General features: G+C 37.0%; 1 protein-coding gene across 1 annotated transcript; it reads right to left on the bottom strand.

Annotated features, from left to right (window-relative positions):
* Positions 1–30,605: 30,605 nt before the first annotated feature.
* LOC137758938 (serine protease inhibitor Kazal-type 6-like) lies at positions 30,606–51,833 on the bottom strand. The gene is made up of 4 exons (XM_068534890.1): positions 51,761–51,833; positions 41,564–41,622; positions 32,536–32,651; positions 30,606–30,651 (listed from the first exon to the last, which is right to left on the bottom strand). Exons 1-4 carry the CDS (start codon positions 51,831–51,833, stop codon positions 30,606–30,608), a joined length of 294 nt encoding a protein of 97 aa, XP_068390991.1.
* Between the last annotated feature and the right edge of the window lie 20,256 nt (positions 51,834–72,089).

The raw sequence follows: 72,089 nt of genomic DNA, 5'->3' as shown, positions 1-72,089 counted from the left end.
TGTAATCTAGTGCAACTTTAAGTGCATCCTGTTTTAATATTTTATCCCTAATATTTATGGCAAATCGTTGAGACAAATTATTATTCCCACATTTAAAATTAGGAAATAGTGGATTAGAAAGTCTGAATATTGTCTCAGGGTTACTCAGTGGCAGATGGCATTTGAACTCAGGACTTTCATTTGCCAAAGTTCTTTCCACAGAGTCAGACTGTGAAGCAGATTAGTTAAATAGCTCATATTATATACCTCTTCCTACTACTTCCAACCCTGCACAGTTTCCCACTTTACTTTGAGGTAAAGATCAAATTATTCATCATATAGTTTAGGGCATTGTCCCCTGTGGTCTCAATTTCATTCCCAAGCCTTCTTTCTCTTCTTAATATTCACATTCTGTCCTCTACCTCAGGTTTCCATAGCTGGTTGCCCTGGCAGTTATCTGGGAGCTTTTTGAACATTCTTGGTTGTGAATTTGTACCATAATTTTACAAGATGTTCTCATTGGGGGAAATTGATTAAAAGGAACACAAGAACTCTCCGCATTAGTGCTTAGGGCTTGATGAGAATCTCCATTCAACTCAAGATAAAAAGTTTAATAAAAATCAAATCTCCAATTGAGTCTAATGGGCTTCTACTGTCCTTCAAAATACTAAGGGTGTAGGTATTTATCTAATTATAGTTCCCCAAACTCATTCTTTTCTTTCTTGTTTTGATTATCCTTTCTTTTCAACTCAGGAACTGGGAAAGCTTCCCCGTCTCTTCAAAGAATTGTTGTCACCTTCTCCCTTCCTCATACATGTGTTCATCAGATAAAATTGTCCCAAACCCCTGCTGAGAGATGATCTGTGTGAGATCTTTGTGAGGAAGAACACAGAAAACCTCAGGGTCTTATCTGCTGGGGGCCATCTGTTTTACCCCACCAGGCTCGTCACCAACAGTCCAATAAAGGAGACTCTTCAGCTGGGGGAAGTGGTTGAGAAGGAAAGGGAATCAAAATAGGCACAGTCCCTGGAGCTGCAGACCTCACTCTCCACTGCCTTCTTTGTTTCAGGTAGGTCAGGTGGGGCTGCTGTGGAGGTAGCCCTGGTGTGTCGCATTGCTGTGAGGATTGCTCCAGGTCAGTCCTTCCTGAAATAACTATTTCTATTTTCTGAGGAAAAACTGAAATTCCAAAGTGCATATTTCTTTAAATGCAGCCAGGCTCCTTGTGGGCTGAGCCAAGGGTTGGGAGAGTAAACCGCTCCTCCTTAAATGGGCAAAGAGGACTTGTCCTAGTGTTTCTCTCAAGTCTTCTATGAGGCCTTCTGTTCACATGTATGTCCTGTGGGTTGGGGGAAGATTCCGACCATAATTACAAACCTAGGAGAGGGGGGCAGTTCCTTTAGCTGTAAGAAACTTTCATTTGGAAATGGGCAATTTGTCCCTGTGCCATGTGTTATAAGCATTCCTATGCATTTCTTCTACAGACTTGATAAGATGTCTCTCTTCTCATCATGGATCAAAGTTATTTTCATTATTGGCTTGGCATTTCTTCTTTATTTTGGTGAGTAAAATTTTCAGTCCTGGATGAAGCAACTAACATATTTTAGGAAATGTAGGAAACAACTGCTATTATCTAGGAATGAAGGAGATTGCTGTTGGGTATGTAATACTTAAACTGGCAAAATGAACTGGGACATATTACAAATACCTATTTAAAAATTGCATCAGTAGATTGCTTTTTCTCATTTCCCACCTTAGAAAGGTGGAGACAGAGAGGGGGGTTAGAATGAGCAGTAAAATTTAGTTGTTTGTTTATTTATGATTAAAGATATTTACCTGATTTTTTCCCCCATTTTGGAGGTCAGATTTCATGGTTGCTAAATGCAGAGTGGGGGCAGTAAAAATGTCCTCTAGATCCTGGTATCCATGACAATCTTATTTGTTGTTTGCCAGCTCTGAGTCCACTAAAGTCAAGGCTTTGTGTAAGGAGAGAACTAATTGATCCCTCTGCTGAAAACTTATCTTTCTTAAAGCACAAGATGGCCCATGAATTTCAGAGTAAAGTAGCTGTGAGGTATTAAAGAGATCCATGATACTCGAGTTGAATACTAAGTAGTAATTAACTTCTTCATATTAAGTGGCCTTAAGCAAGGCATTGTCTTCTCTGACTAGGATGTCTCTATTTATAAAAATGAAAATAAGTGGTATCTCCACAGCAGGGTTTGGTGATTATTAAACCATACTTAAAGTTATTTTTCAGAGTGAGACGAATTTAGAATTCTGTTTCCAGATTTGAAGTTATTTTGTGAGATTATTATTTTGATACTACCACAGAAGCCTCACCTCATTACTTGCTGTGTTTGAGTAGGTGATTTGCATAGATGTGGGTACTTCCCACCAGAGACATTGTTTTCCCCTGCTGATCTTCTTCTTTTCAATTTACCTTTTGTGTGATGGTTGCAGAAACTGCTTTTGTACCTTTAAGAGAGACGCGTGAAACTGTAAGTTCATACTGATTAATGTGGGAATTGAAAAAGGTAAACTTTTAATTTTTTTTCATATTTTAGGTTTTAACAGCAAATTTTATCAAAAATATCTATAACAGAATAGTTTTTTTAAAAAGTAAGATTAAAGTGTCATTATTACACTAAGTTCAAGAAATAGAGTCTTGCCAGCCATATAAAACCATCTGTCATTTCAGACAAGGTAAAAATATCCCATTATTCACAGTTTTATTATTGAGCATAAACCTTGTTATATACAGGCATCTAAAAATAGTGTTTAAAGTGGAATTGTTCACCCTAGAAAAAGAAGAGGATTAAAAAAACTAATTTTGGGCTTCCCTGGTGGTGCAGTGGTTAAGAATCCACCTGTCAATGCAGGGAACACGGGTTCAAGCCCTGGTCCGGGAAGATCCCACATGCCGTGGAGCAGCTAAGCCCGTGTGCCACAACTACTGAGCCTGTGCTCTAGAGCCCACGAGCCACAACTGCTGAAGCCTGTGCACCTAGAGCTCGTGCTCTGCAACAAGAGACACCAATGCAATGAGTAGCCCCTGCTCGCCTCAACTAGAGAAAGCCTGCACACAGCAACGAAGACCCAATGCAGCCAAAAATAAATAAAATTTTAAAAAATAAATAAAATAAAATTGAAAGCAGGGACTCAAACAGATATTTATAAAAAAACTAATTTTCCACTTACAGGAATATAAAATGATAATTTTCATAAAATCACAGATTGGAATATTACATAGAGGTGAAGAAAATCAACTGTATTTCTAAACATCTAAACAAACATATTTAAAGATGCTTAAAAAGCAGGTCATGTAAGAATACACACACTGTTGTTTATTTATGTAAATTACCAACACTGCCATCACTACACAAATTACATATATATGTATATGGTTAACTACACATATACAAACATATATATGAACACATACATATATGGTGATAATATGAAACTATCAGATTATCTATTAGTGAAACTATTGAGAAAAACAGGAGAATTATAACAAATTCACTTTTATAATTTTTTGTGGTATGAGATAATGGTGAAAATCTGATCCACGTATGAGGAGAAATAGGGACAGAGTGGCTAAATTATTAAAATGCATTTAGCCATTTGTATGTTTTTAAAAAATACAAAAAATAATATTGGGGTTGCAAAAATATATCAATATATTTTTATGTCTGTCCGTGACTTATGTCTATTTTTAAACCTCAATATAGACCATAGAATATGTTCCATTTTGATACATACCATTTTGTATTAGGAATAAAAAATATTTTATTCAAAAAGTTTATTATCTGAAAATTTTTATGTTGTCTGTTTAACAGCCAGAATGTAACGTGTATGTGGATCAGTTACATTTTTGCACCAGAGAAATGGACCCAATCTGTGCAACCAATGGCCGAACGTACTCCAATAAATGTGTTTTCTGCAGTGAAAAGCTGTAAGAACACAAGACTAAATATTGGCTCATCCAAAATAATGAAGAAACAATCAAAATTATAGGAACCTTCATTTTTCTGATAGGCAAGTCACAGTATGGATGGAAAATAACTGTACTTTCTCTGTTAAAGCCAAAGAAACACACTGGTACCTTTCCCTTAAGTCTCATTCCTAAAAGTAGTTTTCATTTGACCTCGAAGTATATCCATCCCTGTTGGATGTTACCCAACTGTATAAATCAATTACTTTAACTTGATTTAATTGCTGTGACTTACTAATGGAAGTCTGGTGACCAATATAATGTAATTCTTAACTTCAGAGACCGAATGAGAACCTCTATGATGTAGCTTCAAGCTACAGGGAGCAAGAAAACTGAGCAAGAAAAACTACTACTGACTTCAGAAATTTAAATCCATCACAATGGGCAATTTATGCTAGAAAGGAACTCCTCTAATGGTCCATTTTGTCCCCTGATCTCCTTGACAAGACTCCAAACTTTCCTTAGAGAGCAGGGCATGCTAGGACACTTCCACCTAACCTCCCTTGCTGCCTCATTCCCCCGAGGGAGTTCCCAGTCTAAAGGTTCAGCCAGCCTTCCTACTTCCCACCTCATTTTCTCTCACTGGCGTTTCCTCTCATTTCATCCCCAAATGGGCTTCTACTTCTAGAGAACCACGAAAACAATCTCTAATCCTCCTCTCTGAGGTCTCTCCTCAGTGGGTTCCAAGGCTGAGTCAGGACTGAGCATGTAGGAAGAGTCAAGTAGCTCCAGGTGGTTGGGAGGACCTGTGTAGGGTAGCGGGGTAAGGAGGGGCCCAGCTAGCTGTTCGAGGAAGGGGAGCACAGCCCTCCTAGCTCTCTCATATTCAGATTCTCCTCATGGAGAAGCACTTAGTGCAGTGCTCAGGCAATTTTAAATACTTTTTTAAGCATAATTTTTCTTTCTTGCTTTTTCTTTCTTTACAGAGAAAATAGTGGAAAATTTGATTTTAGTCATTGGGGTTGTTGCTGACTCTGCCTCAGCCACACATTCCTATGGCTTTTATAGCAATTCTATTGTGAAATGGATTCTACAACCAATTAGTCTTCTCCATCAGGGCTTTAAATTCCTAGATGATCAGACAAAGCCTTCAATACTACAGAAGATGGAATATAGATCGTTGAAGAATTTTTCCAACTCTGAGAACCTGCCAATGAAAGATTTCTATTTTGTCTTCAGTTATTCAGTGACAGTTGAAAACCCATCCTAATTGTGTGTTCGATAATACAAAACCTAATGCAATTTGTAATCATGAATATTTCAATCAATAAAATGTTAAATAGTATTATCTTTATTAAAATACTCTTTCTTTGGTTGGTTGGTTAGTGGATTAAAAGACATGAATACTTCTGGTAACTGTAATTAAAGAAATAGTTTCAAAGGTGAACAAATAATCCATTACTTGGGTGTTTATTAAAAGTACAGAGAGTTGGGCTTCTCTTTATCCTAAAGAATCCAAAACTCTAGAAGAGGAATCTGGGAACTTGAATTCTAACAAGTACTCCAGGTCGATCTTCTGATCACCAGTGTTAGCCAGGACAGCTAAAACATAGGACATATCTATAACTGAATGAATTGCAGAGACTATTCAAAGATATTGTGTGATTTCTGAAGCTTGGGAGAAAAATATATTATTCTCTCTGTCTCTCACAAATAAGTCAAGAGATAGTTTGGTGATCCTGGCAGGCCAGGCAAGTCTGCCTTTACAGATCTAGGATATTCATTTGTGCTCCAAGTCTGATGCTTTTTTATTTCTCTTCACCACTCAACCAGCAAGAAATAGGCTTCATTTGAGTGGCCAAATGTTCATGTAAAGCTTAGTTTTAATGGCAGAAATGTAGACCAACTACAAGAAAGCAAGTTTCAAGCTGCTACATCTGTGATATCAGACCTGCTCTGCTTTTCAGTAAACATTTTCACCTCTAAAAGAGTGACCCACATGGGGGTTACTTACTCATTTGCATTCTTTAGTACTAATTTTTAATGAAAGTATCCATTAAAATGTACAGATTTAGAGCCACATTATAAAAATGCATTCAACCACCTTCATATCCTTTTTCCTTACAAAAGACATGTATAAAAAACGTTCAGTGGGAGGACCTTCAAGATGGCGGAGGAGTAAGACATGGTGGTCACCTTCCTCCCCACAAGTACATCAAAAATACATCTACATGTGGAACAACTCCTACAGAACAGCTACTGAACACTGGCAGAAGACATCACACTTCCCAAAAAGCAAGAAACTCCCCACATACCTGGGTAGGGTAAAAGAAAAAACAGAGACAAATGAATAGGGATGGGACCTGCACCTCCGGCAAGGAGCTGTGAAGAAGGAAAAGTTTCCACACATTAGGAAGCCCATTCACTGGCAGGGGCAGGGTGGGAAGCTCCGGAGCCACAGAGGAGAGTGCAGCAACAGGGTGCAGAGGGCAAAGTGGAGAGATTCCCATACAGACGATCGGTGCCGACCAGCACTCACCAGCCTGAGAGGCTTCTACGCTCACCCGCCAAGGTGGGTGGGGGCTGGGAGCTGAGGCTTGGGATTCGGAGGTCAGATCCCAGGGAGAGGACTGGGGTTGGCTGCATGAACACAGCCTGAAGGGGGCTAGTGCGCCACAGCTAGCCAGGAGGGAGTCCAGGAAAAAGTCTGGACCTGCCTAAGAGGCAAGAGACCATTGTTTCGGGGTGCATGAGGAGAGGAGATTCAGAGGTCAGCGTAAACAAGCTCCAGAGGCGGGTGCGAGCCATGGCTATCAGTGCAGACACCAGAGATGGGCATGAAACGCTAATGCTGCTGCAGCTACCAAGAATCCTGTGTGCAGACACAGGTCACTATCCACACCTCCCCTCCCAGGACCCTCTGCAGCCGGCCACTGCCAGGGTCCTGTGATCCAGGGACAACTTCCCCGGGAGGACACATGGCACGCCTCAAACTGTTGCAATGTCGTGCTGGCCTCTGCCGCCGCAGGCTCGCCCCTTATTCCTTACCCCTCCCTCCCCCTGGCCTGAGTGAGCCAGAGCCCCCTAATCAGCTGCTTCTTTAACCACCTTCTGTCTGGGCAAAGAACAGATGCCAGAGGGCGACCTACACGCAGAGGCGGGGCCAAATCCAAAGGTGGACCCCAGGAGCTGTGTGAACAAAGAAGAGAAAGGGAAATTTCTCCCAGCAGCCTCAGGAGCAGCAGATTAAATCTCCACAATCAACTTGATGTACCCTGCATCTGTGGAATACCTGAATAGACAATGAATCACCCCAAAATTGAGGCAGTGGACTTTGGGAGCAACTGTAGACTTGGGGTTTGCTGTATGCAACTAACCAGTTTCTGATTTTTACGTTTATCTTAGTTTAGTTTTTAGTGCTTGTTATCACTGGCAGACTTGTTTATTGGTTTGGTTGCTCTCTTTTTTTTCTTTCTTTTAATGTTATTTTAATAATATTTTTTTACTTTTTTATTTTAATAACTTTATTTTTTTTTCTTTCTTTCTTTGTTTTTCTCCCTTTTCTTCTGAGCTGTGTGGCTGACAGGGTCTTGATGCTCCAGCCAGCTGTCAGGCCTGAGCCTCTGAGGTGGGAGAGCTGAGTTCAGGACATCAGACCACCAGAGACCTCCCAGCCCACGTAATATCAATCAGCGAGAGCTCTCCCAGAGATCTCCGTCTCAATGCTGAGACCCAGCTCCACTCAACAACCAGCAAGCTCCAGTGTTGGACACCCCATGCCAAACAACTAGCAAGACAGGAACACAACCCCACCCATTAGCAGAGAGGCTGCCTAAAATAATGTTTGCAGACACGCCAAAACACACCACCAGACACAGTCCTGCCCACCAGAAACACAAGATCCAGCCTCATCCACCACAACACAGGTACCAATCCCCTCCACCAGAAAGCCTACACAACCCACTGAACCAATCATACCCACGGGGGGCAGACACCAAAAACAACAGGAACTACAAACCTGCAGCCTGCAAAAAGGAGACCCCGAACACAGTAAGTTAAGCAAAATGAGAAGACAGAGAAATACGCAGCAGATGAAGGAACAAGGTAAAAACCCACCAGACCAAAAAAATGAAGAGGAAATAGGCAGTCTACCTGAAAAAAATTCAGAGTAATGGTAGTAAAGATGATCCAAAATCTTGGAAATAGAATGGGGAAAATATAAGAAACATTTAATAAGGACCTAGAAGAACTAAATCAGCAAACAAACAATGATGAACAACACAATAAATGAAACTAAAAATTCTCTAGAAGGAATCAATAGAAGAATAGAAGAATAACTGAGGCAGAAGAACAAGTAAGTGACCTCGAAGATAAGACTAAGAGACTTCTGGGACAACATTAAACACACCAACATTCGAATTATAGGGGTCCCAGAAGAAGAGAAAAAGAAAGGGACCGAGAAAACATTCAAAGAGATTATAATTGAAAACTTCCCTAATAGGGGAAAGGAAATAGTCAATCAAGTCCAGGAAACACAGGGAGTCCCATACAGGATAAATCCAAGGAGAAAGACACCAAGCCACATATTAATCAAACTATCAAAAATTAAACACACAGAAAAAATATTGAAAGCAGCAAGGGAAAAGCGAAAAGTAACATTCAAGGGAATCCCCATAAGGTTAACAGCTGATTTTTCAGCAGACACACTGCAAGCCAGAAGAGAGCGGCAGGACATATTTAAAGTGATGAAACGGAAAAACCTACAACCCAGATATCTCTACCCAGCAAGGATCTCATTCAGATTTGACAGAGAAATTAAAACCTTCACAGACAAACAAAAGCTAAGAGAATTCAGCACCACCAGACCAGCTTTACAGCAAACGCTAAAAGAACGTCTCTAGGCAAGAAACACAAGAAAGGGAAAGACCTACAATAACAAACCCAAAACAATTAAGAAAATGGTAATAGGAACACACATCGATAATTATCTTAAATGTAAATGGATTAAATGCTACAACCAAAAGACATAGACTGGCTGAATGGATACAAAAACAAGACCCGTATATATGCTGTCTACAAGAGACCCACTTCAGACTTAGGAAAACACACAGACTGAAAGTGAGAGGATGGAAAAAGATATTCCATGCATATGGATATCAAAAGAAAGCTGGAGTAGCAATTCTCATGTCAGACAAAATAGGCTTTAAAATAAAGACTGTTACAAGAAACAAAGAAGGACACTACATAATGGTTGAAGGATCAATCCAAGAAAAAGATATAACAATTGTAAATATTTATGCACCCAACATAGGAGCACCTCAATACATAAGGCAAATGCTAACAGCCATAAAAGGGGTAATCGACAGTAACACAATCATAGTAGGGGACTTCACACTCCACTTTCACCAATGGACAGATCATCCAAAATGAAAATAAACAAGGAAACACAAGCTTTAAATGATACATTAAAGAAGATGGACTTAATTGAAATTTATAGGACATTCCATCCAAAAACAACACCATACACATTTTTCTCAAGTGCTCATGGAACATTCTCCAGGATAGATCATATCTTGAGTCACAAATCAAGCCTTGGTAAATTTAAGAATATTCAAATTGTATCAAGTATCTTTTGAGACCACAACACTATGAGACTACATATCAATTACAGGAAAAAAGCTGTAAAAAATACAAGCACATGGAGGCTAAACAATCCACTACTTAATAACCAAGAGATCACTGAAGAAATCAAAGAGGAAGTCAAAAAATACCTAGAGACAAATGACAATGAAAACACGACAAGCCAAAACCTATGGGATGCAGCAAAAGCAGTTCTAAGAGGGAAGTTTATAGCTATACAAGCCTACCTCAAAAACAAGAAAAATCTCAAATAAACAATCTAACCTTACACCTAAAGGAGCTAGAGAAAGAAGAACAAACAAAACCCAAAGTTAGCAGAAGGAAAGAAATCATAAAGATCAGAGCAGAAATAAATGAAATAGAAACAAAGAAAACAATAGCAAACATCAATAAAACTAAAAGCTGGTTCTTTGAGAAGATAAACAAAATTGATAAGCCATTAGACAGATTCATGAAGAAAAAGAGGGAAAGGACTCAAATCAATAAAATTAGAAATGAAAAAGGAGAAGTTACAGTGGACACAGCAGAAATACAAAGCATCATAAGGGACTACTACAAGCAACTATATGCCAATAAAATGGACAACCTGGAAGAAATGGAAAAATTCTTAGAAAAGCACAGCCTTCCGAGACTAAACCAGGAAGAAATAGAAAATATAAACAGACCAATCACAAGCACTGAAATTGAAACTGTGATTAAAAATCTTCCAACAAACAAAAGCTCAGGACCAGAGCTTCCCTGGTGGCACAGTGGTTAAGAATCTGCCTGTCAATGCAGGGGACACGGGTTCGAGCCCTGATCCAGGAAGATCCCACAGGCCATGTGCCACAACTACTGAGCCTGCGCTCTAGAGCCCACGAGCCACAACTACCGAGCCCACGTGCCACAACTAGTGAAGCCCACGTGTCTAGAGCCTTTGCTCTGCAATAAGAGGAGCCACTGCAATGCAAAGCCCACACACCACAGCGAAGAGGAGCCCCTGCTCGCCGCAACTAGAGAAAGCCCACAAACAGCAATGAATGCCCAATGCAGCCAAAAATTAATAATGATAAATAAAATAAATATTTTAAAAATCTTAAAAAAAAAAAATAAAAGCTTAGGACCAGATGGCTTCACTGGTGAATTCTATCAAACATTTAGAGAAGAGCCAACACCCATCCTTCGCAAACTCTTCCAAAATATAGCATAGGGAGGAACACTCCCAAACTCATTCTACAAGGCCACCATCACCCTGATACCAAAACCAAAGATGTCACAAAAAAAGAAAACTACAGGCCAATGTCACTGATGAACATAGATGCAAAAATCCTCAGCAAAATAGTAGCAAACAGAATCCAACAGCACATTAAAAGGATCATACACCATGATCAAGTGGGTTTTATCCCAGGGATGCAAGGATTCTTCAATGTACACAAATCAATCAATTTGATACACCATATTAACAAATTGAAGGAGAAAAACCATATGATAATCCCAATAGATGCAGAAAAAGCTTTTGACAAATTCAACACCCATTTATGATAAAAACTCTCCAGAAAGTAGGCATAGAGGGAACTTACCTCAACATAATAAAGGCCATATATGACAAACCCACAGCAAACATCATTCTCAATGGTGAAAAACTGAAACCATTTCCACTAAGATCAGGAACAAGACAAGGTTGCCCAGTCTCACCACTATTATTCAACATAGTTTTGGAAATTTTAGCCATGGCAATCAGAGACAAAAAAATAAAAAGAATTGAAATAGGAAAAGAAGAAGTAAAACCGTCACTATTTGCAGATGACATGATACTGTACATAGAAAATCCTAAAGACGTTACCAGAAAACTACTAGAGCTAATCAATGAATCTGGTAAAGTAGCAGGATAGAAAATTAATGCACAGGAATTTCTTGCAATCCTCCACTAATGATGAAAAATCTGAAAGAGAAATTAAGGAAACACTCCCATTTACCATTGCAACAAAAAGAATAAAATACCTAAGAATAAACCTACCTAAGGAGATGAAAGAGCTCTATGCAGAAAACTATAAGACCCTGATGAAAGAAATTAAAGATGATACACACAGATGGAGAGATACACCATGTTGTTGGATTGGAAGAATCAACATTGTGAAAAGGACTATACTACCCAGAGCAATCTACAGATTCAATGCAATCCCTATCAAACTACCAATGGCACTTTTCACAAAACTAGAACAAAAAATTCCACAATTTGTATGGAAACACAAAAGACCCAAATAGCCAAAGCAATCTTGAGAAAGAAGAATGGAGCTGGAGGAATCAGGCTCCCTGACTTCAGACTATACTACAAAGCTACAGTAATGAGACAATCTTCTTGGATTGATCCCTTGATCATTATGTAGAGTCCTTCTTTGTCTCTCGTAATAGTCTTTAGTTTAAAGTCTATTTTGTCTGATATGAGAATTGCTACTCTAGGTTTCTTTTGATTACCATTTGCATGGAATATCTTTTTCTATCCCCTTTCAGTCTGTATGTGTCCCTAGGTCTGAAGTGGGTCTCTTGTAGACAACATATATACAGGTCTTGTTTTTGTATCCATTCAGCTAGTCTTTGTCTTTTGGTTGGAGCATTTCATCCATTTACATTTAAGGTAGTTATCGATATGTATGTTCCTATTACCATTTTCTTAATTGTTTTGGGTTTGTTATTGTAGGTCTTTTCCTTCTCTTGTGTTTCCTGCCTAGAGAAGTTCCTTTAGCATTTGTTGTAAAGCTGGTTTGGTGGTGCTGAATTCTTTTAGTTTTTGCTTGTCTGTAAAGGTTTTAATTTCTCCATTGAATCTGAATGAGATCCTTGCTGGGTAGAGTAATCTTGGTTGTAGGTTTTTCCATTTCATCACTTTAAATATGTCCCGCCACTCCCTTCTGGCTTGCAGAGTTTCTGCTGAAAGATCAGCTGTTAATTTTATCGGGAGTCCCTTGTATGTGATTTGTTGCTTTTCCCTTGCTGCTTTTAATATTTTTTCTTTGGATTTATTTTTTGATAGTTTGCTTAATATGTTTCTTGGTGTGTTTCTCCTTGGATTTATTCTGTTTGGGACTCTCTGTGCTTCCTGGATTGATTGATTATTTCCTTTCCCATGTTAGGGAAGTTTTCAAGTATAATCTCTTCAGATATTTTCTCAGACCCTTTCTTTTTCTCTTCTTCCTCTGGGACCCCTCTAATTCGAATGTTGGTGCATTTAATGTTGTCCCAGAGGTTTCTGTGACTGTCCTCAATTCTTTTCATTCTTTTTTCTTTATTCTGCTGTGTGGTAGTCATTTCCACTATATTATCTTCCAGCTCACTTATCTGTTCTTCTGCGTCAATTATTCTGTTATTGATTCCTTCTAGAGTATGTTTAATTTCAGTAATTGTGTTGTTCATCATTGTTTGTTTTCTCTTTACTTCTTCTAGATCTTTGTTAAATGTTTCTTGTATTTTCTCCATTCTGTTTCCGAGATTTTGGATCATCTTTACTTTCATTACTCTGAAATCTTTTTCAGGTAGACTGCCTATTTCATCTTGATTTATTTGGTTTTGTAAGCTTTTACCTTGCTCTTTTGTCTGTAACATATTTTTTTGTCATTTCATTTTTTTTTTTTTGATGGGTGGTGCTGTATTCCTGTCTTACTTCTTGTTTGGCCTGAGATGTCCAGTACTGGAGTTTGCAGGCAGTTGGAAAGAGCTAGGTCTTGGTGCTGAGATGAGGATCTCTGGGGGGGCCTCACTCTGATTGATATTCCCTGGGGTCTGAGATTCTCTGTTAGTCCAGGGGTTTGGACTTGGAGCTCCCACCACAAGAGCTCGGGCCCAACCTCTGGCCTGGGAACCAACATCCTGCAAGCTGTGTGGCAAGGTAAAAAAAAAAAAGGAAGAAAGAAAGGAAAAAAGAGCAGTATAATATCAAAGAATAAAAAACAGAATTAGAAAGATAAAAATTATATTAGGAAAAATAGAACTATACTTGAAACAACTGCCACAAGCTAAAATGAAACCACAACAGAAAACAAACAAAAAAAACGGTGTGGGGGAACAAGCCAAAAGAGAGAACAAAACAAAGTATAAAGAATAAAACAAAATTAGAAAAATAAAAGATTTAATTAGGAAAAATAAAAATATAAAAGAATCAGCAACAATGAATCAACAAGGTAAAACAGAACCCCTCTGCAAAAGAGGAAAAAAGAAAAAACAAAAAGCCTTGGCTACGGGGTTGGAGTTTAAGCGGGGGTGGTACTTAGGCAGAGGCAGGGTTCAGGGTGGGGCGGGACCTGGGGCGGTGATGATGTTTGAGCATGGGGCGGGGCTGGGGCGGGGCTGGGGCGGGGCCGGGGCGGGGCCGGGGCGAGGCCATGTTCAAGGGTGGGATGGGGCCTCTGCTTAGGACCTGTGCGGAACGGGAGAGGCAGTACGTGGAAACGAGAGCCTCTGGAGTGTGGGTTTCCAGAGTTTGGAGGTAGGACCTTGAGTGAGGCTGTGTGGGTGCAGTTTAGGCCCAGCGCATTGGAGGGTGTCTCCGAGTGTAGAGGTGGGGTGCTGGGTGGGGGTTAGGGGCGGGGTTTGGGTTCTGTGTGGCAGGAAGGAGGCTCCGAGGGCAGAGGATTAGGACCAGGAATACAACAGGCTCCCTGGTGCCTAAGTGGAGAGGGAAAGCACTGGCCCCATTCCCTTCGGTTCCTTTGCACCCCTCCCCCACCGTTTCCCCCAGGGTCTCCCCCATCACTGCTGGACCCCTAACTGTAGGTGGGTCTCTCTGGGTGTAGGAACTCCTCCCCTCCCCCAGCCACCCCTCTGGGGTGCTGATCCCAGAGGTCCGGCCTTTACTTTTGCTCCCCCTTCCCTCCCTCCCACTCCCTCAGGATCCACCCAGCCGGAGGGGACCTAGGTGGGCAGAGGATCAGGTCTGAGATCTCAGCAGGTTCCAGGGGCCCAAGTGGGCAGGGGAAAACTGGCCATGCTCCCTTTTGTTCCTCTGCCCTCCTAATGGTTCCCCAATTTACCCCTTTGGGCGTGGGATCCCTTCCCCTCCCCCAGCCGCCCCTCAGGAGCGCCAGTCCCATCCTGCCTCCACTTCTCCTCCCCCTTCACTCCCCCCACACCCCACGTCTTACCCAGTCACTGGGGGTTCCTCCCGTCCCCTTAGGTGTCTGTGGTCCCCCACCGGTGCCTGGTAGGTGCCCTAGTTGTGAGGAGACGTGAATTCCGCACCCTCCTAGTATGCCATCTTGACTTCGCCCCCCAGAAGTTAATTTCTAAAGACAATACATTCTCTTTTATGTTCTCTCTTATTTAGCATGATTTGATTTTCAAAGTTTTATTTTGTCCCTTTCTGTTGCTTAGTTTCCTTTTTAATTCCCTTTTGTATGGTTCCATAAAGAAATCAATTTTATTTCTTTACTTTTTATTCGACAAACATTGAATATCTATGTTGTGCCAGTAACTTGAAATTCCAATGTAGTCTTGTCAAGTTTCTAATTAAAATCTTACAAGTGAATTTTGCCTCAAGAAAGCAACTGTTGCTTAGAAAGAGTTAGAGAATGAGCAGACAAAACAACTACATGTAATCTCAGATTAAATCCTACACCAAGAGAATATTTTTGGGACAGCTGGTGAAATTTGAACAAGATGATAAATTAGTTAACAGTTATGTATCAATGTTAATTTCCTGATTTTGATTATTGTACCAAAGTTATATAAAATATTAACACTTGGGGGAGCTGCATGAAAGACATATAGTATTTCTTTGGACTATTTTTACTACCTATATAAAGTTAAATTATTTCAAAATGAAAAGATTTTTTAAAAACTTAAAAAAATACAAAAAGTCAGTTCAGACCTTTCCATCTTAAACTAAATTTTTTGGTAAGATGTATGGATTACAAAAACTTATCTCAAAATTCTTGTAGGTGGCTAGTTTTCAGAAGATAGAAATACTGTATTTCACATCTGATAGTTATCTTGTATATTCTCTAACATTTGCTGAATCTTTCACTCATTCATAAATTCATCTGTCCATCTACTAGTCCATTCATTTATCCATTCACCCACCTATCCATTCATTAGGTGAGGTATTTATTGAATTTGTTCCATGTTTAAAGACCTAGGATCCACACAAGGGAGAAAACACTTTCTCTGACCTTACGGAGCTCACATTCTAAGAGAGAAGTCTATCCGTGAAGGGTAGCATAATATAAATGTTGAATTAAGTATATTAATAAAATCCAATAGAAATGCAGATGAGAAAGTAATAAATCATTCATAGGGATGATAGAGTAGAAGTGATTTTGCTCTTAGGCGATTTCCATAGATGTAGGGTACATGAGGGTAGATTTAAGGGTCCTTCTAAATGAGAGAATGAGCACACTTTTAACAATGGTGTGATTGGTAATTGTCTTTCAGAATGAAAGAGCAGCCTTAGCCAAGGCATATGAGAGGTCCTGGTATGCTAGAAACAGTAGGGCCGTTTAGTGTGGTCAAAGCATTGGGTCATAGGTGGATAGAGAATGAATGAGGCTGAACAAGGAGATTGTCAACAGATTGATAAGGGACTTGAAAGCCAGCTAAAGAATTTGGATATTATCTTCTTGGCAGATGAAAATTATCTATGACTTTGAAGTAAGAGAGTCATATGAATAAAGTAAAAATGTTAGAGCATTCTTTGGTATTAGTGTGGAGGATGTTTGTTGAATGAATTAACTTTAACTTTTTTAAAGTACTAGAGTTGTTTCTCTTTATATCTCTTTATAAATATTTTGTTTAAAATATTTAATCTTCATTTAGAAAAGTGAAATGATAAATGTAACAGTTATTAAGATTAAATCATTAAAATAAAGATTTAATAATAGTTCTTTTTTTTTTTTTTTCCAGACCAGGGCTCGAACCCGTGTCCCCTGCATTGGCAGGTGGATTCTCAACCACTGCGCCACCAGGGAAGACCCTCTCCCCATTTTTTTTTTTAATTTATTTGTTATTTTATTTATTATTTTTGATTTTTGGCTGTGTTGGGTCTTCGTTTCTGTGCGAGGGCCTTCTCTAGTTGTGGCAAGTGGGGGCCACTCTTCATCGCGATGCGCGGGCCTCTCACTATCACGGCCTCTCTTGTTGCGGAGCACAGGCTCCAGACGCGCAGGCTCAGCAATTGTGGCTCACGGGCCTAGTTGCTCCGTGGCATGTGGGATCTTCCCAGACCAGGGCTCGAACCCATGTCCCCTGCATTGGCAGGCAGACTATCAACCACTGCGCCACCAGGGAAGCCCAATAGTTCATTTTTATTTAGAATTTACTATGCACTGAACACTCTTATGGGCTGTACATAAATTAACTCATGTAATATTGAATTAAGTACTATTATTAGCTGAATTTTATTGATAAAGAAACTGAGGCACAGAAAGATGAAGTTACCAAAAATCAAACATTTACTGAGTAACAAGGCTGGAATGTAAACCTGAATATTCTCTTTCTCACAACCCGTATTTCAAAAAGGAAACTATACTGACTGACTACATTTTTAAAAATTTTAAGGTATACAACTATTTTTTATGATTGTAGACCCTGTTATTACAAATTACTCTCTCAAGAATGTAGATTCTGTGATTACTAATTGCCAAACAAGCTACCAAAGGTTCAATGTCTGTGAGTCTGGCAAGTACTCTCTCTGTATACCCAAGTGTGTTTAGTAAAATTTAGAGCTGTGATTCTCCAAGTTTAATGTCAGGGGGCTTCTTAAAATGTAGTTCCTAGGCCTCAACATCCCTAGACATTCTGGTTCAATCAATAGGTCTAATAAGTATGTGTAGGGAAGAGGAATGCATTTTATGAAGCATTCGTAAAGACTTTTATGACCAAGGCACTCAGATCTAGAGTAACCGTATGCTCTGAGTTGCCTGGATAGTCTCAGTTGATGATAGTCTTCTTGAAAATACTATGTAAAAACTACTTTCACTCTCAAAATTATCCTTATTTAGAAAATAAAAGATATTCATCCCATATTTTTATGAGCAATGTACTGTCTTAGAGGCTTTAACTGTATATATACTCTTTCTATAGAAATGTGACATCTGACTAATTTAAAGAAAATGGGAGGTAATTTTCAAGTCCTTTTCTACTGTTAAGGAAAAGGCATCTGCACTAATAATGACATTTTGTCTAAATAAGCATGTTATGCTATCATTCCACCTTCTCACCAGACCAACCAAATGAACTCAGAAGACCTTAATAAAATAGTCACAGTACTTCCCAACTCAAGATCACCTTTGTTGTAAGACAACCTCTTGTTGTGATAGAAAAGGGCCCACGAGAGTGAGAAACACATACCCGAGAGCCTCCTTGGCTCACAGCCTCTGCAAGGAGAGAACAAACAATGAGAAATCACCACAGCTCAGGAAGATTCAAGAATCAGAATCTTAGAGTTAAAATTATCCTCAGAGATCATCTATCACAACTGTCTTGTTTTATGGATGAAGAACTGAGGCCCAGAGAAGGGAAGAAAACTGCTCCAGGACACACAGCTTGTTAACTACACAGCTGAGCTAGAGGCCAGGTTAAAAATGACCAGTACAAAGCTCTTTTCACTATATTTGCTATTTATGATTTATGTGGCTTTTATATAATCATGTTCACTTTAATGTTTACCTTAAAACTAGGCTATACCTTAAGAAAGGAAGGCAAAAATATATGCCAAAGAGGCATATATTTAACCAGAAAGAAGTTGAAAATTCCAAAATCTAGATGCCATTTGATTAAAGGACAATCAAGACAATTGGGCAACAAAGTGCTTATATAATAAAAAAAATACAAAATAATTTGGAGAGCACTGAAAAAAAATCATATAATTTACCACCATTCTCACTAACAGTTATCTACCATATACTGAGGGATTTCTATATCGCAAGCACTGAATTAAATCTTACATATATTAAGTCATACTAATAATTCTATTTTAAAGATAAGGAAACTGAAATCTGGGGCACATAACTTGTCTAAGAACATGCAACTTGTAAATGACAGAGCCAGGAATCAAACCCAGGTCTTAGATTCTAAAGCCAATGTACTTAACCATAAACTTTTATTGAAAGAAGTCTCAGAGCAAATGAGGTTCACACTCTATTTTAATATGACGAAGAGTAGCCAGAGAAAGGGAGTAAGTTGTTCAATATTAAAGAAAGAGATAGTAGCACGATGAAGATTAGAGGTCAGATATTAAGATCCTAGTCCTGGGCTTTTTCACTCGCGTGCTCTCTTTCTCTGTCTCTCTCTAATTGTCTTTTTACTTTGCTTACCTAGAGGGTAATTAAGAATGCCTCAGCTTTCAGTAAAATGGAAGCATCTCAGGAACATTCTGGTAGTTGAAGCTCTTTAGATAAGAATTTCTTGAAGGTGACTTTATATGAGAATTTCTAATTTCAATATAAGTTGTTTCCTTGAAAAATGAAGCTTATTTGTAACCTTATGCTCTTAATTGTGGTTTGCTGAGGGCAACACAATTGTCCTGGAACTTCTAGATTAGACATTTGGGGCCCATTTGGCCTAGGACAGACCATCTCATCCTATGAGTTATAACATTGTTTTTGCAATTAGGTGACACTATCTCTTACCTAGTATTATAGTGGTAATTAAAGCTGCTAATTCTGTAAGTAAAACTTTCCTCTAAATAAATAGTGTGATGGGCAGTCACCATCATTAACCATCCTTATCATCATCATCATCATAAACAATAACATCACATCATGGCTGCTGACAATGACCAGTCTGGTCCAGAATTCCATTTTGTATATATATAGTACTCACCAGCAAAGATGAACAAATAGGTCACACTGACCAAAAGCAGAAGGGTGACTGATGACTTCATGGTCAATGAGATCTGCCAGGTCTGCAGGGAATGTGTCAATAGAGTTCACCACTGTGGATGTTCTACAGGCTGTATTTATAAGTAGATCCATATGCATGCTTCTAAGTACCTATACATTTGGCAGCCAGCTGGATTCTCCACCCTGATTGTGTAATCTATTTCCCCAGCTATTAGAGACACCAGAAACCAAAGAAGCTTATTTCATGCCATTTTCAAATAGTCAGGAACAATCGTCCAAAATGTTGTTTAGGCAGAATGAAATGAATTATATGTAATACACTCAGAACTTGCTCTCATCAGCATTTGGCAATACTTGTGATCAAGTAATTTTCTAACAATTTGCATATTTGAATCTGCCCCCATCAGAGCCTTGGGCCCAGTCTGTACAATTTGTGCACAATATTAATAAAGTTTGTTGTCACAACTACTAGAAAAATAAAAATGCTAATGTGAGGGATTTCAAGGTCAAGGAATTTATTAGAATGACTGAGAGAGCATACTCCTAATGGTCATTAAATTAAAAACCCTTGATATTCCCCATGAATGTGAATTAGGGGGCTATTTTCTTCAACCCCTTGCTTTTAGGCAACACATGCATGATGGTTCCTATTTGGCATTTTTATTTTAACAGGTATTTCACAGATGGATTTTAGTCATTGGGCATAAATTCCATCCACACTTCTCTTCTTTCTCTCTCTCAAATACACCAGATACTTTTCACTGTATGGCTTTTGCTCTTATTATTTCCTCTGCCTGGAAAACTCCTGGCCAAGAAACTTGAATAGCTAGTTTCTGTTTTTTTAGAAAAATCAATTCAAATACTACCTGCTCAATGAAGATTTCCCTGTCAATTCAAAATACCTCCACCACACCTCAGATCAATGTGCTTTATTGCTTCCATAATGCTTTTCAACATCAAAAATTGTCTTTCTTAATTATTTACTTGTGTATTTTCCCACTACCAAATAAATACACAGAATCATATAGACAAATGTAGGCACATACACACTAGGATATAAGCTCATGGATCTTTTTCCACTCCTGTGTCTCCATGCACAGACAATGTCTTGCACATAGAATAGTGTAGACATCCTTCTGATTTTACAAATGCTAACTAATAAAAATTCCTCCCTTCACTCTAAAATAATAATTGAACACCAATTATTCCAAGTATTACTAAATGCTGAAAATGAAATACAAAGACAGATTCATACAGCTTACATTCTTTATTCTTTTCTCAAATACTTGCTGGGTGGAACCTACTGATTCCAGGTACTTTATTTGATTCTGGAAAGTTAAAGATGAGTAAGAGAAGCTCACAGGCTAAAGGAGAAGAAAACAACCTGATTAAAGTTACACACAAATGAGTAGGGGTGCACAGAAGAGAGCACGTTCTTTTGAGTAGGATGAAGGCATAGCAGAGAAGAGGTGGTCACAGCCAGACTTCACAGAGGATTTGGCCCTCAGAGTTATTGAAAAGTCGGAGACACATAGAGTGATAACCAGTATTTCAAGAATAAGGAATAATATGGAAAAAAGAAAACAAATAAGAGCTAAGGTATATGTTTAGAAGTGAAAGTAATGGTTAGACTCAAATGCAGGCCTTAAGATAATAGATTTCACAGGCTATGCTAAGGATTGTCGTATTTCTTGTACTTGGGGTCCATTAAGATGCCTGGATCTATGGGTTTCTTGTGTTCATCAAATTTAGAAATTGTGTAACTATTATTTCTTCAAATACATATTTTTATTCCCTCATCACCCTTCTCCCAAGCTGCATGAAGTTGTCCCACAACTTACTAATGCTCTCTTCAATACATTTTTTCTGTTTTTTTCCCTCTGTATTTTATTTTTGTTCATTCCAATGCTGTATCAAGTTTACTAATCTTTTCTTCTGCAATAGCTAACCTACTGTTAATATCACATGGTGTATTTTCCTTCTCAAACGTTTTGCTTTTCTCAAGACACTCTGGTTCTTTATATCTATATATCTATATATCCATATATATCTTCCATCTATTTACTTAACATGCTCTATCTTTACCTTCTAGAACATAAGGGATAACTAATTTAATAATCTCATCTACCAATTACATCATTTATGTCATTGCTGGATCTCTTTATATGATTGATATTTTTCCAGAAAATAGACTGACAAACTACTTGTAGAACAGATGTACCAAGAGCACAGACAGAGTGATTGCTAATACAGATAAGGTTGATAGTGAGGACTAAGGTGGTCAAGGCCCCCAGTGAAGAGATAACCTTTGAGCTAGAGGAGCAAAGATGGAAATTCATGAAAAAGAATGATTATTCCCTTTTGTCATCTTTTTGTTTTACTTTGTCTACTGACCTACACATTTCTATCAAACAGGGCTTCCCTTGTAGTGTGTTTCTGCAGTATTGCACTTCTCACCTAGGCAGCATGGTTCAACAGTTTCCTTCAAACCAGGCATGTAAAGAACTTATTAACAGGTAGATGCAAGTTTCTTCCCAGATTCTAGGATCTAGGGAACAAAAAGCTTGGGTTCCTGAGAACGTTAGAAATGAAATGGTACCCAGTGATATGTTTATGAGAGTCTGCTGGTTTCACTTACATAAAAGAGTATGAAGGTTTTCAGTAAGTCCCAGAAATTAACCTATAGTTATGACATCTGTAGGAGGGACTCAGTGCCTCTTTAAAGACTCAGAAGAAAGTATTTAATGACGTCTGCTTAAACTGTCTATAAAACAGTTTCCAAAGCATTGCACATCTAACAAGATTATTACCACAAAATGAGTGAGATTTTATTGGATGAGCAAATAGTTTTCTGTGTAATGGCAACTTGAGGATGGTATTTATTAAGTCAAATTATTCCCATGAAAAATAAAATAATTCAGGTAACTGCCATGGTTGCTCTGACCTGACAATTGCGTGGTTCCTTTCTCCCACTACCGCTTCCCTTTCTCAGGAGATGATCTTACATACTTTTTCAATACTGGATTATTAACTTTAGTCACCATACTGTACAATAGAGCTCCACCACTGATTCACCTTATAAGTGAAAGTTTGTACCCTTTCTCCACCCACCCACCCCTAGGCAACAACCATTCTTCTCTCTAGTTCTGTTAATTTGACCTTTTTAGATTCCACATGTGTAAATGAGATCACGCAATATTTATCTTTCTGTGTCTGGCTACTACAGTTAGCATAATGTTCTATAGGTTCATTCTTCTTGTCACAAATGGCAGGATTTTCTTCTTTATTTTTTTTGTTGAATAATATTCAATTGTATATATTGTTAATTAAACAAGGAGACCATTAGACTGAGGAGGCTCTAATGACTTAGTAGCTATGTAGTAAGCAAACCCAAACTAAGCTAGAGTCAGTGCACTCGAATCCAAGAAAACAAAACTTAAGAACGACTAATTACTAGCCACCAACTAGGCTTTCCCAAATAAGACAACCACTTAAGCTACAGCTAATCAAATAACTCTTTGCTTTACTTCCACATCTTCTCTTTAAAGCCTTTCCCCTAGCTTGTCAGCAGAGCACTCCTAACCACTTTGAGTTTGGCACTGACTGATTTGAATGGATGTTTGCCCAAATAAACTCTTGTAAATTTTAATGTGCCTCAGTTTATCTTTTAACAATATATACCAAAATTTCTTTATCTATTTATCTGTCAATGGCCACTTAAGTTGTTTCCATATCTTGGCTATTCTGAATAATACTGCAATGAACATGGGAGCACAGATATCTCTTGAGATCCAAATTCATTTCCTTAGGATATATACGCAGAAGTGGGGTGGCTGAACCACACAGTAGTTCTATTTTTAATTTTTTGAGGAATTTCCTTGCTGTTTTCCATAATGACTGTACCAATTTATAATCTCACCAACGGTGTACAAGTTCCCCTTTTTGCCAACACTTGTTCCCTTTTTTTAAGAAAACTTTTTATTTTATATTGGACTATAGTTGATTTACAACGTTGTGCTAGTTTCAGATGTACAGCAAAGTAATTCAGTTATACATATACATGTATCTATTCTTTTTCAAATTCTTTTCCCATTTAGGTTATTACAGAATATTGAGCAGAGTTCCCTGTGCTGTACAGTAGGTCCTTGTTGGTTATCTATTTTAAATATAGTAGTATGCATATGTCAATCCCAAACTCTCAATTTATCCCTCCCCCTCACCTTTCCCCTTTGGTAACCTTAAGTTTGTTTTTTAAGGCTGTGAGTCTCTTTCCATTTTGTAAATAAGTTCATCTGTATCATTTTTGTTTTTAGCTACTGCATATAAGTGATATCATATGATATTTGTCTTTCTCTGTCTGATTTACTTCACTTAGTATGATAATCTCCAGGTCCATCCATGTTGCTGCAAATGGCATTGTTTCATTCTTTTTAATGGCTGGGTAGTACTCCATTGTATTTATGTACCACATCTTTATCCGTTCATCTGTCAATGAACATTTAGGTTGTTTCCATGTTTTGGTTATTGCGATTTGCATTTCTCTAATAATTAGCAATACTGAGCATGTTTTCTTGTGCCTCTTGGCTATCTGTATGTCTTCTTTGAAGAAATGTCTATTTAGGTCTTCTGCCCATTTTTTGATTGGTTTGTTTGTTTTTTTTTATATTGAGCTACATGAGCTGTTTCTAAATTTTGGAAATTAATCCTTGTTGGTCGCATCATTTGCAAATATTTTCTCCCATTCTGTGGGTTGTCTTTTTGTTTTGTTTATGGTTTCTTTTGCTGTGCAAAAGATTTTGAGCTTAGTTAGGTCCCCTTTGTTTATTTTTTAAATTTCCATTACTGTAGGAGATGGATCAAAAAAGATATTGCTGTGATTTATGTCAGAGTGTTGTTCCCTTTTGAATTTTTCATGACGGCCATCCTAACCGTGTGAGGTGATAGCTCACTGTGGTTTTGATTTGCATTTTTTAAGATGGTTAGTGATGTTGAGCACTTTTCATGTACCTGCTGGCCATTTGTATGTCTTCTTTGGAGAAATGTCTGTTCAGTTCTTCTACCCATTATTTAATCAGATTTTTTTTTTAGTTATATGAGTTCCTTATATATTTTATTTTATTATTTTTTTAATTTTTAAAAATAAATTTATTTATTTATTTTTGGCTGCATTGGGTCTTCATTGCTGTGCATGGGCTTTCTCTAGTTGTGGCGAGCAGGGGCTACTCTTCATTGCGGTGCACAGGCTTCTCATTGCGGTGGCTTCTCTTGTTGTGGAGCAAGGGCTCTAGGCGCGCAGGCCTCAGTAGTTGTGGCACGCGGGCTTCATTAGTTGTGGCTCGTGGGCTCTAGAGCGCAGGCTCAGTAGTTGTGGCTCATGGGCTTAGTTGCTCCGCGGCATGTGGAATCTTCCTGGACCAGGGCTCGAATCTGTGTCCTCTGCATTGGCAGGTGGATTCTTAACCACTGTGCTATCATGGAAGCCCTCCTTATATATTTTAGATATTAACCTCTTATCAGATATATGATTTACAAATATTTTCTACCATTCTATGGATTACCTTTTCACTTCTGTTAACTTTTTTTTTTTTTACTGTGATGTAGTCCTACTTGTTTAGTTTTGCTTTTGTTGCCTGTGCTTTTGGTGTCATATCCAAAATATCATTGTCAAGGCCAACGTCAAGGAGATTTTTCCCTATTTTTGTTTTAGGAGTTTTAAAACTTTGGGTACTGTTTTTAAGTCTTTAATCCATGTCAACTTGATTTTTGTATATGGTATTAGATGAGTGTCCAATTTCATTCTTTTGCATGTGGATATCCAGTTTTCCCAATACCATTTATTGAAGAGACTATCCTTTACCATTGTGTATTCTTGGTGCCTTTGTTGAAGATTAGTTGATCATATACATGTGAGTTTATTTCTGCGTTCTCTATTCTGTTTCATTGGTCTATATGTGTCCATTTTTATGCCAGTACCATACCACTTTGATTACTATAGCTTTATAATAAAATTTGAAATCTGGTAGTGTGGTGTCTATAGCTTTGTTCTTTCTCAAGATTGCTCTGACCCTTCAGGGTCTTTTGTGGTTCCATATGAATTTTAGGATTAATTTTTCTATTTCTGTAAAAAATGCCATTGGAATTTTTATAGAGAGTGCATTGAATCTGTAGAATAGTTTACGTAGTATGGACATTTTAACAATATTAATTCTTCCAGTCCGTGAACACAGGATATCTTTCCACTTATTTGTGTCTTCTTCAATATCTTTCATTAAGGTTTTAACAAGAGATAAAGAAGGTCATTATTTAATGATAAAGGGGTCAATTCATCAAGAGGATATAACAATTGTAAATATATATGCACCCAACATTGGAGCATCTAAATATATAAAGCAAATTTTAGCAGAACTGTAAGGAGAAATAGAGAGCAGTATAATAATAGTAGAGGACTTCAGTATCCTACTTTCAACAAAATATCATCCAGTCAGAAAATCAATAAGAAACATTTGATTTGAACTACAGTGTACACCAGATGGACCTACGAGATGGACCAGATGAAACAGAACATTCCATCCAACAACAGCAGAATACGCATTCTTCTCAAGTGCACCAAGAACATTCTCTGGCATAGGTCATACGTTAGGCCACACAAAAAGTCTTAACAAACTTACAAAAATTGAAATCATACCAAATATCTTTTCCAATCACAATAGTACTGAAGTGGAAATCAATAGGAGGAGAACTGGAAACCTCACGAAATTAAACAACACATTCCCCCAAAACCAATGGGTCAAAGGAGAAGTCAAAAGGGGGGGAAATTTGAGACAAATGAAATTGGGAACACAATATACCAAAACTTATGGAATTGTGCTTTCTTATGTTCATTCCTTTAGTAGACACATCTTATCAAATCTAAAGTGTAGCTGTAGTGAGGTAAACTTGGCCTACAAGGACACATTTTTTTGTTAGTTTAGGTCTAAATCTTTTCAAACTAAAGAAGGAAAAATCTGTTCAGCTTATTTTCCCTTAAGTCAAACTGCAGAACTGTAATGAGCCAAAATTCTGTAAAGTCACAAATACCAGCACTGGGAAAGAAGAAAGGAAAGTTTGAGAGAGACAGGGAACATTTCACTAAATGCCTATTTTAGGGTTAGTAGCCCTTTTGAACCAGGCCTTCTCAGGCTAGAGCTGTAGGCCCATCACAAAATTAACATAATTGTTCACATATTAGGAATTCTGGAAGATGTATGCCACACTCTTTACATATTTGCTTAAGCCTTTGTTGAATTACGACTACTTCCATTTCTGATGTCTCCAAATATATACGATACAATCCCTCTAATTTAACACTTATATCCAAGTCACTCAAATTACTATGATTATGTGATAGGTAGTTTAGGAACATGGGGTTGGCGTAACCATGTTGAGTAAGCACACTGACTATAGGATCATGGCCAAATCATTTATATCTCTCTACCTCAGGCTTCTCTTTTATAAAATGGGACTATAACTTCACAACTATTGCTAAATTTTAATGTGATAATGTTTGTGGGCTTATCACAGTGACCATGGGAAATAGTATATAGTTGGTTAAACTTATTAGTGGTGAATTATTTCAGACTTTATCTTAGTTACTATTTTCTCTAGCCTTTTTTTCCCCTCTTGTTCCCCTTTTCATTTTAGAGTGTGTGTGTGTGTGTGAGTTTGTGTGTGTCCACTTCTAGAAACTTTACATTGGCACAGAAAAACCCCCAGACAAGCCCCCTTCACTTAAGCCTAATCACTGACACACCATGTCATATTTGCAAGGAATTTCACTCCAAAATACCAGTAAATGGAGAAGAGCTGAGAAGGACGTGACTTGGCAACAGTTGGTGTGGAAAAAAAAAAAAAAAACATGCCTGAGGATAGTTAGTGGTTATAAGTTTATTATGACCCAGTTTTGACAATGTTCCCATTGTCATCTGAAGGTATAATGATAGATATGGGTATTCAGATCAAATAAATTGTTTTTTTTATGCTTTGAAGAGTACAAACTATACTTGAAACATTGTGTTCCTTCCTGGATATCACAACAATGAGGAACATAAACAGAATTATCAGTATCTGCTCCTGTTGGCAGAGTTTGTGTGTTTTTAAAAATCATTAAAAAAACACTTTTAAGGAAAAGTTTTAAACATACAACAATGTTAAAATAATTTTACAGTGAACCCCTATAAACCCACCTTCTAGATTGAACCATTAGTATTTTACTATACTTGTTTCATCCCATATTGATCCATTTATCTATTCATTAATCCATCTTTGATGCAATTCAAAGTAAATTGCAGATATCAGTACCCTTCCCTCTGAGAACTTCACTATGCATGTTATAGCTAAGACTACACTACATGTTTACACCCTTTTCTTTTGATGTAAAATTCGCAAACTATGATATGCATAAATCTTTAGTGTACATTCACTGAGGTTTGACAAATGTATAAATCCTTGAACCCAAACTCCTGTATTTTGAGTGTTGATTTTTATACATGACTTGCTTCTTCTTTCTAAGAAGCATATGATTGCTGGTCTTCTGTGGTTTGCTTTTTATATGCTTCCCTTTCATACCCAAAGACTAGCTCAGAACTACACAAGAGATAGTATTTTGCTCACTTACTCAATTATGGCACTGGAAATAAGCCTGCAAATAAATAGTAGTCTTAAGATGTAGATACAAGATTTGTATGAGGGAGAAAGGCAGGCAGAGTGACAGAAGGTGGCACAAGAGGCATTTCAGGCAGGAGAAGTCGAAGTGGTAGAAATGTAATTTTTGTGTGGACAGCTGACAGGAATCTGGCCTGGCTGGAGGTGAAAGTTCCAATAGGAGAAAGGAGGAGTGAGCCACGTAGAGAGGTAGTACTTCCAAAAATGTGAAGTGAGTCAGTTATCAAAATACACACAGCACTCTACGTGTTGATGTTCGAGTAGCTAAATAACTTCAGGGAGTAGAAACTAAAGAGGAGAAAAGGGCTTAATTTCTCTAATGAGCAGGGAATTTAGTACACAGATAAAATTGACAGCAAGAAAACACCTCATGTGAATTTTCAAAAATGTTAAATGAACAGAAGATAGACATTTTTAAAACTATGTAAATACTGAGAAAAAGAGCATAGATGTCCTGACCAGTGCTTTATAAAGACAATATAATGCTGAAATTGAGGACAGAATATAATAATAAAAGTTACTGATGTTTGAGCTTTTGTTACATATCAGAGACTAAGTGCTTACATGCATCATTTTCTTAATTTTCACAGTACATTTAGGAGGTAAAGACTAGTATCCCCATTTTACAGATGAGTAAATCACAATACAAAGAAGTCAGATGACGTGTTCAAAAACACATACCTTATGTCAGAGTCATGACTCACATTCTCGTCAGTACAATTCAAAGATCCACCCTCTTAGAATCACCTTATCCTAATTATGTATTATGTGGTTATTTTTCTTCAGCAAGGGGAATAACCTTTAAGCATGGAAGAGTACAAATGCCACAGTTGACAGAGGAGAAGATATTTATTTTCCCTAGCACAACCTAATCTACTCCCAGGCTCTTTACCTAAATATCAAATTCATCCCCCAGTTTGGTTAGGCCCTCTTCAATTATATACATAAAGGGTAACATCTATGTGCATAAAATATAATTGAGATTTTACAAACAGAAACATGATCTTAATATCTGTAGTTAACACACTTTTATACATAAGAATAAAAGAAAAAATCTTAACAATGACTACAAAATCTTTCATGATTGGGGCTCATGCCTCTCTGACCTTATCACCTGTAATTTGCCCACACACTCACTCCTCTTCAATCACCATGGCTTCCTTGCTGAACCTTGAACAAATCAGGTGTGCTTCAGCCTTAAGGACTGTGTTCTAGCTTCTTCATTTGCTGTTCTACAAGAAGTTTTTTGGCTAACTCCCTCATCTCCATGTCTTCCTAGTTAGGACTCTTCTAACCATCTGACTTAGAATTGCAATTGGCCTTAAGTATTACTATGTTATTATTATGGGATTTTTTTGGTCTATTTCCCCTTCCTGGAATGTAAACTTCATTAAAATAGGGATTTGTTTTTCCTTTCTCACCCCTGTCCATCACTGTATTCTAAGCACGGAGAACAGAGCCTGCTTCAGAGTAGGCACCCAGCAAATGTTTGCTGGCAGAAGGATGATCACCTAGAAAATGCATCTAGAGAGGTCTTCTGTGTGAGTTCACCCAGGAAGATGTTATTTGTAAATAAATGCTTTACTGAATTAGAGTACTTAAAGGGAGATTTTTCAATACTTCCAACTGGATGGCTAAGAATGAGCTATTTGTATATTCAACTTGTTTGCCTAGGATTGAGCCAGCTACGTGGAGACTGAGCTAATTTTCAAAAGAGCTGTGTTTTAACCTTGACTTTTCTACTAACTGGAGCTTTTTTCTTTGGCAGTATAAGTAAGCTTTCTCTGGGCCTTAAGATTTCTCACATTTCATCCAGTTCTCTCATTCCATGATTAAGATCAATTAACTACATTCTTTAATGTGCACACTTTTAGAAACTTTGCATCTATTCATTATTCATAGAATATATATTCCCTTCTTTCTAACTGTTAGACCCTTCGATGTTGCTGGGAAACCAAATAAAGCGTGTCTTTATGTAATGTCTGTTACGTAGTAGTGTAATCCATCATTCCATAGAGATAAGAAAACTATGGTCCAGAGAGGATAAATGTTTTATTTTTATATAAAATACTCTTCCTGAAATTGGGAAGAAACTATAATTCATGATCTAAGACTTAAATGGTAGATATTGTAAAATAATTATAAACATATGGTCATTTTGTTAAAAATCCTTCATTATTCACATTGAAATTCCAAGAATAAGAGAGGGAGAAGGGATTTTCCTAAGATCCCACAGTGGCTGCAGGGTTGATTTTGATCAGAAAAACAGGTCTTTTTATCCAGGTCTACGCCAGGTCAATATTCCATATTGTATCTGTATGTTTTCTTGATCACAAAGTAAAAACACAAACAGTACTTCTACAGAATTTACTTTATTGACAAGCAAATCAAGGGAAATATATATTGAACTCCCCAAGCTCAAGGTAGAGTAGAAAGTGTGTCTTTATAAATTGAAGGGATTCACTAGAGAAAAGTAAGAGCAGAGGCAAGAAAAGAAGGATGAGGGAGCTGGCAAGTCAGCAGAAAACGCTGGTTCTGATTCAGCATTTTCCATGGTGCTTTAGGTAGAGCTTCCCACCACTTTTCCTACAAAAAAGAAAGACAAATGTATGCTCAGTGCAATATCATTAGTATCCCTCACAGAGGTTGGAAAAAGGTTTAACTCTGCCATAGTCCATGTAATCATTTGTTTTACAGGTATCCATGTCTATGATTAGGCAGGGGTTATTTAAATGCACTCAGAGGTAACATCTGCCTAATTGCAGAAAGCCTGAATCTTAACAAACTTCAGCGTTTTACTAGGGTTTAGACTTTTTGGTTTTAACTGTTCATTATCTGAGAATAAATATGTATACAACTAGAAAAGGTAAAAGTGACAGGAGATATAATGGCAAGGAGACTATACTGTCATAGTTCTAACCTGATAGAAGATGTAAGAAGTTGAACCAAATATTCAGACATTTGGCATTTTATAGCAGACATATATTCAGGCCTTCTCAGCAATATGGGACCATTAAATCAAATCTCACCTTACCCTACTGCACTTTTCCTGGGAAGATTTTGGTATTGATTTTTCAGATATGTTATATAGAAACATAGGCACAAATGTACTATGCATTGATTCAATATTTATTTATATCATTCTATGTGCTTAGCCCTGTTATTATTGATAGGGATTTATATAATCCCTGTGTCTAGGAATTTTATGGCTAAATTAAGGGAAATTAAGGCATTCATAGAAGAAACTCTAATACGAGAAAATGATGACAGTGATAGAGGAAGTGAGGTAACTTTTATCTGGGTTAAACCCCCTTGCTTTTAGAGCAATCAGACCAAAAGATTGATTGACTGATTGAATAAATTTTTATTAATTATAAATTATATTTAATCAGGAATCTCACAGTCAATTGGCTAAAATCTACAGCACCTGTTCTTTCTTATAAACATGTAAATTCAGTAAATATTGGCCCTTGATAGGATCTTTCTAGTATACTATCTGTAAAGTTTGAATGTCTGGATAATAAGGGATAATCCTCTCCTCTATTCTTTATTAAAAGGCTCTTTTCATCAGACTAAAAGAGAAGAATGAATGGGACTTGGTGCCTTAGCAACATATAATTTGTGATAAAATAAAATGTCTGAAAGTAATTTGGATAAAGTAATATTTTTTTTGATAAATTTTCTCACAAGTTTTTCATGTTTTTGATTTTGATGAATTTTCAAGCTTGACTGCACTTTAAAAAATTTCTTTCATCTTTTCCAAAATTATTAATAATAACAACAAACATAACTGAATGAAAATTATTGAAATTTTAATTAGAAATAAAGGAAAAAATAAGAAACTGTGTCAAAATTCTTAAAGATGTATAAATTTTTAAAATAATTTTCCTGAGTCAAATTTAATAATAACAAAGTAAACTAACTATTTATGTTTTCAAATAATTTAGATAATTTTTTTTGGTTTGTTTTTGACCCATATGTTTTCTTTTTTTTTTAATTTTTAAATTGAAGTGTAGTTGATTTACAGTGTTGTGTTAATTACTGCTGTACAGCAAAGCGACTCAGTTATACATATACATACATTCTTTTTCATATTCTTTCTCATTATAGTTTATCACAGGATATTGACTAGAGTTCCCTGTGCTATACAGTAGGACCTTGTTGTTTATCCATTCTGTATATACTAGTTTGCATGTGCTAATCCCAAACTCCCAATCCAAACCTCTCCCACCCCCTCCCCCTTGGCAACCACCAGTCTATTCTCTATGTCTGTGATTCTATTTCTGTTTCATAGATAGGTTCATTTGTGTCACAGACCCATATGTTTTCAACCCATTTGCCTGAAGCTTATTTCTTCAGTTTCTATGGGTGGGTATGAGTAGAACTTTCTAGAATATCTCAAGGAAAGTGTCATAGTCTTATTCTGGAAGTTTGTGTTTGCAAGGAAGTTTTGGTGAGTATGATACTTACACCACTGCCTTACAGAAGGTACATTTATTGCCATATGTCCGGCCATCAGAACCACAGTGGGGATTAGATTCTCGAGTGCAGTGGACCTTGCGGTCCTGGAACTCACCACAGTCAATCTAGCAAAGTAAACACACTGACATTGATATTAGTGCATTCTATCTAAGGGACTGTCCCTCAGAACAGAAGCTTTGGACAGCAAATTTAGAATTATCTATAGTATTGTATGTAGTTGTGATGTAAAGTTTCCTGAAATAGAAAATCACTTTCCTTTTCTAACTAGAGTATATTAAACATAATTAAGACTTTTTAAGAAATAGGAAATACATGGCTATAATTATTGTATTCAGGAGTAAGATAATGATGTAAGGCAGATGTTTACTTTTTACAGAAGAAGTAAGGCAAATGCTATAGGTATGACTTTTTGCTCCAACACTAAATTGTTCCAACTGAGAGTAGATTTTGGTCTTTAAATGGCATGATTTTTTAAAAACTGTATTAATGTAACTCCAGTAGCACTCCTTCTGCATTGCTTTAAAGATCACTGCTAGGAGCTCCCAGATGTTATCTGTTAGCTTGTTAGTTTTCCCTGTGGCTGCTACATCCATTTATTAACTCTTGAAAACAAAATTCCAATGTCATTATGTTAATTTACTCTGTCCCAGAGTCTGTTTGTAGAATTTGAACTTTTGTGCCTACTACAATAACTGAGTAATGGCTGCCCTAAACTGCTCTGTTTTGAAGGATTCTAAGGTTGCATCAAGCCTTGGTGAGAACACACGCTATGACTGATTAATATCATCAAGGGCTCTATAGAAGGAATGATAGAGCTTATGCTACTAATATATCCCCTCGGTTCTAGTGGTCTCTCAGAAGTAGTCTGAAGTTTTAAGATCCTTTTCAATTCAGTGTCAATTGAGTCAATATCTGGCGTGCAAATAATATTTGAGCCATTTTATTCCAGGGTACAGGCAATATGCAGTAGGTAGAACTGAACTCCTTCAGATGGCAGCTATGTTGAATGAAGTGACATTTAAACATGAATAGAGGGACCATACTTTACCCCATCACAGTTCCATTAAAATAATACTGTCTTATGTTTATTAATTGCTTCATAATCTCCACACTATTCTCATATGGATCAACTCAGTGGTCTCACAATAACCCTGAGATGCACACTGAACAATATTATACATACTAGCTAATATGTATAATTTTTTAAAGAAATTATTTATTTATTATTTATTTTTGGCTGCATTGGGTCTTCGTTGCTGCACATGGCCTTTCTCTAGTTGCAGCGAGTGGGGGCTACCCTTCGTTGCGGTGCATGGGCTTCTCACTGCGGTGGCTTCTCTTGTTGCGGAGCAAGGGCTCTAGGTGCGCAGGCCTCAGTAGTTGTGGCACGTGGACTCAGCAGTTGTGGCTTGTGGGCTCTAGAGCACAGGCTCAGTAGTTGTGACGCACAGGCCCAGTAGCTCCGTGGCAATGTGGGATCTTCCCGGACCAGGGCTCGAACCCATGTCCCCTGCATTGGCAGGCGGATTCCTAACCACTGTGCCACCAGGGAAGCCCTAGCCAATATGTATAATTGATCCTCAGGAAATTAAGTGGCTTACTAGGGCCACACGACCAGAAGCATTGAGACCAGTGCTTGCACATACTCCTCATAGCTGGCCCAGAATTTCCAGCAGTATATACTATGGTTGATTTCCAACACATCCTCATAGAGAGAAATAAAGACCAACTGTCATGGTATACCCTTGACCATGCTTATAGTCAGGCCACGTAGGTGTTATTAAAATACCTTACTAGGGGACTGTATGGGCGTAGGTAAGAGGAACCATTTGTTTAAAGTATTAGCAAACCATTATATACTGATAAAGCCCTCTGAAGGTTTGCATGAGAAAATGCCCAGCAAAAGAGCTATACAACTGAGTTTAAAAATGTTATCACATATATCAGATTTAAGGTAACTGAGACTCTTAAATATACACTTTTTGTTGAAATTTGGCATCTTGTACTATTAAGATTGGGTAGTATGGTGCTAACCAGAGATTTTCTGAGCACGCGGTCAGATAGGAGACACCTAGGCTTCTTACAGTCCTACCTACAGGCCCACTTTCTCCTCTGCTCTTACAGATAACTCCATCCTCTCATACAACTTCCAGGAGAGTAATCTTTTCTTTAGGTCTCCAAATAGAAAATAAAAGCTGGAAAATCTTTAGGATATTATAAACCATAGAATGTATTTTTTTCAAAAGCTAATGCATTTTGTATTTATGTCATTAATATACCCATTTGCAATTGTGTGCTTGAGTCAAGAAAATTCTTTAAACCACAGAACCATCATAGGTATTTTCCTTTAATTCACAAAGAGCTAATGGGTAATTATTGATAGTATTTTGAAAACACAGTTCTGGGTGCTAGTGATACAAAGAGGAAGTGGTTATAAATATCTCAATAAGCTCACCATCTTATTTGCATTAGGGAAACAGAGGGACAGATAATTTCAGCACAACATGTCGTAAATGCCGTAGTGGGACAAATACAGGCAATGTGGAAGCTGAGAAAAGGGCATCTCAGTCAGAGATATGTGTGTCTCTACAGGTTCTAGGTAAATATTTTCACGATAAACTTCTTTTCTGTAAGCATCTTTGCCACAAGCATTCTTGCCACAGACACTTTCACTGATAGCTAGTTGACCGTAAGGCAATTTTGCTGTAAAAGATAAAATTACTAAAAATAAAAGAGGGACATTAATGAGGATATAATGGAATTTATTTTTCATAGCAAAATTAAAAAGACTTTATTGCAAAATACAGCATGTTTGAATTCATTTAAAATGTGTGCAAATTCAGGGCCATATTGCACAAATACCTAATTTAATTTTGTGGGTTGTACCTAAGCATTTGCCATCAACGTCTTTAGTTCATAGTATTATATCTTTTTTTTTCTTCATAGTATTATATCTTTTTTTGCTTGATTCGTCTCCTCGTTTGGCATCGCACTGTTTCTTGTTTGCTAAAATTTCTGCCTTCATTAACAGAGGTATTGTTTTCCAAATACTAAGATGCACATTTGCAACTAAGCTTTGAATTGCCTTGTAAAAGCTTCTACACTGTTGTTTGTTCCTGGTATGTTGTCAAGTAAGTATCATCACCATGTTTTCTATCAAGCCCATATGTGTAGTTTTTATCATCCACTATTTTAAGACTGCCAGTGTGCTCCTCACTGTCTAGACTATTATGAGGGCTAAGATTTATGTAATATAAAAATTGGAGTACTGAATCAATGGATAAATGAAACCAAACTGGCTACCAGTGGAAACCGAATCATCAACCCGAACGATCAACCTGTTTATCTTTTACGGCAAAGTTGCCTTACGGCTAATTAGTTACCCAAGGCTAAAACACCCGGGTCAAAGATGTTTACGGCAAAGACGCTTATGCGGAAGATACCGGAGGTGGCCTCTCAGGGCAGGTAAGGAAAAGAAAAAAAGAAAGTCTCTTACATGAAAGAGACGCCTCCTTAAGCCACCTTTCCCTGGCAGCCGGCCCTCTCATCTTATGATGCAGCGCCTTTTGTCCTTTAGAAAGCAGATATGGAAGTGGCACTTGGGGAGGGTCTTCTCTTTGAGAATTTCTAGAACCCAGCCGCCTCCCCAAACCCACTTGCCCCTTCCACTGCCCCGTGGGAACGAGACTAGGAAAAGCAAAGGATTTCGGCGAATAAAACCTAATCAACCAAACGGTATATGAACAAACCTCCTTAACATAGATACAAACCTACATACCTGTAAATTGCAGTGGCCTTTCGTGATCCCTGAAGTAAGCTCAGGAATCATATTATAGAACTTGTTCTGCCATTTGCCATTGGCCAGTTGTGTTATCTTGGACAAAGTCCTCAATATCTGCTCCTCAATTTTCTTAACCAAAAAATTAAAACCCCAGAACCAGAAAACACAGCTGCCATGTCTCATTCCCAGGGTTTTTATAAGGATCAAATGGGGTCACCTGAGAGTTGTAGAAAGTCAATGTGGAATATTTGAAATAGTCCTGGAGGAGGAGTGTAGAGGCAAAGAGTGAGGCAGAGGAATATCAGAGTTGAGACTAGAAAGAGCCCGCATCTCTCAGAACCAGAAAGAAGTAGGCTGATTTTGGAGTGTCGTGTCATTCCTCTGCTTAAATTTTCTCTCCTCTTTTGTATTTTTATTTTAGACTCCTTTAAATGGAATCCAAGCAATTGGCTTCTCAGTCCAAGTTGAAGCAGGTCTAGACAAAGGGTGACAATAGGATTAGCTTTTCTCCTTTAAAGTGTCCTCCATGAGGCATTTGGGAGACCTAGGAGAGCTGAAAGACAACCCCTACCCGCCCTACTTAAAATGCCCTAATACTCTAATTCTAGGGGATTATCCTGAAGATGGGATTAGATTAACCTAAGTCTGAATTCTGTTTCTCCCACTTATTAGCTGCATTATTTTGTTCACTCAGTGTTCTGAGTTTAAATTTCTTCATCTTTAACAAGGGGCCGGTAATGCCTGTTTTCTAGGGTTGTTGTAATGATAAATCCTATGAAAACACTTTGTAAAGTGTCAAGTGTCATGTGTAAGATTACTATTATAAGCACTAATAATGTAAATTGTATCACGTTCTAGAATTTTTGAGCCCATTATTTCTTACCCTACTTTACTTAGCTTAAAACAGTTTTTAAAAAATTTTAGATTGGTGTTGAATTTAACAAGTGCCTCCATTTATTTCCTTAGATAGTCCAGTTTTCAGAGACTACTTCCAGGCATTGGGTGCCAGAGTTTTTAGTATCAGCCTGACCTCTTATGGTTCTTCAAAGAACTGTGCCTTCTAAAATATTTTGGAATGCAGTGACATTTTTTGTTACCCAAATTAGTCATCTTTGCTAACAGTGAAGGATGTAGGACTTCATTTCTTCTTCCCTTTACCACCTATGTGGTTAAATCAGCCCCTTCCTTTATTGTACCAGTTTTCCTAACCCCTCCCTGACTTGGCTTCTACTTTCCCGGTTTTCACGCTCCTTCCACACTACCAAAACTGGTGTAAAAAAATGACATCTCTCAGGGTACATCCATTGGCTATTTATAAAATGTTCATGATTTCTTTATATGTGCTACTCTTGACCACTCCCATCTTTTCAAAACTCTTTCCTGATTTCTGTATATGTCAGTACTCCAGTTCTCCAGCTATTTCTTCTCTATCCTTTTTATTGTCTTTTCTAGTTTCCTCCTGAGTATTCATGTTCATTTTCAAGAAAATTTTATACACTTGATTTTCTCTGAGAACATATGTTTTCCCAGATGATGCTAATGAATCCTAGACTTTTTTTCTTGAGTCTTCATCAAAATTTCAAACTCCAGTTTCTGTTTGTCAGAAATGTACAAGACACCTTTAGTCAACAATCTGATTCATACTTAATATTCGTTTATGACCAAAACATAACTCTTTATTTTTCCCTCCAAACTAGTTTTACATTCTAATTTTTCCATTTTTCATAACAGCACCATTCTTCAGATTCCTCAGCCTACCCTCAGATTAAAACATCACCATTTCTATCCCCTTGCAAGTGTTTCATGTATTTCTTTATCTTAAGCATCTTCACTAATTCCAAATTTACTACCTATACCCACCCTCAACATTTCTGACCCGAGCCAATGCATTCAATTCTGCTCTCTTTTCCTCCATTTCCTTCAAGTTTCAGAATTCCTTCAACATGTGGAGACAGGTTATCTTACTTGAAACTATTGTTTTAATTACTTCTTTGTTTAAGACATGAGGCTAGTGAACACCGTTGTGTATTTGTTAGACAATTATACTGCTCAAAGCACTTTCCCATGAACTGCACAATGGCTTTCTGTTGCTGGTTATAGGTAGCATGGAGCTGTGGAAGCTCACTCAGTATGGAGTCAGGGGTCCTGAGTTGTTGACTGCATAGCTTTACCGCTGTTGGTAAACTTGACTCAGCAAGGTCCTCTTTCTGGAGGACCTTGTTTTCCTCTGTAGTTAAGTTGTAGAGGCTGGTTAACATCTCCAAATTGTATTTAGGTATTCTGTCAGTATATTAATTATAAGTGAATTCAAGCTAATTAGGAAAAATGAACAGCCCCAAACATATTCTAGTCATGGAGCATTGTTTTACTATTAAAATTTACCGTATATTTATCTTAAAATACAAATAAAACTGAACTTAGATATCCCCAAAATTATTATAAAAGAAAATGATTGTCAATTATTGTTTTTGAGAGGTTTGTTAATTCCAATCAGAAATATTCATTTAAACATCTCTTTAAGTATATGGTTCCCAAATACACAGCCTGATAGGGGAAATAAGAAAAAGAAACATAGTGTAGTAAGTGATTCTAAAAGCAAAATTTATCCAGGTTAAAGGACTATCCTTTTTCTGAGATTATGACTTTCAAGCATTTGTTATTATACTACAATTTCTATAATGAAGGGTGGTGATGGTAAATTGTAGTTTTTAAGTTATTTTTATTTTATTATTATTTTATGTTATTTAATGTTCCTACTTGGAGTTGGTAGCATATTAGTCATTTACATTAACAGGGAAATGACCATGAATTTGTAGGACCATGAATTCCAAAAGTCTCAGAACATGCTTTTTGTTTAGCTCAAATAATATTTTTGAAAGAATGAGAAACTTTTACAAATCTCTTATTTAGACTGCTAGCTGTGATCTCCCATCAGATGCTTCGTAATGAAGAGACTTATTGGCATGAAGTGATTGACTTGAGTGTTGGAAAAAATCATTCTTCCTTTTGTCTTGGCTGGATCAAACTTGGGCAGGCATGCTTCTAAGGTTAGTTTTCAACTTTTTCTGCCTGGCTTTGGGACTGTCACCCTCGTTCCAGGCATGCAGAAGAGAAGGGGTAGCCTTGATGTCATCCTAAAGGTGGTACCCTCTTTGCCCTTTATATTTGTGTATTTATTTATTTATTTATTTTTGGCTGCGTTGGGTCTTCATTGGCTGCGTGCGGGCTTTCTCTAGTTGCGGCGAGCGGGGCTACTCTTTGTTGCGGTATGCAGGCTTATTATTGTGGTGGCTTCTCTTGTTGCAGAGCACGGGCTCTAGGCATGTGGGCTTCAGTAGTTGTGGCTCGTGGGCTATAGAGCACAGGCTCAGTAGTTGTGGTGCACGGGCTTAGTTGCTCTGCGGCATGTGGGATCTTCCCGGACCAGGGCTCGAACCCATGTCCCCTGCATTGGCAAGTGGATTCTTAACCACTGCGCCACCAGGGAAGCCCCTGCCCTTTATATTTGAATGGAAAAGAGACAGCAGTCTTCGCAAGGCATGCTTGGTTCAGACTGATTCAGATACCCAAGCCAGAAGGGGCTTTAAAGGTAATTAAATCCAACTTTTCATTTTAGAGATGTGGAAACAAAGGCAATGAGAAGGGAAAGAGACATCCTTCAAATTACACAGGCAGGAAGTTTTCAAATTGGAGCTCATCTGTATAGTCTCCAACATACTTGAGCACTCCAAAGTCAGTGCATCCCAGCACTAGATTCTTAGAATGCAGATTCAAAACCTCCCACCTGGGATTATTATTCAGTAAGCCTGGCATGGTCCCTGAGGATCTACATATTAATATTTAGTAAGCATCCCCAGAGATCCTAAAGCAAGCAGATAGATTATTTTAAATGAACTTTAGGAACCACTAAAAATCTGGGAAACATTAACAATCTGGGAAATGAGAGCCCAAAGAAGGGAAGTGACTTTTGTGTTAATGAGAAAATCAGGATTAAATTCCATATTTTAAAAACCTGTGTGTAATGGTCTTAATCATATTTTACTACCTAATGGGATATAAAATGTATTGGCTGGATCTCATGTCCTTTTCATGTTTCTTTGTTTGGATATTTAGCATAGGCTGTGCTACCATATGTATTTAAACATAAGAAATCAATTTTAAAATGTACAATTATGTATACCAGTACAAACACACGTGTGCATGCATTAGACACACACAGGTGCATGCACACACACACTCACAGAGGCAATTAATTGTAAGGTGTCTTTCATTGTAAGATACATTCCAATTTCTGAGATGCTAAAATATGAAAAAAAAAGTCTTATGCAATGTAGTAGGTATATTAGGGTTGGAAAATATTTTTCAACTTCTTTGCCAACTCCAATTAGTTGGCAGTAGTGTCTGGAAACTTTTGATGCCAAGGTTTCTTGGGCACAGCAAGGCAAACAACAACCAGTGCCAAGTCAAGTATTAATGTTCAGTATAGACACGGGATGTGATTGGCAGAACAAATACCTCGTTTCTGTTGCCTTTTTGATAGTTAGAACAAGAAAACTGGAAAAATGTTGGTGGATTAATTTGGAAAAAATCAGCCAAACAATAAAGATAATTTGTGCCCTTTCCAATTTTTAACCCAAGTTGTATTTAAGTTTGATTGATCAGTTTGTGTATACTCAGTACAAAGCACTAAAGAAGTTTTCTGTCAACTCTTGGTTACCTTACTTCTAAAAAGAATATAATAACCTCTGTCCTAACTCTTTCAGAAGCTGTTAATTATTGATCAATAACTAATCCTTTCATAGTTTTTGTAACTATGCATAGTTTACCAAATGCTCCCACATAGTTTATGTAATTTAAGTCCAATTCTATGAGGTAAATAATAATATCCCTTTTCTATAGCTGTGGAAATTGTAGCTCAGAAAAGCTGAGTAACTTGCCTAAGATCACACAGTGAAATCAGTGAAAGAGCATGAATGTTACCACAAGTTCATTCTATTTTTATTTATATTCATTTTACTTTAACAAAATCTGGGAGTGGGTGTTTAGGTTCTTTTAAACTGAAAACAGTATTCTCATAAAGATATTGTAGTTAGAAAACTAAGTACTTCTGCTCTTTTCTTCATCTGGCCTGCTTGTCCATTTCTTTGCTCTTTTACCCATAGACAACCTCTTTGGTCAGGGAGTACCAGCCAAGAACCACTCAGGTCTGAAGGATAAATAAAATTATGTACTGACCTGAACTCCTTGACTGAAGACACCTGAAAAAAAAGCATAAAATCCAAACACTGTAATTTCTGAATATGCAAAAAGTGGGATTTGCAAAATTAGGAAATCCCCAAGCCTAGGATGATACTTGTTCTTGGTTCTTGGCCATCTCAACAAGTCATGGCTTGGTTATTTTCTTTTATACGTGCTCTCCTCTTAAGGAACAGTAGAAACTTGGAAAGTGATATGTGGATATGGACTGAGATGAGGTAGTATTTCTTGGAGGTTGGGGTGGGGTGAGAGAAATAGTCTAAGGATCTGGAGATCCATGTTACCGTCTTGGCCCAGTCACTAATTTACTGTGGGAATGATTTTATCACTTCTGGCATCACTTTGGAGAAGTTGGGTTGGAAAGTTTCCTCTTACTCTGCCATTCCAAATTTCAGTGCTTTTGGTCCCTCCCCAAAGACTTTGTCACAGGCAATTGAGGGAAGGGATTGGGTTTGTTGTTTGTTCTTTGAGCCCTAAATTGTTCTTCTGCTTTCTATACTCAGCTTTAAAGACTTGGCCCAAATTTAGACTGGCAAGGACAAACTCATTTTCTTTGCTGTGACTCATTTTTCCTGCTACATCTCTCTAAGTTCCCGAAAGAAAGTCCATAAATACAGTCTTGCATCTTTAAAATTGTATGTGTGATTTTAGGTTGTGGCTAATTAGCACGGTAGTTTAAAATCCTGAAATAATAAAAGTCTTAGCTTCAATCCTGGTACGAGCTGCTGAATTTTGATAAGGATAAGGAGAGAACAAAGCTTTTAAATTTGAAAAAAAGTTAATGATCATCTACTGTAGTGATTACCAACCTTATTGCAATGGTGTGACTGATTATTAAAAATACAGATTCCCAGGACAACCACTTGAAAAATTCCATTATATAAGACCAAATACGGTCTGGAAGTCTATAGTTCTGTAACAACTCCAAGTGATTTTTATAACCAGGGAAGACTCATTGTTACAATATTCAGTCATTTCTCAGCTGTACAGATCTTTGATCAGAAGAGGAGAGATTTTGCCCAACGTCTTATGTGTATGAAATGTCAAAGTGGAAGCAAGCTTAAATAACAATGCCTGAGTCCAACTAGTACTCTTGTTATTAAAACTTAGTAATAGTAATATTAATAGACATTTTTTGAACACTTAATATGTTCCATCCACTATGTTAAGCACTTTACACGCATTTTCTCATTTACTTCCCTATTTAGGGCTAGTCCTTTTATATTCCCATTTTACATATGAGGAAAATGAGACTCAGAAAGGTCACACAGCTATAAAATGGAAATGCCAGGACTGAAATTCATTGCTTTTGGTCTCAACATTAAGGCTCTCGGGCACTATGCATTCCCAAATGCCAACATGTCTATCAAGGACCCTGTTTTGGTATTATTGATAGTATTTGTTTGTATTAGTCAACCAGGCCCAATTAAATAGATCAATTAGCCTTTCTAAAGAGAAGCAATAAGAGGATTATCAGTTGATTTCTGAGTCAGTCTTTGAAAGTAGATTTTAATATAGTCAAATCTATTTTTATGTCATCTCAGCAGTTGACTGAGCCAGTAACTCGAGTTACTTGGCTTTAGTAGTCAAACTTACTACATAATATCACAGAAATCGTTTATCCATTTTTTTCATATTTCTGAATGGATTTGTTTATGAAAATATGACCAGTTTCCCGTGAACAACGACTTCTTCATCTGCTCAATCTCATTGAAAAATTGTTGCTTTTACATGTTTGGGCATTTAAATTTCTGATAGCAGCAAAATTCAACTACCTTTGTCACAGAAAATGATACACCAGACCTGGAAGGTCCCAGGACTCAGTGTCATGTCTAGGATTCTAAAAATGAGAGAATCTCTCAGAAAGTTGAGCTGTTTCTCTAGTTGACACAGGACATTGGTAGATGAGACGGGCCTAGGTTTTGGGTCCAGAGACTCTAGTGTGTATTTTGCCCACTACAATAGCATAGAGTAGAATAATAAAGAAGGAAAGAAATAGATGCAATGGCCCTGTTCATTCACACAGATGATAATGTGATGAAAAACATCAAACTGAAGTACAATTGTCCTTTGAACAATCTGAATTCATAGAATATATGACTATTGCTCATTTAGGTGGCCAAAGATACTCCCCTACTTGAAGAATTGTTTAGTTCACCAATAGCATATATATTTCTGAATTCTAAGGTTCAGTAACTTTTTTCTGAAGGATTCTCCAATTGAGTTTCCTGTTTTCTGCTTGTTTCAATTTCAGTTGAGTCCTAATTAGAAGAATAATGAGGACTGGAAAGCTTTCCCTTGTCTTGGAAAGCCAAGCTAATATTTAAAATAAGTATCCATTCTCCATACTAATTCTGTGGAACAGACATCATCTGTGATGTCTAAAGACCCGGATTCAAATTCCGAATTCTGCTTACTAGTTACAGGTCCTTGCAATTTTCTTAACTGTTTGTGCCACAATTTTCTTATATATGGAATTTGGATATGAATACCTTGCTATGTGTATTGGAGATAATGCATAAAAGCCCTGAGTACATGCCTAGAATATAGTATGTGCTCAACAAATGAAAGTTATTTCTGTAATTATTACCATCACCATGTTCATCATCACAGTCATTATGATGATCTCTCAGAATTGGTCTTTTATATAAAAATTGTTAGGATTTTGCAATATGGTGGACAAGTTCATTTGTCATTTCCAGTTTAGTATAAGTATTGGATTTTAATTTTAAGGAAAAAAAAAAAACACAACTCACCTGAATAAAAGCAGAAAAGAGCCAGAGAGAGGAGCAGAAGGACACCTGATATTTTCATGGTGCCAGTTAGCTCACTCGGATTAAGGCTGCTTTGTCCAGCTCAGGTTCTCTGTCAAGACACTCCCCAGAGCTCTAAAACACACACTCAGACATATATATAGACATGATGGAGGGAGCTGGGATCTCCACCTTCTTTATAAACTCACATTCTAAAACCATATGCAGTACTATATAGGCATTTATTGGAACCTGTCACCAACTTAAAGAAAAGCTTTATGCTTCCCATCAATTTTAAAAATTAGGACAATTATATGAGTCGTACCTTAGATCTTATTATTAGAGGATGTCATTTTCTACCAGTAGTCTGCACTTTCCTAATAGCCAATACAGCCTCCTTGCTCTTCCCTCTAAGGTTTTGCTGCATGAAAGGGATGACTGACTCATTGGCGGAGTCCCACTTGGTGCTGTGTCTCTTTCATACAGGTCCTACATGTCTGTGATCCCGATGAGTAACCACAGGGGCATGGAATCTTGGGTGTAACTTGGATTTTCAGAGTCTACGTCATGCAAGGTGTACCTGAAAGAGGTAGGTAGTCTACACTGTCACCAGAACTGTATCAGCAAAATCATTTTCTGGGCAGAAATCTGATTGTTATTTTTTAAAATATTGTTGTCAAATGCCGGTGATTTTCAATTTTGAGTCAAAATGAACAAGGGAGTCAATGTATCTTTTTTTAATTTGTAAAAAATATTTTTAACAGTTACTGAACTGAGGAATATTTGAAATGCGGAATATTTAATATTTCCCCTTTTTCTGAAAAGTAAAAAAATTAGTCATAATAAAGCTCTTTACGTTTTGACTCCTTGAAAATATACTTTTCATACAAAGTTAGATGAATCCTACTGTTATGGCCAATTTAATTGCTAGACAGGTCAAAGAGTGGGATGCCAAACCTTTCTTTAAGGGAACAACAACGAAAAACCCCACAATGGTTATAATGATAAACTATGAGAAAGTCTGTCTCAAATCATAAACTGCTACTAAAAATATCATGAAGAAAAATATAACAATTTAGAGTATGGGAAGACTATGAAAAATGTGCCCAATTTAAACAGAAGTGGTTAATGCAATGTATAAATAACTAACTTAGAAATTATATATCTAAATAATTGGTTTCCTTTTAAAACAGTCACTTTAAGAAAATATATAGAAAGTTTGGCTATTATTCCCTTTATTTCAGGATATTTGTTTTCCATTTGGAAGTTACATATTTTTAGGAATTTTACTTTGGTTCATCTCAATATTTAGGATGAATTTTCTGTCTTTGAAAATGGTGACTATATTTCACTGAATTTGATAATCAAATAAGATATTACTATTTATTCAGAAGTGAAGCATGACTGTGATAAAAATGAGAATTATTTCCTTTTCATTGCTTCCCTGACAATTTTTAAAGACTTGAACTTAAATGAGAGAGGAGAGAGGAGTATAGATAGGATTGGGAAGGGAAAGTATGTGCCTGGCAAGTGTTAACCAAACCAGGTTTGGTTCACCCAATGCACAGCAAGCCAAATGCTGAGATGCTGAGGTTTGCAGCAGAGAAGGGGTTTATTCATGAGGCAACCAAGCAAGAAGATGGGAGAACAGGTCTCAGATCCACCTCCCTGAAGGCAGTGCTTGGAACCTTTGAAACATTGCAAAGGCTTGGTTTTAGGTATGGTGCTCCCTTCCTCTTCCCCATTCCACTCCCAATGCTTGCACTTTTGCCTTCTCCGTTTCTTTCTTCTTCTCTGTGATCAGAATATTTAGGGCCAGTGTAAGCATACCCTTGTGTTTCAAAATGAAAACAGTTCAAAAGAGTTAACAAAGAATGAAAAACAGTGGTAGTCAGTGATATTCCATCATAAAAATCCATGGTGTCCTTCCTAAGATATCTGCTTAAACTTCTCTCCCCCAAATTTCATTTATGGTAGTTGCTTCTGTACCTTGCTCTAAACTCTCAGAATCTCTGTTTACCTAAATGTTACTGTCTCTTCACCTTCCACTCTGTCCTTCCCTACCTCCCCCATCCTTCAAGAGCTTTCCTTCAGTAGGTGCTTTGGTAGAATGATCCTTAGGAAGAATGAATCTACCCTCTTTTTCTGAATGTTTTCCGTTCTGTTTCTTCATCGTTTACCCTGTTCACTACAACAAAGCTTGGGAGCATGAAAGCACAGATTAAATTTTGACTCTGGGCAGGTGTTGGGGAGGGAATATTGTATCAGTGGTATATATAAATATTTTAAGATATGTCCAGTATCTTGAACAATAATTTTTGTTAGGTTTTTGAGCCCATGTGAAAGATTTATTTTCTTTTCATACAACTTAAAGGGAAGGGTAAGAAACATACTATGGGAATCACTAAATTAGCTCCTTTACTAAGAAGCTGAGATAATAGAAGTTTACAGAGAAACTAAAGATGCTAAATGCTAAAGAAGCTTTGTATTTCTAGTCTTTTGGCTACAAGTAAATAGATGGGAGAAGTCTGAATTTTGTTTTCTGTAATACTCTGAAAGGAATATAGGAAATAATTTAAGGGTAAGTTTCAATGAGTTGAATCACGTACACACACACAAAATAAATAAAAGGAGGTATGGGAGAAGGCAGTAAAAGTCATGGCTTTTATATAGACGTAGTAGAATGCAGTCCCAACATACATTCAGTTGACTTCCAAAAATTAGCTATGCACATTTTCTTTTATGTAATTAAAAGCAAGAACACTGTAAAATTACATTTTCTATTATATAAGATGATACATTTACCCACAGGTATTACCATTCAGAGTAATATACACAAAATCATCTGTACACATTTAAAGAATTTTAAGGGTGATTTTGATTCTATAACTTCTGCTGCTTATTCTATAATATCACTTCATCTATTGAGGTGCAGCTTCATTGTTTTGAAAACGCTTAGGTCTGTGTCCAGGGACATACACATATCTGTGTTTGTATTTTTTGACATTTTATTTGTTAATATAAATTTTTCTTTCCCCAAGAGTCCTTAATATCAGATAGATAAAAAAGGAGTTGGAGGGGGTAGAGAAACAAGCAGGGAACACAGGGACCATGGGAGCCATGTGACATTTTGCAGCAATTCATGGGGGGATTGAAGTCAATATCCAGGAACCAACTGGTAAGAAACACCTCACCGGAGGCCAGTGCAGATGAGACACTGTTCTGCAAGTGTCATGAAGCTTTTTTCTGGGTTTAGATGCTATCTTTGGGGAAAAGAAGAAGTGAGGAGAGCCAATGAGAAAGGGAACCAGAGACATGCCCATTTGGTAAAATGTGGGTCCTTAATGGGAGAAATTTTGTGGTATCCACAGGACTTTTAAATGTTCTTAGCAATTAATAGGCACTCAGAAAATATTTGTTAAATGACTGAGATTGAAATATCTTTGTTGAGACAAGTATTTTCTGCTGCTACTATGAAATGAAGAAAAGAACAATTAAAATAAGTTATAAACATTAGCTTATATAAAAATTGACCTACTCTACTCAGCATATCAGGTCCAAACTTCATTAATACTTTATCAGAAAATAATAAAACATAGACTTTTTAATTTATTGTGACCTTAAAGAACATTTACTTCAATCTTCCACTCAATACAAAATACAATCTAAAGTTCTAAGAAATAGACATAGTACTTTTATATAGTTGGTGGTTCTGTGATGACTAAGAAAGACCATAGCCTTTGATTCTAGATAGACCTGGAATGTGCATTCCACTTCTGCCACAAATTCTGTGATTTAAGGGATGTTAATTAAACCTTCTGAGTCTTACCATTCTTAATAATAAAGATGGCTTTCTGGGTTATTTTCATGCGTCTTATTTCTTTGACTTTCTTGGCTCAAAAACACCTTGACTGTTTTGTTGGAATTTTGCATATAGTCTCTCAAAATTGTTTAGACTTGAGTATGTCATCACATTAGTGATCGCTCCCAGCTTTGTATCAGCTATAAATCTAGTAAACGTCTTCTTGATCATCATCAATATCATTGAAAAATGTTGAACAAAAAAGGCTGGAAGATGTTTTACCAACTTATCTCCAAGGTTACTCTACTGAAATCAATGTTCGTATTTTTTCTGGCATGCTACCAAGCTCTCACCCTTATGAAATACAGTAAAGTATATTTGGCATGACTGCTTTTAAGAATCTCTGTAGAATACTGATCATCCTCACCTTTTCCCCTAAATGCTCATATTATCATATTTCCTGTTCCACATCATCATAGACTACACCTCTTCCAAAATAAGTTCTCCATAGTTTCTCATTTACTTCCATCACATTCCTGTTTCCTGGCCTTAACTCGTGGTGTTGTCTTTGCTTGGGATCTTCTTATTTTTAATCACTACACATCTAAATTCTATATATCATACAATGGGAAGTCCAAATTACTGAATTCTTCACAGAACATTTCTTAATCCTCTAAGGAATTTATCCTAAACTAGTACCATGAAGATCAGTTCTGGCTTGTTGATATATTTTATTTGACCCATGCAATGTTTTTTAATTTTTAAAAAATAGTCCACGACTTTTACAGTTTGAATATTTAACAGGAAAATAAAGCACAAGTTTTTTTTTTTTTTTTTTAATATTTGGGCCCTTCATTGCTGTGGCAAAAGTCAGCTAAAGTTTAGTGGTAACTGCCACATTCAAATGTATTCTTTACTTGCTAACCCTAGAAGGCATTTGAGTTTGAGAATCTTGCCTTTTTGACACTAATAATACTTATTTTTCATAGTTCTCATGACGTGTATCTTTGCTTTTCTTGTGAAACTGTTCTACTTTGTAAAATTATGCCCATCAGACATATCCTCTATTTGTCTAGATGTTCCTTGTGAACAGAATCTATATCTTATTAATCTTTTATCCACATTTTTGTCTTGTATTTAGCAATTCCACATTTATTCAAAAAAACAAATATAATTTTAAAAAAATAACTTGCACTATGTGTTCACCACAGGTCATTAGTTATTATTCTAGCTAACATTTCCAAAATCTGTCTTCTTCCTTGTTTTAAATATGTAGATATTTGCTTATGTCTAGTTTTCTACCATTCCTTTAATTTCTTTGATTTCCTGTAGCCACACTTCAACAGGACTGTAATCTCACTTATAAACCCCTCTATCCTTCCCTGCTTCCTAATGAGATAGAAGGAATAGGTTCTAATACTCACTGACTCTCATTCAGGAGCACATAGTTAATCACATCATTGGAAGTCAGATTTTGCAATTTGCACGTTGTTGAGTGGCAGCTCTCTCTCCCTCTCTTTTAATTCATGTAACCTGCACCATTGATCACCTCTGCCCCATCATCCACACTCCCTTCGTATCCTATTTCACTATGATCAAAGCTATCTACACTTATTTATATTACTTTAGCCACAGTGGAAATCAATCTGAGTCATAAATTATAGTTTTCTATATAAAACTTTTGGAAGTTAACTGATGTTATAACTCTTTTTTTTTTGAATTTTATTTTATTTTATTTTTAATACAGCAGGTTTTTATTATCTATTTTATACATATTAGTGTATATATGTCAGTCCCAATCTCCCAATTCATCCCACCACCCCACCCCCCCCCCCACCTCCCCCCCGCCGCTTTCCCCCCTTGGTGTCCATACGTTTGTTCTCTACATCTGTGCCTCTATTTCTGCCTTGCAAACCAGTTCACCTGTACCATTTTTCTAGATTCCACATATATGTGTTAATATACAGTATATGTTTTTCTCTTTCTGACTTCACTCTGTATGACAGTCTGTAGGTCCATCCACGTCTCTACAAATGACCCAATTTCATTCCTTTTTATGGCTGAGTAATATTCCATTGTATATATGTACCACATCTTTATCCATTCATCTGTTGATGGACATTTAGGTTGCTTCCATGACCTGGCTATTGTAAATAGTGCTGCATTGAACACTGGGGTGCCTGTGTCGTTTTGAATTATGGTTTTCTCTGGGTATATGCCCAGTAGTGGGATTGCTGGGTCTTATGGTAATTCTATATTTAGTTTTTTAAGGAACCTCCATACTGTTCTCCATAGTGGCTGTATCAATTTATGGTGTTATAACTCTTAATATTGTCTTAAGAAAATTCATTCAGAGATTTCTCTCTTCTTGATTTTCTTTCTTTATTGTTTTTTTATACTTCTACTTGAATTCATTTTTAAGGTTGCATTTTGTATATGTGTTTTTATATTAAGCCTCCTCAAATCTCTTATTTTTAAATTTAAGTGTTACAGCTTGGCATTAATTTGGGTAAGAGCGAAAAAGAGATTATTATAGTATAGATTTAGGGGCATTATGGAAGGATGCCATTATCCTTAGGTGTCAAGAAAAATAGGTCAGAGTAATTTTGTTGTCTTCTTTGACATGGTAACTAGACTGGTATATCTAAGGTATGTAGTAGACACAGTCAACTGAACATCAGCAAGGCTTTAGGTAATGTCTCTTGTGCTGTAATTGTGAAAGGATAAAGATATATGAGTAGACTACTGTAACTAGTTGCACAACTGAACCAAAAGGTGGTGATGGATGAATTAAAATAACCAGGAGGACATGGAAGCAACCTAAGTGTCCATCGACAGATGAATGGGTAAAGAAGATGTGGCACATATATACAATGGAATATTATTCAGGCATAAAAGGAAACGAAATTAAGTTATTTGTAGTGAGGTGGATGGACCTAGAGCCTGTCATACAGAGTGAAGTAAGTCAGAAAGAGAAAAACAAATACTGTATGCTAACACATATGTATGGAATCTAAAAAAAAAAAAAAATGGTTTTGAAGAATCTAGGGGCAGGACAGGAAAAATGACACCGATGTCGAGAATGGACTTGAGGACACGGGGAGGGGGAAGGGTAAGCTGGGACATAGTGAGAGAGTGGCATGGACTAATATATACTACCAAATGTAAAATAGCTAGCTAGTGGGAAGCAGCCGCATAGCACAGGGAGATCAGCTCCGTGCTTTGTGACCACCTAGAGGGGTGGGATAGGGAGGGTGGGAGGGAGACGCAAGAGGGAGGAGATATGGGGATATATGTATATGTATAGCTGATTCACTTTGTTACAAAGCAGAAACTAACACACCATTGTAAAGCAATTATACTCCAATAAAGGTGTATTAAAAAATAAATTAATAAGATAAAATAACCAGGAGGGGTAGAATACTGTCCCAGTTGTTAATTTTATAACTGACTTAAAGGAAAATACAGAAAGCATGCTTTAAATATGTAGACACATCTCTGCCATCCTCTCCTTTTGGGGTTCATTTTCTTGACTTACATAGAGAGCGTTCTGTCTTGTTCATTTTGGCCAGTCATCACTCCCAATATGTAGAGATCTTGACTCCTGACATGAAATCCCACCTTCAATGGTTTCATCAAATTTATCAATAAAAGAATTCAGTGTAATAGGGCTGAAGTCTACTCCTGGAGTCATTTTTCGTTCTTTTCCTAGAACTTTTAGAAATTTGTTCCAAAGAGGTTGGTACTGAATTGCTATGTTACATTATTTACTGATTAATTCTTGTTTGGTAGCTTTATCTACAGTGTGAGATTATGAGATTATAATGATCCTGAGGGCAAGACAGGGGTTTATCTTACTTTTCTTCTAAATTTTCCTACTGATATTTTTGAATGAAAAAATGCAAACTGTTTTCATATTTATTTACATTTTTTTACTCACTAATCTTTTGGTTACCTTAGCTTAACTGCCTCCTAATTTTCTATACCATTCTTTGAGTGTTGAGGCTTTTGAATGGTTTCTATAGGTTTATTTGGCTTTACTTCTTCTAGCTTCTCATAGCAATTTGCACGTCTTGAATTTAGCACTTATAACATTGTGTTATTCTTGTACTCAAGGAGCTCACAATTTAGCAAGTCAGATATAGACAATACAATTCAAATATAATGTAATCACATTCTAGAAAATATATTTTTCAAGGTGCTGTGAGTGCATAAAGATCCAATTAATTTTTCTAAGATAGTATCATCTTATACATCTTTTCTAATGATAGTATCATCATAGAAGTTCTCATTAAAAAAATATACTTGCACAACTGTGAATCTTGAAGGAAAATAAGAGTTCTGTAGCAAAATAAGACTGGATGATGAAGTAGAGGAGGAGGGCACACAGGTATAGATAAAATCGAGCTGAAATCTATGAGAATAGACATGAATGTGTTAAGACTACTGACTATATGAATACCAAATAGTTCAGTAGGCTGAAGCATAGTTTGCCTGGTAAGGATAGTTGAAAAGGAGATTGAAAATAGACCAGCACCCAAAAGTTCAGAGTGTCGTGCTGTTTACAGAGTGTACAGTGGCTCAAGGTGATTCAGCTAGCTCTGAATCATATAGCATTAAAAATTCTTGCTGGCATACTGATTTTCTCTACCACCAAAATCGGAATCTTTATTCACCCTCTGGAAAATGTGATGGAAAGCAAGCTAGGGTAGATTGCATATTGGTAATAAAAGGAAAACGGAAATAGTTTCAGCCCAATTCAATGTCTGACTTTGCCTGTTCCCTTTGAAGCTTAATTATAACCATCAGAGGAAGCCTCTTAAATGTTTGCTAATACATTCTACAATATGGGGGGAAAGTTTGCCAACGTCTTTTAAAATCACAAGGAAGCAGTATTTCACAGGTCAAGTAATTTAATTCGAACAAGGCATTATTAGGTTTGCCCTAAACTAGAGAAAAGCTTCTGCAAGAATTTTTATTACTAAGTTCAACAATACCATTATTTCTGCTACACAGATTCTCTCCCATGTCTATCAGCTCTGGTCCAGACAAGTTACCCCAGGTAAACAGTAACTGGGAGTGCCTCCCCATTGCTTACAAAGCTTAGCCAATAAAGTTAAAGAGCTTTAACTTGGGATTCAAGGTTCTTCTGTGATCTGGCCTACATTCTGTCTCAATTTCATCTCCTGGTTTCCTTTCCAAGCATCAGAGGCTCGTACCACTAGACTCCTGAGTAATCTGTATTTTCTCTTCCTGCACTTCTGTTCATTAATATTTTCTCTAAAACAATTGTTGCTACCCCTGCCTATCAGAATCTGATTCAACTTGCCTGAACAAGCTAAAATAAAGACTGTTCTGAAATGTTTTCCACAGTTGCCCAAGAAGGAATCAACCTCTCTCTTCTGACTTATAATAAAACATAACATTTTACCTTTCATGGCATGTAGCATGTGTTATATTATGAGTATACACCTAACTTATAGATGTTACTCGTTATTACTCTGTAGCCTTTGAGGGTAAAGATTTATTTGTCATATGCCAGTATCCTTCCTAAACACTAGAAAAAATAGTAGAAGCTAACTATGTTGGGTGGGAGGATCAATGCTTATATGATTCAATTTACAAAAGCTAGATTTTATTCAGTTATGTTACATATAGAAGTCAATATGTGTAACTTGGTCTTGTTGCCTGAGTATACGAAAAACTGAATCCATCCTGTATCTGTCAGATAGTATAACCCAGTAACTCCCTTATCTCCATACTCTTGATGCAGGTAAATTTCACATCATACCTTTTATTACAAATTGTGGCCGTGCTTTGCGGCATGTGGGATCTTAGTTCCCTGACCGGGGATCAAACCCATACCCCCTGCGGTAGAAGCTCGGAGTCCTAACCACTGGACCGCCAGGGAATTCCCTACAAATTGTTTTATGTAGGATAATCTCAGTTAATATAACAAATCACCCCAATGCATAATAGGGAGGAGGTCTGTTTTTTCCATTGCATCAAGTCCAGATGACTATCCCTGATTTACAGGCAGCTTTTCTCCAAGCTGTGATGAAGAGACCTAGCCCTCTTTCATTTCTGACTTCAACACATGGCTCGAATTTGCCATGCTCATTTGCATCAAGGTGATGGGAAGAATAGTATTGTGAAGGAGTCACACATGATTTTTTACCAACTTGGCTTAAAAGTAAAGCACAACACACTCATCGTTGCTGAGAACTAGTCACAGGATCACAGTTATATACAATTTGGGGTAGAAAAATCGATTCCCTTGTTGGGCTTCCACTTCCCAGCAATGATTGTATATTCTAACAGTGGAGTATGAATTTTGTAGACAATTATCCCCTGTGACTACTAGATAACTTTGCACACCCTTTTCCCCACATTTAGGACATACTCCACTCCACTCCTCAAAGGAGACAGTATAAAGTGTTACCCAGTCACTGCAACCAGCAAAAAGTTTAGGATTACTGAAAGTAGCTCTTTATGGAGACCTATACATTATAAGGCATGTTGTCAGCCCCCATCGCCTCCTCATACTCAGTATGTAATGGGGGAGCTTGAACGGGATCACCTTCTTGGTGTGTACCTTTTTAGAATGCAGCCATCATGCTGTAAGAAGCCCAAGTGACATGAGAGTGTCCCACATAAATGTTCCCGTCAAGAGTCCCAGCTGAACTCAACCTGGCCAGATGTCAGAACCTCCAGATGATTTTACTTCCCAGTCATTCAAGTCATCTCAACCATTTGAATCTTCTGGAACTGAAGTTCCATGTCATGGGCCAGAGAGAAATTATATTGCCTGTTGTCTGTTCCCTGCCCTGATAGAATCCATGAATACTATAAATTGGTTGTTACTTTATACCACTGATTTAAAGTTGGTTTATAATGTAGCACTGATAAGTATAGCCAAATTTGGTACCTGGAAGTTGTGTGTGGAAATAACAAATACATATAACAAACATCTAAACATATGGCACTGGCTTTGGGACTGGGTGGTAGACAGAAACTAGAAGGGCCTAGAAGAAACTATTAGCAGAAGGCTGATGAGCCTCAACGAGGCCATTGGAGAGGGCGCAAATAAAACTGACAAAAATGTTACAGGAAGCTGGAGGAAAGGAGGCTTTTTTAAAAATTTAGTGATGAAAAGTTTAGCAAACATGGAAAATAGAAAAATGTCATCTAATAAACTGATAAATCTTGCTAAGGAGATTTCTAGGTTAAATGTTGAAAATATCAACTGGTTTCATCATGAGGCACAGAAAAAAGAGAGCTGAGCTAAAGAAGGAATTGTTCAGTTTTCAAGCAGAATCTAGAGGGGATATAAAAACCTAGGGCTTTCTGGATTTTAAACAATAATTGTCTCTCATCCCTAGTCTCTCTCAGAAAGAGACTCGGGACAAAAATAAAAGCCTGGTTGCTTCCAGTAAAACATCTCAAGGTGTATACAAGTATGAAACTATCAAACCCTCTTAAACCTCAGATAGTTTTCAGATGATCCTTCATAAGCCCCTTGTACTAATTAGTCAGTAGACCTTCTAAGGACCTTAAGGGTATATCTCATCAACTCTCTGTGAAACAATAGAGCACCTACGTGGCATTGTCTGACAGTAACCATACAGGGACCAAAGGTTGAGAAGGACTTCTCTCGAATAGATTTGAAATGTGCCTTTTGTCCAGTAAAGTGTAATGCAAAGTGGTACCTGCAGAACCCAAAACATTTTTGAAGAAACTAAGCAAGCCTAGGCTGAAAGGGACAGACAGTAAAAAATGAAGAAGCCATGTTTCGTGAAATGTGATACAAAATATTTATGGGCAGAAAGTAGGTTTAGAAAATTACTTAGCTGTAAACATAAGCCATTTTTTGGGGGGGGGGGTTCTCCAGGGGAGGGGAGGTGATTCAGAGGGACCAGAGGACAAACAGGTAGGAGTATGGGGCCTTCATCAAAGAACTAACCTGGTTATTAGAGATGTAGGGTGAAGGAAGTGGCATGATAAAAATTCTATTTAGACAGAATTATTCTGGCTGAATGTGTTGTGTTGATGTATAATGTTGAATGCATACTGAAAGAGAGGAAGCAAGTATGGTAATTAGAAGATTATTGTAATAGTTCAAGTGAAACAAGGCAGTGGCTGCACTGAGGATTAGCAATGGAGGTGATGAAGAGTGGTTAGCTTTAGGGCATATTTTGAAGATAGAGCCAAAAGAATTTGCTGATGGGTCACATGTTGGGTGTGAGAAAAAGAGTATAGTCAAGGTTTGGCTTAGCAACTGGAAAAACTGGAGTTGCCGTTTTATGAGTTGGGGAGCAGTAAGAAAGAAACAATTGTAGGGGGAAAAAATGTTAGGAGCTCAGTCTGGGACAGAATAAGTTAGAGATTCTCATTAGACATTCAAATAAAAATGAGGGTTGGGCTGTTGTGTACAAGAATCTAGATTTTGGAAAAGAAGTATAGATTGGAGAAAGAAATCTAGATAGAGACTAGAGATCACTAAGAGAATAACTATAAGTAAAATCCAGAATCAGTCCAAAGGCTGAAACACTGCAGCATTCCGGTGTTTTGTGATCAGCTGATGAATAGGAACTTGCAGAGACTAAGATGGAGTGTCCAAGAGGAAGTTGTCTTGGAAGCCTAATAGGGAAGAAAACATGTTTTATAGAGGAAGAAGTATTTTCTTGTGTGAAATGCTGTTGATAATGTAAAATGAAATGAGGATTAAGACCATTGGCTTTTGCAACATGGATGCATCTCTGGTCTTGATGATAACAGTTTTGCTGTCGTCATGGATAGAACTTGATTAGAGTAGACTTTAGGGAAAATAGAAGGGAATAAACTGGAGTCAGTGTATGTAGCCTGCCCGTTAGAGGTATTTTGGTCTAATAGGAAGAAGTTAATAAAGAAAAATCAAAGAAGATGTGGAATCCGGAATTATTTATTTTCTTTTATACGTGGGCTATATATATATATATATAAATTTTTTTTTAATGGGAGAAATAGCAGGAAGTATATAAGCTACTGGAAAAAGTCCAGAAGAAAGAGTACATTGAAAATTCAGCACATTGATATAATTGCTGAAACAACATCTTTGAGAAAACAACAGTAGAGGAGATAGTGTGCATAGATGAAGGGGTTGGTCTTTTACTTTTTAACAAAAATTGTATTTAATGTGTACAACATTATGATTTGATATACATATAGAGAGAGCAAAATGAATTACTATAGTCAAGCTAATTAACACAATTAGCACATAGTTAACATTTTTTGAAAATGAGAACACCTGAAATCTGTTCTCTTAGCAAATTTCCAGTATTCAGTATGGTATTATTAACTATAGACATCATGCTCTACTTAGATCTCTAGACTTACTCATCCTATATAATTGCAATGTTGTACACTTTGACCAGCATCTTTCCATTTTCCTCACCTCCCTACCCCTGGTAAGTACCTTTTTACTCTCTGCTTCTTTGTATTTGACTTCTTTAGATTTCACATATAAGTGAGATCATACAGTATCTGTCTTTCTGTGTCGGGTTATTTCGCTTAGCATAATGTCCTCCAGGTTCATTCATGTGGTTGCAAATGACAGGATTTTCTTCTTTTTTTTAAGGCTGAATGATATTCCATTGTATATATATATTCCACAATTTCTTTATCCACTCATCTGTCAGTGGACACTTAGATGGTTTCCGTATCTTGACCACTCTGAATAATGCTGCAATGAATATGGTAGGTGCAGATATCTCTTTGAGGTACTGATTTCATTTCCTTTGGGTATACATTCAGAAGAGGGACTGATGGGTCATATGGTAGTTCTATTTTTGGTTTTTTAAGGAACTTCAGTACATTTTTCAATAATGGCTGTACCAATTTACATTCCCACCAACAGTGTACATGGGTTCCCATTTCTCCATATCTTCACCAACACTTATCATTTTTTTTTATAATAGCCATCATAACATGATGAATAGGTGTAAGTTTATATCTCATTGTGTTTTTGATTTGCATGATGAGAAGGGGTGGTCTTTTAATTATTTTCTTAAATGTTTTATTGAGGTAAAATTGACCTGTGATAAACCACACACATTTGAAGTGTGCAATTTGATATTTTGACATTTGTATACACTCATAAAATCAAGCATCAAGATAATAAACATAGGGGCTTCCCTGGTGGTGCAGTGGTTAAGAATCTGCCTGCCAATTCAGGGGACACGGGTTCAAGCCCTGGTCCAGGAAGATCCCACATGCCGCAGAACAACTAAGCCCGTGTGCCACAACTACTGAGCCCACGTGCCACAACTACTGAAGCCCATGCGCCTAGAGCCTGTGCTCCACAACAAGCCCCCCGCAATGAGAAGCCCGCACACCACAATGAAGAGTAGCCCCCGCTTGCCACAAATAGAGAAAGCCCGCACGCAGCAATGAAGGCCCAATGCGGCCAAAAAAAAAAAAAGATAATAAACATATTCAACATCATCCCAAAAGTTTCTTTATGTCTCACCAACCCCAGATAATCATTGATATGCTTTCTGTGGCTATAGATTAGTTTGCAATTTAAAACTTTATTTTATTTATTTTTTTAAGATTTTTTTTTTTGATGTGGACCATTTTTAAAGTCTTTATTGAATCTGTTACAATATTGCTTCTGTTTTATGTTTTGGTTTTTTGGCCGCCAGGCATGTGGGATCTTAGCTCCCTGACCAGGGATCGAACCTGCACCCCCTGCGTTGGAAAGTGAAGTCTTAACCACTGGACCACCAGGGAATTCCCCTGCAATTTTTTAAAAGAATTGACATAAATGGAATCATACAGGATGTACTCTTTTTTTGTCTGGCTTCTTTCACATATAATGTTTTAGATCCATCCCTTTGATTTCCAAATATACATTTTTGGTTGGCTTATTTACCATCCATATATATGCTTTGACATGTGCATTCAGATCTTCTGCACATTTATATTTGGTTGTTAGTTTTCTTTTTATTAAGTTTTGAGAGTTTTATATGAGCTAAATTCCATTCTTTCATCAGATATGTGCTTTGTAAAGATTGATACTTTCTCTAGTTTGTCTCATCTTTCTTCCTTAAGTGTTTGTAAAAAGAAGATTTTAATTTTGATGAAGTCTATGTTACAAATAGTTATTTTATAGATAATGCTTTTGGTGTCGTATCTTAGACTTTTGGCTAACCTGAGGTCACAAAATATTTTCTTCTAAACTTTTTATAGTTTTATATTTTACTTCTAGGATCCATTTTGAATTAGCGTTTGTATGTGATGTAAGCTGTGGATTGAAGTTCATTGTTTTTGCTTAAATACATCCAATCATTCTAGCACCATTGTTGAAGATTATCATTCTCCACTGAATTGTTTTTGCATCTTTGTAAAAATTAGTTATCTATAAGTGTATGGCTCTATTTCTGGATTCTCTGTTCTTTTCCTTTTATCTATTTGTCTATTCTGACTCTAATACCACACTGCCTTGATTACTGTAACTTTATAATAATTCTTAAAACCAGTTAGCTTTCAAACTTTGCTCTTTTCAATGTTGTTTTGACTTTTCTGGGACTTTTATATTTATCTCAGCAAATTATTTTTTCAATGTACAGGACATGCACAACTTTCATCACATATTTCCTAATAGTTCATATTTTTGATGCTGTTAGAAATGGTATTATTTTTCATTTAAATTGCTGATTATTTCCTCTTAGTATATAGGAATAGAATTTATTTTGTATTTTGTTCTTACACCCTCCACCCTTGCTAAACTTACTAGTTCTAATAGGTTGCTTTGTAGATTCCATCATACCTCCTATATAGATGATCACGTAGTCTGCAAATAAAGACAATTTTATTAATTACTTTCCTATCTGGATGCTTTTTCTTTTCTTTCCCTTTTTTTGGCTGTTTCTTGCCTTATTGTACTGACTAGAACCTCCAATACAATATTGAGTAGAAGTGTTGAGAGCCGAAACCCTTGTTTTCTTTCTGTTTTTAGGGGAAAACATTAGGTTTCTCATAATTAAGTATAATGGTGGATCCAGATTTTTCACAGATACCCTTTATCTGGTTAAGGAAATTCCATTCCATATCTAGTTGGCAGAGAGTTTTTGTTTTGATTTTGTTTTATCCAGAAATACGTATTGCTAAATTTGATTTGCTAATATTTTATGGAAATTTTCTATATATTGTTTTTTTCTTATCTTTGACTTTGATGTCTGGGTAATGCTGGCCTCATAAAATGAGTTAGAAAGTGGTCTGTCCTCTTCTGTTTTGTGGAAGAAAGTGTGTAGATTTGGATTAAATCTTCATTAAATGTTTAGTAGAATTTATCTTTCATCCATCTGGCCCTGGAATTGTCTTTATTGAAAAAAATTTTAACTAGAAAGAACTGTTCACATTATTTGTTTCTTCTTGAGTGAGTTTAATAATTTGTGACTTTCAATACATTGTCTATTTCATCTAAGCACTTCAATTCATGTGCATGGAGTGCATTCATCATATTTTCTTATTATCCAACTAGTATCTGTGAGTTTCCTCCACTATTTCTGATACTGGTTATTTTTACTCCCTTCCTGCCCCAGCCCCCCTTTTTGGCAACCATTTTAAAATAAATGGCTTTTTGTTTCACTGATTTTTATCTGTGGTTTTCCTTCTTTCAATTTCACTGATTTCTGCCCTTATCTTTGTTATTTCCTTCCTTCTACTTGCTTTAGATTGTATTTACTTTTCTGTTTCCTGTTTCTTTAAATGGAAAACTTAGATTACCGATTAATACATTTCTTTATTACACCATTAAATGCTATGCATTTCCCTCTAAGAACTACTTTAGATGCAACCCACAAATTTTGATAGATTGTGTTCATATTTCCTTCTGTTAAAAACTGCTTGAATCTTTCTCTATAACTCATGGGTTATTTAGAAACCATGTGTTAACTTTCAAATAATTGGGGATTTTTGAGATGTTTTTCAGTTGTAGACTTCTAATTTAATTTCTTCTAGAGAACATACATTGTGTGATTTCTACTCTGTGAAGTTCTTAAGATTAGTTTTATATCTCATGATATGGTCTATCTTGGTGAATGTTTATGTGCAATTGAAAAAAATTATGTAATCTGCTGTTGTTTGGTGAAGTGCTCTATGCATATCAATTACAACAATTTGTCTGGTTGTGTTGTTCAGGTCTTCTATACTCTTAACGATTTTCCATCCACTTGTTCTATCAATGACAGAGAAGTGTTGACATCTCCAATTATATTTGTTAATTTTTAAAATTCTTTCTTAGAGTCCTATTGATTTTTGCTTAATATATTTTGATAATCTGATTTTAGATGAACACACATCTAGGATTGTTATTAGGTGAACACACATCTATAATTGCCTCCTTTATCATTATGTAATGTGCCTGTTTATCCCTGGTAATATTTCTTATTCTGAAGTCTGCTTTGTCTGCTATGTGGTTCTTCTACCTGTCACTAAGATTAAGGAAGGGAGAAGTAAACTAAAAGAATTGCCCATTTTTCAAGAATAGTGTAGTTGAAAAGCTCAGGGTTCAGGAAAGTCTCTCCAGCCAGAAAAAAATATGTTAAAATTGAATTAATATTATTTATGGCAGAGAAGCTGAATAGAACAGATGCTCCCAGGTGATGGTTATGGCTGAGCTCCATGTTATCAGGTGGTACCAACTGCAGCTTTGTGAATGAGGTTATTTTGAAGCTTCCAGCCACACCAGTACTCCAGCTGACCCCACGTGAAACAGAATTAATTGGTCAATCCCCCAAATTGTGAAAATAACAAATTGTTGTTATTGTTTTAAGTAACTCAGTTTTGGAGTATTTGCCATCCAGCAATTGATAACCAAAGCACAGTGGCAGAGTGAAATCAGGTCATAGAATTGACTTCTTCTAAATTTAAACAAATGAACCACAAAAATGAAAAGTGTGTCAAAATTTTCCATCAGCATCCAAAAAAAATACATGGGGACCAGGTTGTAAAGTACATTGCAAAATTTTAAAATAAGGAAAGAAAAAGATGTCTGGTATGTCAAAGCTTAACTCCTAACCTGAGATTTAACCTCAGATGCAGAAATAATGAGATTACAAAATTCTGCAAATTTTTCACAGATAAGACTATTTGAAGATTTGGAAGAGGGCAGTTTTATTGTTTTCCTCTTCTGATAGGTTGGATAGGTGAGGGGAAGAATGAAGAGAGACACCATGAAATAAAGGTTGAAAGAAATAAATTTAAAAATTAGATTTAGTCATCTCTGATGGAAAGTTAAACTCCAAAGTTCCACACCAAAATGGGGGCATAAATGAATCACTAAGCTATTCTTTCTGTGTGCTTAAGATATATTACTGCTCATGTCAATTTAAAAAAAGGAGAGAAAGCAGAGGGAGCCTAATTCTTCCATCAGTGAGTATATTCTTTCTAGCTGACCTCTCTATTTAATCTTAAAACTTAGACACCACATAGTTCTAATATGAGCCACTTGTTGGTTATATGTATTGGAAACATTTTCTCCTGGTTGGTGGTTTACCTTTTACTCTGCTAATGGTGTATTTTGATGAATTGACATTCTTAATTTTAATATTGCATGGTTCACCATATTTTTATTTAGACTTAGTGCTTTTTTTTTTGCCAGTTTAAATAATATTTGCCTACACTAAGCTCATGAAGACATATTTCCCTTCAAAAGATTTTTTGAATTGGTTTTTTAAGTATCAATTCAAATTAAGATGAGTCAGTATTCATTTTCTCCAACGTGTATATCCCATGGGTATATGAAAGGATGTTCTCTTTCATAATTTTGCAGTGTCTTTTGTCGTTAATCAAATGATCGTATATGTATGGGTCTGTTTCTGGGCTCTAAATTCCATCCCAGTGGTCTCCTTGTCTATCTTTGCACCAATATATTTTCTTTATTATTATTGCTTGAGAGTAAGTCTCGTTGTCTGGTAGTGTAAGTCCTTCATCTTTGTTTTTCTTCAAGATTATAATGTCTGCTCTTTATTCCTATTACATTTTCATATAAATTTGAAAATCAAATTTTTATTCTCAAAAAAAAAACCCTGCTACCTATTTGAGTAAGATTATATTGAATCTACAAAACAATTTAGAGTGAATGTACCTGTTTATAATATTGAATTGTTTAATTGATGAATGGGTATATACTTCCATTTATTTAGAGTTTAAAATAAAATATTTCATGAAAGTTTTGTAATATTCAGAGTAGATATATGATACATGCTTTTTATTAGAGTTTTTCCTTATACATTTGTTATTTTTGATTTTCTGGGAAATATCAAATGTTTCATCTTCTATTTATTACACACATTTAAATTATAATTTCTTCTTTTTTTATATATTTATTTATTTATTTATTTTTGGCTGCATTGGGTCTTCATTGCTGCGCACAGGCTTTCTCTAGTTGCAGCGAGCGGGGGCTACTCTTCGTTGTGGTGTGTGGGCTTCTCATTGAGGTGGCTTCTCTTGTTGCGGAGCACAGGCTCTAGGTGTACGGGCTTCAGTAGTTGTGGCTCACGGGCTCAATAGTTGTGGCTCGTGGGCTCTAGAGCGCAGGCTCAGTAGTTGTGGCACATGGGCTTAGTTGCTCCATGGCATGTGGGATCTTCGCGGATCAGGGATCGAACCATGTTCCCTGCGTTGGCAGGCAGATTCTTAACCACTGTGCCACCAGGGAAGTCCCTGATTCCTTCTTCTTTTTGAATATGGACCTTGTATTCAGCAAATTCTCATTTCAAAAGTAGCATGTTCCTGTTTTTATGATATCATTTCCATTGCACTAACTAAATCTATATACTTAGTCATTAAGAGAGAGAGAGGAACAGGAAGAGTTCAGGAAAGATTTTCGTCTAATATTAATGACAGTGTGTCTTAGTTTTAATGTTTAGCTTAATTTTATTTTATTTATTTATTTTTTTCATGTTATAAGCCTTTTCATGATGCCAAATTACAAATGTTAGAGCTTGGTTAATTTTATTTTTAAATTAAAATTTACTTTTCTGTATTTTTAAATTCTTCTTGAAGAGTATATATTATTATTTCAAAGCAAAATTACATTAAAATACAGATTTAAAATTTAAATTGAAGAAAACTAACTGCAATGTAGGTTGCCTTATTTTTTGCATGCTGTCTCAAATAACAATGAACCTCTTTGGCTGCCTACACAGACCCACACTCCAACTAACTCCTAATTTTTGTTTGGAAAATATATGGTTAACAGTTTACTCAATTCTGACTCTTTGAATTGATTTTCTTCGGGTAAAAAGGATCTAATCAGTAGGGAAAAAAATAAGCCCATAGAATTGTAAGAGTAATGTTTCGTTCATTAGTTAGAAATATTTCTCAACTCTCATCTAATGTGAAACCCGAATAAGAGCACAGCATGGACTATTTTAGGAGCTCTCACCTTCCTGGGAAGAAGAAAAAAAGAAAAGTAACATCAGAAATTGCTGACATCTCTCTCCATCTCAAGCTTTCTCCCTTAGCTGGGTTCAGAAATAGGAATTAATAAGTAGGCAATGAAAGAGGGCCCTCTTGTTTCTACCTAAGATTTTGCCCCCATTTGTTACTCGCCTGGACATCCCTATTTAAACTTTTTGGACCTTCATTTCTCCTCAAAATCCAGTATATGCTATTATTATCACCATTTTATTTTATTTTTTATTTTATTGAAGTATAGTTGATTTACAATGTTGTGTTCATTTCTGCTGTACAGCAAAATGATTCAGTTATACATATATATATACTTTTCATATTCTTTACCATTATGGGTTATCCCAAGATATTGAATATAGTTCCCTGTACAGTACAGTAAGGCCTTGTTGTTTATCCATCCTATAGATAGTAATTTGCATCTGCTAATCCCCAAATCCCAATCCATCCTCCCACCATCACCCCCCTTCCTCCTTGGCAACCACAGGTCTGTTGTCTGTGTCTGTGAGTCTGTTTTTGTATCATAGATATGTTCATTTGTACTGTATTTTAGATTCCACATATAAGTGATATCATATGGTACTTGTTTTTCTCTTTCTGACTTCTCTTAGTATGATAATGTCTAGGTCCATCCATGTTGCTGCAAATGGCCTTATTTCATTCTTTTTTATGGCTAATATTCCAGTGTGTGTGTGTGTGTGTGTGTGTATGTGTGTGTGTGCACACACACACATATATATACACCACATCTTCTTTATCCATTCATCTGTTGATGGACATTTAGGTTGTTTGCATGTCTTGGCTATTGTAAACAGTGCTGCTGTGAACATAGGGGTTCATGTATCTTTTTGAATTATAGTTTTGTCTGGGTATATACCCAGGAGTGGGATTGCTGGATCATATGATAACTCTAGTTTTTTGAGGAACCTCCATACTGTTTTCCATAGTGGCTGCACCAGTGTACATTCCCATCAACAGTGTAGGAGGGTGCCCTTTTCTCCATACCCTCTCCAACATTTATTATTTGTAGACTTTTTAATGATGGCCATTCTGACCTATGTGAGGTGGTACCTTATTGTAGTTTTGATTTGCATTTCTCTAATAATTAGTGATGTTGAGCATCTTTTCATGTGCCTATTGCCATCTGTGTGTCTCCTTTGGAGGAATGTCTGTTTAGGTCTTCTGCCCATTTTTTTGACTGGGTTGTTTGTTTTTTGTTATTGAGTTGTATGAGCTGTTTGTATATTTCGGAAATTAATCCCTTGTCAGTTGCATCATTTGCAAATATTTTCTCCCTGTCCATAGGTTGTCTTTTCGTTTTGTTTATGATTTCCTTTGCTGTGCAAAATCTTATAAGTTTGATTATGTCCCATTTGTTTATTTTTGTTTTCACTTCTATTGCCTTGGGAGACTGGCCTAAGAACAGATTGCTACGATTTATGTCAGATAATGTTTTGCTTATGTTCTGTTCTAGGAGTTTTATGGTGTCATGTCTTACATTTAGGTCTTTAAACTATTTTGAGGTTATTTCTGTGTGTGGTGTGAGGGAGTGTTCTAATTTCATTGATTTACATGTGGCTGTCCAACTTTCCCAACACCACTTGCTGAAGAGACTGTCTTTTTCCCATTGTATATTCTTGCTTCCTTTGTTGAAGGCTGTTCATAGGTGTGTGGGTTTATTTCTGGGCTTTCTATTCTGTTCCATTGATCCATATGTCTGTTTTTCTGCCATTACCACACTGTTTTGATTACTGGAGCTTTGTAGTATTGTCTGAAGTCTGGGAGGGTTATGCCTCCTACTTTGTTTTTTTTCCTAAAGATTGCTTTGGAAATTCTGGGTCTTTTATGGTTCTGTATAAACTTTAGGATTATTTGTTCTAGTTCTGTGAAAAATGTCATGGATAATTTGATAGGGATCACATTAAATCTGTTGATTGTTTTGGGTAGCATGGGTGTTTTATAATATTAATTCTTTCAATCCAAGAGCATGGCATATCTTTCCATTTCTTTGAGTCATCTTCAGTGTACTTTATTAATGTTTTGTAGTTCTCAGCATGTAAATCTTTTACCTCCTTGGTGAAGTTTATTCCTAAATATTTTATTTTTTTGGATGCGATTTTAAAAGGGATCGTTTGTTTACATTTATGTTCTGATATTTCACTGTTAGTGTAAAGAAATGCAACCAATTTCTGTATATTAATCTTGTGTCCTGCTTCTTTGCTGAATTTGTTTATCAGTTCTAATAGTTTTTGTGTAGAGTATTTAGGGTTTTCTATATATAGTATCATGTCATCTGCATATAGTGACAGTTTTACCTCTTCCCTACCAATTTGAATACCTTTTATTTCTTTTTCTTGTCTGGTTGCTGTGGCTAGGACTTCCAGTACAATGCTGAGGAGAAGTGGCGAGAGTGGGCATTCTTGTCTTTTTTCAGAGTTAGCAGGAAGGCTTTCAGCTTTTCACTGTTGAGTATTATATTGGCTGTGGGTTTGTCATAATTAGTTTTTATTATGTTGAGATATGTTCCCTCAGTACCCACTTTCGTAGGAGTTTTTATCATGAATGGATGTTGAATTTTATCAAATGCTTTCTCTGCATCTATTGAGATGAACATGTGTTTTTTGTCTTTTCTTTTGTGGATGTGGTTTATCACATTGATTGATTTGCATATGTTGAACCATCCTTATGACCCTGGGATGAATCCAACTTGGTTGTGGTGTATGATCTTTTTAATTTGTTGTTGGATTCAGTCTGCCAATATTTTGTTGAGAACTTTTGCATCTATATTCATCAAAGATATTGGCCTATAATTTTCTTTTTTGGTAGTGTCTTTGTCTGGTTTTGGTATCAGGGTGATGGTGGCTTCATAGAATGTCTTTGGGAGTGTTCCTTCCTCTTCAGTCTTTTGGAAGAGTTTAAGAAGGATTGGTATAAGTTATTCTTTATATGTTTGGTAGAATTTGCCTGTGAAGCCATCTGGCCCTGAACTTTTGTTTGTAGGGATTCTTATTTTTGTTTTTGTTTTTTATTACAGATTCTTTTTTGCTTCTAGTGATTGGTCTGTTCTAGTTATCTGTTTCTTCTTGATTCAGTTCAGTGGACTGTGTGTTTCTAGAAAGTTGTCCATTTCTTCCAGGTTGTTGAATTTGTTGGCACATAATTGTTCATAGTATTATTTTTTTTGGTGTTTCTGCAGTATTGGTTGTGATTTCTCTTCTTTCATTTCTTATTTTATTTGGGTCTTCCGTTTTCTTCCTGGTGAGCCTGGCTAGAGGCTTGTCAATTTTGTTTATCCTTTAGAAGAACCAGCTGTTGGTTTTATTGATTTTTTTTCTATTTTTTTAAATCTTTATTTATTTTCTTTCTGATCTTTATTATCTCCTTCCTTTTGCTGACTTTAGGTTTTGTTTGTTGTTCTTTTTCTAATTCTTTTAGGTGGTAGGTTAGGTTGTTTATTTGAGATTTTTCTTGTTCCTTAAAGAAGGCCTGTATCGCTGTGAACTTCCCTCTAAGAACTGCTTTTTGCTGCATCCTGTATGGCTTGTGGGATCTTAGTTCCCTGACCAGGGATTGAACCTGGGCCATGGCAGTGAAAGTGCTGAGTCCTAACCACTAGACCACCGGGGAGTTCCCCATAGATTTTGTGTGGTTGTGTTTTCATTGTCATTTACCTCAAGGTATTTTTTAATTTCTTCTTTGATTTCCTCATTGACCCATTGGTTTTTTTAGAAGTGTATCATTCATTCTCCATGTAATTGTTTATCATTTCTTTTTCTGTGGCTGCTCTCTAGTTTCATGCCATTCTGGTTGGAAAAGATGCTTGAAATAATTTCTGTACTCTTAAATTTGTTGAGGTTTGTTTTGTGCCCTAGTATGTGGTCAGTCCTAGAGAATGTTCCATGTGCACTTGAAAAGAATGTGTATTCTGCTTTTCTGGGGTGTAATGTCCTGAAAATATCAATTAAGTCTAACTCTTCTATTGTACCATTTAGAATCTCTGTTGCCTTATTGATTTTCTGTCTCCAAGATCTGTCCATTGATGTGAGTGGGGGGGTTAAGTCTCCTACTATTATTGTATTCCCATCAGTTTCTCCCTTTATGTCTGTTACTATTTGTTTTATGTATTTGGGTGCATAAGTGGTGATGAGTGTTATATCCTCTCCTTGTATTGATCCTTTTATCATTATATAGTGTCCTTCTTTATCTTTCTTTATAGCCTTTGTTTTAAAGTCTATTTTGTCTGGTATGAGTATTGTGACCCTGCTTTCCTCTCATTTCCGTTTGTATGAAATATCTTTTTCCATGCCCTTACTTTCAATCTATGTGTTTCCTTTGACCTAAAGTGAGTCTCTTGTAGGCAGCATATTGTAAGATCTTGGTTTTGTTTTGTTTTTTAATCCAGTATGCTACTCTGTGTCTTTTGATTGGAGCATTTAATCCATTGACATTTAAGGTAATTATTAATAGACATGTATTTATTGCCATTTTAAACCTCATTTTCCCATTGATTTTATATTTTTTTCTTTGTCCCTTTCTTTTTCTTTTTGTTTTTTCTTTTGTGGTTTGATGATTTTCTTTTGTATTATGCTTGTGTTCTTTTCTTTTCAGTTTTTGTGAATCTACTGTATGTTTTTGATTTGTGGTTACCCTGTTTTTCGAATATATTAATCTCTTCCTATGTCTGCTTGCTTTAGACTGGTAGTTATATAGCCTCAAATACATTCTGGGGAAAAAAATCTACATTTTCTTACTCTCTTCCCCACATTTTATGATTTTGATGTCCTCTTTTATAGCTTGATCATCCTTTTGCTGTTCATTGTGGTTATCATCGCTTTCATAGAAATTTTTTGATTTTTTAAAAAAATCTGTGTACTGGCTTATTTGAGTGATATACCTTCCAATTATGATTTTGTCTGTCCTATAGATTCTTACTTCTTTTCTATTTTGAGAAGACCTTTCAATATTTCCTTTAGGGTAGGTTTAGTATTGCTGTATTCTTTTAGGTTTTGCTTGTTTGGGAAATTCTTTATCTCTCTTTCTATTCTAAATAATCATCTTCCTGGGTAGAGTATCCTAGGTTGTGGATTTTTCCCTTTCAGGACCTTGACTATTTCTTGCCACTCCCTTCTGGCCTGCAACATTTCTGTAGAGATATCAGCTGATAGTCCTCTGGGGGTTTCCTTTAATTAGCTCTTTGTTTTTCTCTTGTTGCCTTCAGAATCCTCTCTTTGTTAACTTTTGCCATTATTATTATAGTATGTCTTGGTGTAGTGCTGTTTGGGTTTATCTTGTTTGAGACCCTCTGTGCTTCCTGTACCTGGATATCTGTTTCCTCCTTTAGGTTTGGGAAGTTTTCAGCCACAATTTCCTCAAATACATTTTCAATCCCCTTTTCTCTTTCTTCTCCTTCTGGGATCCCTAGTATGTGTAGATTGGCATGCTTTATATTATCCCATAGTCTGTTCTATTGCTTTCATTTTTTTTCATTTGGCTTTCTGTCTGCTATTCTGATTGGGTGATTTCCATTGTTCTATCTTGCAGGTCATTTATTTGTTCTTCTGCATTATTCAGTCTGGTATTCATTGCCTTTAGCTCAGCTTTCATCTCTGCAAATGAGTTCTCTAATTTTTCTTGGTTCCTTTTTATAGTTTCTAGTTCCTTTTTATAGTAATCTGCATTTCTATCAATAGTCCTTCTTAATTCCTTCAGTATTTTCATTATCTCCTGTTTGACTTCAGTGTCTGTTAGACTAAAGTGGTCTGTTTCATTGATTGTTCTTTCAGGGTAATTCTCTTGATCTTTTAATTGGGAGTGGTTCCTCTGCTTCTTCATTTTACTTATATTTCTCTGGCTGTATGAGCTTGGGAGAAACCATTATCTACTATGGTCTTGGAGGGCTATTTTTATGTGGGGGCGTTCCTGTTTAGCCTGTGTGGATTTAATATTTTGTTGCTAGGGCTATTTTTAGTGTGGATGCCTGTTGCCTCTTTCCTCAGTATATGCTGGATGTTATTTCCCTTGATAGGAGGTGTGACTGGTGTTGTGGTGACCAGAGCCTGCACTCGATATTGAGCAGGACCTCCTCTTTGTGCTGTGGTTGTCACTGCCCTGTCAGGGGCTGGGTCTGTTCCCTCGTTGTTGTGGTAGAGGGCCCCAGATCCATTTCTGAGCTGCATTTTTGAGCTGTGTTGGGAGGTAGGTGGGATTGGGGTGCTCCCACTGGGAAAGGAGCTACTGAGTATTCCTCTGCCAGAGCTGTTCACCAGTGAGTGTGTTCTGTTTTTTCACCTGTCACTTGTTGTGCAAGCTCACAAAATACACTGTTGTTGGCAATGCCCTTGGCCCTACCTCAACTGTGGGAATGTCGGCATTCAGACCCAGTGTCTCTCAGGCATTGTTTTCACAAGGCCACCAGCACAGATCCATTGAAGTCAGGTCCCAAGACTGCTGTAGTCATCCACCTGGACCCGCTGTGGCCTACAGCTGCTAAGGCCAGGTCCATCTTGGCCACAGGAGCACCCATTGTCCACTCGGAGGTCTTGCAGGTGCTGAATTTAGAAAGCCAGTGGTGGTTGGTGTAACTCTGAGGCTTGCGCAGCAGCAGGGAGACATTTTTAGCCTTGCTTCCTAAGTTGTGCAGCCCCTGGGGCTTAGTTCTGGTTTCAGCCCTGCTTCTGCATGTGGGCAACCCATTTGCAATTGTTCCTGGAGCCCGCCAAGGTGGCAGTTGGGGTGCAAGAGCCCGCCAAGGTGGCAGCTGGGGAGCGGAATCTGCTGAGGGGTGAACCCCTAAGACAGTGGCTGGGGCGTGCTCTTCTGGAGCCTTTGGAGGTGGGGGCTGGCATGTGGATAAAGAGGCTGCTAAGGTGGCCCCACCCCCTCCTTTTGCATGCCACTTTGCAATGGCACTTTGCTTCTATGGCAGGCCTGGGCTTCTTCCGCTAAGACTCCCAGATGAGACCATATCACACTCCAGCCCATTCAGGCTGTCTTCGTGCAGCCAACTGCAGTCATCTCACTGGGTCTGTCCTCTAAACCCCAAGTTTCAGCACCCAGTCCCAACCCATACCAGCAGACGCATGTCTCAGGCTGGGGCACACAGGGTGGTGGCATGACCGTCTGTATAGGTCTCTCTCTGTTCTGCCTGCCACAAACTGTTTATTATGCTCTTCTCTGAGCCTCTGAAGCTCTCTTTCTGTCCCAGCTGATCTCCCCACAGGTGAGGGCGTTTCCCAGGGTGCAGGAACCTTTCCTCTTTTTCAGCTCCCTCCCAGGGGTGCAGGTCTTGTCCTGCTTCCTCTTTTTTTTTTTTTTTTTTTCCCATTCATCCTACTTGGTTACATGGAGAACTTTCTTGTCCTTTCAGGTGTTTGAGGTCTTCTGCTAGTGTTCAGTAGGTGTTTTGTGAGAATTGTTCCATCTGTAGAAGTATTTTTTGATGTGTTTGTGGGAGGAGGTGAGTTCCACGTCCTTCTACTCCGCCATCTTGATT

This window comes from Eschrichtius robustus, chromosome 2 (assembly GCF_028021215.1).
Source record: "Eschrichtius robustus isolate mEscRob2 chromosome 2, mEscRob2.pri, whole genome shotgun sequence".
In the NCBI taxonomy this organism is placed as follows: Eukaryota; Metazoa; Chordata; class Mammalia; order Artiodactyla; family Eschrichtiidae; genus Eschrichtius; species Eschrichtius robustus.
The sequence above is the reverse complement of the archived record's forward strand: the minus strand, read 5'-3'. Positions and strand labels throughout refer to the sequence as shown.

Bases quoted from the DNA above. Each gene is read 5' to 3' on its own strand.
- LOC137758938 (XM_068534890.1), bottom strand. From the start codon at position 51,833: ATGACTCCAGGAGTAGACTTCAGCCCTATTACACTGAATTCTTTTATT. The intron at 41,623-51,760 runs GTGGGATTTCAT...TTGCATATTCAG, and splicing joins ATTTGATGAAACCATTGAAG to AAATTACAGTGTTTGGATTT. The intron at 30,652-32,535 runs GTAAGTATCATA...TCTTTTTTGTAG, and splicing joins ACCTTCTGTAAGGCAGTGGT to GAAAAGTGGTGGGAAGCTCT.